Source organism: Bacillus rossius, chromosome 1, assembly GCF_032445375.1.
Source record: "Bacillus rossius redtenbacheri isolate Brsri chromosome 1, Brsri_v3, whole genome shotgun sequence".
Classification (NCBI taxonomy): Eukaryota; Metazoa; Arthropoda; class Insecta; order Phasmatodea; family Bacillidae; genus Bacillus; species Bacillus rossius.
In genome coordinates, this window is record NC_086330.1 from 55,758,417 (window position 1) to 55,824,316 (window position 65,900).

General features: G+C 38.9%; 1 protein-coding gene across 2 annotated transcripts; it reads left to right on the forward strand.

The window, feature by feature from the left end:
- The first annotated feature begins 16,579 nt into the window (after positions 1-16,579).
- Positions 16,580-55,189, forward strand: LOC134536316 (protein obstructor-E). 2 transcript variants are annotated; one of them, XM_063376069.1, is made up of 5 exons: positions 16,580-16,759; positions 45,993-46,202; positions 48,787-48,975; positions 51,258-51,471; positions 53,364-55,189. In XM_063376069.1, exons 1-5 carry the CDS (start codon positions 16,708-16,710, stop codon positions 53,533-53,535), a joined length of 837 nt encoding a protein of 278 aa, XP_063232139.1. In that variant the 5' UTR covers positions 16,580-16,707; the 3' UTR covers positions 53,536-55,189. The 2 variants fall into 2 exon arrangements, with proteins under 2 accessions (XP_063232139.1, XP_063232147.1); XM_063376077.1 differs by having other exon boundaries at positions 54,362-55,189.
- Positions 55,190-65,900: the final 10,711 nt, after the last annotated feature.

The following is a 65,900-nucleotide window of genomic DNA, read 5'->3' on the forward strand; positions in this document are numbered from 1 at the left end:
GTTACATGTCTCGATGGCCGTGTGGTCAAAGGCTTGTGATTTTCGTACCAGATATCCGAGAAACATAGCTTCCAATGAATTTGGTACAAAAAATTTAATTTGATGTGTTTATTATTAAAAATAACACTGGTAGGTAATGCAACATCGAACTAACGTGTATGACACAGAGCGATGCTGTGAAACCATGTCACACTCCAAACAAAATAACAATACAGTTACAGGAGTGGACGGATTCTATTTAGTTTCCAGTTTTTTATGATGCGTTAATTGTGTGGTGTTTCACATACGTTGCGTTAATTATGACCGTCTCAAACAACGACCAATATATCACATCAAACTTGAGGCAAACATGTCTTTATACCCGTTATAAACAAATTTACCCGTTAAGTTATTTAAATATATACAGAAACACAGGTGAAAAATCTTTCTGGTGGACTGACAACGATGTCCCTAATGTTGATATTTATTTCACAATAATACTTAGAATCACAGCAAATAATGTTATGAAAAAACATCACATCAGCTCTTCAACAGTTTCTTTCCTGGCAGAGAAGAAAGTATATCGTTTAAACATATAAAATCATATTTCTACGAAAATAACATTTCTTTTCTTTTTAACTGTAACCATTTCCAGCCACCATCAAAACAATACTGAACTATATTTCAGTATGTATAAGCGTTTTCTGTAAATAAACTGCAAAATTACACAGTACACATGCCTCAGAAATTATTACAACAAACCTCTCTCAGCTGCTCTATCTTGAGATCAAACTACAGTGTTTGCAGAATAGAGACAACTGTGTCTATATTATTTATTTATGGTTTTGGGCTGAAAGCGGATACACTCCGTGATTGTAAGCTGAGGAAATATTCATAGATAAACAGAAATCAAACTCGCTCTATAGCCTAACCTACCTCTCAGCCACAAGTATTCACCAGACCGACAGGCACTGGTTCGACAGGCCAAAAGTCAGTTTGCTGAAAAGTCATTCGACCAACAGGCACTAGACTAAAAGTCAATTTATTGAAAAGTACTTTGATCGACAGGTATTAGACTAAACGTCAGTTCCACAAAACGTCATTTGACCTACAGACACTAGACTAAAAGATAGTTTACCGAAAATTCATTTGACTGACAGGCACTAGAGTGAAAGGCAGTTTGCCGAAAATTCATTTGACAGACAGGCACTAGACTAAAAATCAGTTTGCTGAAAAGTCATTCGAACAAAACAGGCACTAGACTAAAAGTCAATTTATTGAAAAGTACTTTCATCGACAGGTATTAGACTAAACGTCAGTTCCACAAAACGTCATTTGACCTACAGACACTAGACTAAAATATAGTTTACCGAAAAGTCATTTGACCGACAGGCACTAGAGTGAAAGGCAGTTTGCCGAAAATTCATTTGACAGACAGGCACTAGACTAAAAATCAGTTTGCTGAAAAGTCATTCGACCAACAGGCACTAGACTAAAAGTCAATTTATTGAAAAGTACTTTGATCGACAGTTCCACAAAACGTCATTTGGATAGTTTACCGAAAAGTCATTTGACCGACATGCACTAGAGTGAAAGGCAGTTTGCCGAAAATTCATTTGACAGACAGGCACTGGACTAAAAGTCAGTTTACCGAAAATTCATTTGACCGACAGGCACTAGACCATAATTTCTGTGAAATGACTCGTTCTACTGACTGTTCCCCGTGGCGTCTTGACACCGGCGGCAGTTTCTGCTCGAAGCGTCGGCTTAGTTCTGAAGCGTCCCTAAAGAACGCCGCGCCGCGCTAACTTACAAACGAGCATCCGCCGACTGCCCCAAGGACGACTCGCCCTCGGCTGTCCCGTAACTTTTTTTCTTCCACTCCGCGGGCCGACTCATAAATTCGCAGAACCCCCGACCAGTCGATTTGAAACGAGCTCCGTGGGTCCGGTTCCCAGCGAGGACGAGAGGACGTTTCGCCCCGCCTTAACTGCCGCGACCTTAAGGGGCCCGCCTCGTCAGGGGTGTATGTGTGTTAGTGAGACGGGATGATAAGCGCGACGCTCGCTGGTATTTCCAGTGCGGTATAGCCTCTAAGCGCAAGTCTCTGAACTGGCGCGCATTCGTCTCGTCGTCACAGGATAACTGTGAAATTTGAGCGGTGACCATAACATTATATGGCGGAGAAATGAAGATAAATGTGTTATGCAAGTCCCTTAAGTGCTTTCAAGAATCTGTACTGATTGTTTTATGCCTAAAAATTACTCTGAAAACACGTGTTTTAGCCATTTTAACGCTTCTAAAAATACAGTTTAAAAACTTAATCCGAAAATTAAAAGTACTTTTCGGCCCTCAGCGAACTCTTAAATGCTCTTCGTAAATAGGCCCCACTCGGATATCTTGAGTAGTTTTGAAATCACGTTGTTTTTCCTGAAGCTCTGCACACCGTATGTGTGCCCAGGTAGGCGGGACCCTTAAGGTGCCCGCCTAGTCAGGGGTGTATTTGTATTAGTGAGGCGGGAAGATAAGTGCGACGCTCACTAGTATTTCTAGCGCTGTATCGCCTCTAAGTGCAAGGCTCTGAACTGGCGCGCAGTCTTCTCGTAGTGCATAGGACAACTCTATGAGATTCGAGCGGTAACCATTACATTAATTGGTGGAGAAATGAAGAAGAAAGTGTTCATACCAACTATAACGACACCATCTATCATATAAGTGTGTAAGTAAATAATTGTTATTTATTTTATTAATAAGTTAAACACGTAAAAAAAATATGTACTATCTCACTAAATATACAGCTATAGACCCCATGTGGGGGTTTGGGGGAGAAGCCCCCAACGAGCCAAAGCGAGTTTTATACTATATAATGAAACAGCCCCAATAAAAGCGGAAAATAAGTGGAAACAAATATTAAACCCCAGCTTTGGAACTGATTTCCAACAAATAATTTTGTTAAAACTGCCCATCTTGTTAAAATTCATCAAACAGTTAATACTATAAGTTTCACTTTGTATTTCTGAACTTTGGTTCGTGCAATCCGCCGTAGATGGCAGCACCGTGGTTTGTTACACATTTCTGTTACTTGACTTCCGTAGCATTCACGAAATTACTCCCACCAAATGCCGTACATAGAGCGCTAAGATGTTACACATCAAAAACATCAGACCGGGTTCCTAACAGAGCTATTCCAGAAGCTTAATAATGCGTCACTTCTTTCCGTGTTAATGCAAGGCATTAAATGTTTGATGTCAAAGGTTTCTGCAGGAAAATTAAATCACACCAGGAAAAAAAAAACTTGATTGGATGAAGCGTGTAATTCACACAAGGATGTTGAAATAAAATAAAAACTTTCAACGTTAAAGTCAACTTAAGTGAGCAACGATAGAGGCAGAAAAATTGTTGCGTAATGATTTATTAGGACAAAGTCGTGAACAAACGTAGAAAGTTGCACCGCGTAATAACAGGGAAGAAGAGATTCGCAGTACTCCCGATGGTTTTTCTTTACATAATTATTCCCTGATAGTGTTATTAAATAATTAATTTTTCAAAATCCAGGAAATTACATACACATCTACTACTAAATTTATTGATTGAACAAATAGACATATCTTCAATTAATATCTTATTGTAAACCAAAACTTTCTCTTTGATAAAACATTCTTCCTCATAAATTAAAACATAAATAAACAAGACAAATAATAGCCAGGATAACCCCCAGAGTTTTACATTATGTTCGTTTATTTATGTTTTCAAGCTGTTTTATATGAAATATCCATATTATTCGTTGCTTAAAATAAATAGATAAAACTAAGGTTAAAAGACAAATCGGCTGTAAGTTACTTGAAATAATAAATGGATAGTAGTTTGTGTAATGAAAACATTAAAGAAATATTGTATTTTTAATCATAAACTTTTAATTAAAAACGTAAATAAAATGTTATAAGATTTTTATTGTTACATTCATAATCAATTCTACTGCTAATAAATTTAAGAGGGTTTCACGTTTCATGTTTAAATTTAAAAAAAAAAATACTTTTTTCCAAAGTAATCAAGCTGGAATTTGAAAATGAATATTAAACGTTATAAACGTTTTTTTTTTTTTTCAATTATTCCGAGTTTATCATCTACAGTGTTGAAAAATATATTAAAATATTCTTAAATAAATAAAATTCTTTGAAACTAATCAAGTAAAAATAAAGCTATTGGTATGAATCATATACAACTTTTACTTTTTTCACAAATTTTACACATTTTGAGTGGGAGAATAAGGTTATGTAAAACAAATCATATTTTCAAGGCAAAGATTTGAAATTAGATAATTTAAATTTATATTGAAAATAATGAGATTGTTTCAATAGTTAGACAATTATATTTGGATATAACTGCAGTTAAAGCAAAATAATTTGACAGTGAATAAAATAAATAGTTAGATAGGGTGTCAAATGATTAGGGACGCCAATTAGGGCCTTGCTACGAGGCCTCTTTAGCAATGTAGTGTGGGACAAACGTTTACCGCGCTTGGTTCCATAGTTCGATGGGAACGCGTTACTCGGAACGCACCAGCAGATCCAAACATTGCCGAATCGGCACGGCTCGGTTACGCATAACTGTTCTAAAAACATCTATCATTGCAATGACTTTGGTGCGTGGATGTACGCATCGCTCTTAAAGCATTAGAATGGTCAACATATAACGTACGGGTATAGCTCTCAGAAAAATAATACCACCCCCAAGGAGATTTCTGCAACCTTTCTTGGCTGTGATCCACTGATACGTAGAGGCATGTATTTTTTTCGCGGAATGATCTGATCGCTCATCAGACTGCAATCAGGTATGCCCGCGCTAGCGATTGTTTTCTTGTAATTGGCGGCAGTCTGCAAAACAAGTCACTGCTCTATTTGGCCGGGCCATTCATGACACGTTTGCTTCTGTGCAGGTTGGTAATGATTAGTGTGCTGACGGTACACATTTGCTTGAAATAAACCCAACCAACCACGAAACCCAGACAATACCACAAAGTTTCAACACACAGCTGGTCCGAAAATCTTTTCGCGGAAAGTACACGGCCTTACTGATACATGTTTCCCTTCCCGACACTTCTCCTTCTGTCCCAGTAAATTCTTCCTCTCTACACCTCCCGCGCAAGACCTTTGGCCGGCACTGTACAGACAGCGCGGCACCACTTGTCTGAGCGTTGACCTCTTCTCTCGCTGAGGCAACGAAAACGAAAGCGAACGCCACGCTACTGCGGCGCCGGGCATGTTAACACGTCGCGCAGTGCCGCCATTATGACCGGTTATGTCACACTGGGCCCTTACCAACAGCGATGGCGCGAGTGGATGATGCAACGCGGCTCTGCGGCCACGCGCGCCGTGTGACCGCCATTTGCAATGAAGGCGATGGCCGGAATCGCAGACCCGGGAGATCGTCTGCCGCCAAGCAATAACAGTTTCACTTGAATGTATCAGTTCTGTGCGTGAAACCTATCATATTATGTACTGAACACTTGGGTTTTTATTTGAAGTGCTAGATGATCAATCGTAGCCATTCTGTTTGTCTACTCAATATCTACGGGAAAGAGGATTTTCAGAATATGAAATGCTGCGACGTAGTTGTAAGTAACTTTCTACCCCACCATCGCCACATTGAAACACCCAAAACTTTGCAGAAATTGTGCAAATTTTTTTCTTCTAACCTATGTAAATTAAAACTAAGTGTATCTGTAAGGGAAGACTAAAAGCGTCTTAGGCCCAAACGCCTAATCTGGCAAGGTTTTAGCCGTGCAGGAGAAGTAGCATGCCTCACGTGCTAGGAGGAGGATCAATTGATTCCTTGACGTACTCCCCTCACTCTTTACTCTAGATTAAAACTAGATAAGTTGGTACCACGTAAAACCTGCATGGACACGGGGATCTTTCCTGCGGGATGCAAAAAAATGCGTTATGCAAACAAGATGGTTACAAGAAACAGAAGGATGGTTCAGGAGGAAGAGTTTTTCCGGGTGGAAAAAAACTACTAAGTAAGGGGTGGGAACTTCAACTTTGCTGTCCAAATTGTTTTGGGCGATGCTGGTATTTTTCGGGGGTGGCGTTCTTTTCCCACCCGGCTGCCAGCCAGTCTAGTCTTAATCTAATAAATGGAAGAAATGTGGCAGTTTTTAAAAACTGATCAAGCCAGATGATGGGTAATAAGTAGAGACATGCAAAATTTGCGGATACATTTCGTGATAGGCTAGTATCAAAACAACTATACCTTCGTACCGCTTCTGCGATTGGCCCACATTTTATCCGGGGAACTGTGAGCCAATGGGAAACACTAAACCAAGAAAGTGCCGAATTACGGACAGCCTAGTTGAGACGTCTCACGCGTCAGTAGCCAATGAACAGGTGTCATTTCCGCGAATATTTAAAGGACTGTGGAGTCTATCCTAGAGGTCAATGAATCCGCGAATTTTGCAGGTCTCTAGTAATAAGTATGGATTAGAGTTTCCGTTGTTGAACGCACTTGCTGCCAAAAGATACAGTCTTTTTTTTTTTTTTCACAATGAAAACACTCCACACTTCAGCCGAGGTTGCGGGTGCCCCGCAGAAATTGCGCGAACCATCAGCTGGACAAAAAAAGGGGCTTCACGCTGTGCCGACACCTGACAATAACCCATAGATGAGACAATAGAACGCTTGAGGGACAACTGTTTGCTGTTTGGGACGAGACTCCTGAATGTCGGATGAAATGTCCCTGGTTCGACTGCCGGTCCAGTCGGAGATTTTCTTCTCCTAAAAAAAATTCCGTCGCGGATTCAGATCAGGACGTTACGTTTTTCCGTAACCTCCGTAGATAGCCTGCAGTTCACAGGAGCCACAACCACAACCCAAACAGTTCCGAAATTTACCGAAGTAAATGGTGTGGTTACTGTTTATAAATGAAATGTTGGGTCAGTGACATAAAATATTTTGATTATAAATTAGTATGGTTTTAAAAAAACTGCGTGTTTTAAAATACATAACTCGTCGGTGCCACAATAATGGATCTCTAACCAGATCCTGTAGTTTCCAGGACATCTATCAATCCAGATCAAAATCTGGAGTTGAACTGATCAGAGCAGGAACTCAATTTCAGTCCGTTGCTGTTTAGGCAATCACAAAGAGCTGTTCAAAGTCTTGTGAAAAGTATAGTTTACGCCAAAAGTAGGCATACGGTAAAATTAAAGCTAAACAATTATGTTTTGTGACACCACAAAAGTATTTTGTCAGAATAGACCCAAAAAAAACATTTTTGTGGTAACAAATGAATAATTTTTCAGTCTCAAAAACACCATTCAGGCTTCTTGTGAATACGAAACTTTGTTGTCACCAACAGCCACTTTGTGGACGCTACAAAATGATTTTCGCTGTCAACACAAATATATTTTGAAGTCTATTTAACAGAATATTTATTTGTAGTCCCAAACTCTTTTCAGTGTACAGTCCACCCAACTGGCTTTTTTTTTTTTTACCAAATCATCAGTCAAGGACGTGAAATTGAACTGTTTTTCAGCGAATGTTTTAGTAATTTTCATCTAAACAACACGTGTAATTAGTATTATTGAAAAAATAAATAATTCCAATGATAGTCAGCACTAATAATGTATAATTTACTGAAACGGGTCAACACATCGTGGAGGTCAAAAGTAAAGGTCGCACAGCAGGCGCCCTCGTCAAACGCGGAAACACACACGGCTATCCATGAATGGCAGCCACGAGGTCGCCGCAGCGCCCCGTCACCTTGGCACACAAGTTTTGCGGCCAGCTTGAAGGGCAGGGCTTCGGCATTTCGTCTGGTCGTTGATCTACGACTGGAGGCTGTCTCCTCCGCAGTCAGCACGCGCGCCGGATAAACTGCGCTGCACGCGCCGTTAAAGCATTGGCAGGAGCGTACGCAGAAATTTCATTCGGGGAGGGGTGCTGTTTGCTTTCAAATTATTTCCTTTCATTGGTGGGAATGATCGAGTTTTAGGATTTCTTATGATTCCCTCCCCCTTTCCCCCTCAAACGTACGCCCCGAGTAACAGGCGATTTGCCTAACGGCGGTTTGCCTAAACATGAATTAGTTACGGCGATTTGCCTAAAGTCATTTCGCCTAAAGGCGTTTTGCCTAACGGCGATTTGCCTAACAGCGTTTTGCCTAACGGCGATTTGCCTAACGGCGTTTTCCCTAACGGAGTTCTGCCTGACGGCGATTTGCCTAACTGCGTTATGCCTAACGGCGTTTTGCCTAACTCCGATTTGCCTAACCTAACCTAACCTAGCCTAACCTAACCTAAGCTAACCTAACCTAAGCTAAGCTAACCTAACCTAAGCTAACCTAACCTAAGCTAACCTAAGCTAACCTAACCTAACCTAACCTAAGCTAACCTAACCTAAGCTAACCTAAGCTAACCTAACCTAACCTAACGGCGATTTGCCTAATGGCGTTTTGCCTAACGGCGTTTTGCCTAACGGCGTTTTGCCTAAACGGCGTTTTGCCTAAAATTAGGCAAAACGCCTTTAGGCAAAATGACACATGCCCTACGCCCCGTCTCCGTAGCCAGGATTTGTGAAAGAGGGAGGCCGAAGGAATCTAAAAGAATACTTTTTTGATAGGCCTGTTTCTAAAAATTTATTTGGGGGGGGGGGGGAGATGTGTAGAAAACAACCCCCCTTCCATCAGACAAGCGGGTCCACCCCAGGTAATGTTTTTAAAATAGGGTGCTTTAAAACGCATTTTCAGGCTATATGAGGACCTTTTTTTTTTATTTTTTTAAATAATCTGAAATTTTTAAATTACAAGTGCCAATTTCGTAAATCCTTACACTCCCACTTCTTATGATTATGTTTTTTCATGATTAAAGAGAATGCTATTATCTAATTATGCATATTCAGTGGCCGTAAATAGAACCTTACATGAGTTATTTTAAGTTGGTTAATAAGTTTGTTTATAAGGGGGGGAGGGGCATGTCCCTTCCATTGAACCTCCACGAATTCTCCCTTGGCGTGAACTGAGAGCATGTATTCAAGATGCACACAGTTAAAAACCATCGTTTTTTCGTGATACTTTCTCGTCAAAATATTCACTGTTTTAAAAAAAAATCATTCATAAATCTTCACAGTCTAAGTTTTTGCAGTGTCTCTGAAAACTTTAGTTTTTCGCATTTCAGGAGAATCGAATTCATTGATATTTATTAAAGAATTTCTAAAATTTAACAGTTTTATGACAAATACCAGACAAACTGTTAATTCAAACTTGTTTATCACTGAATACATGTTCTCAGCTCACGCTGACGTTGAACAGAGTAGAATTCATCCATTAAAATTTTAACTTTAAATAAACACACATTGTTTTGAAAAAAAATTATATGTTTTTACTTAATGTTGTATAAAAACAATTTAAAAAGCATATGCAAGAACACAAAAATATACAAGCAAAATAATCTATTAATCTACCCCGTTAATAACGCTGTCCCTTGTCAAATCCGAGAATTGTGTTATCCAACTTCTAGGAAGCGAACATAGAAGCTAACTGCAAATTCAATTTGGACTTAAATTTTTTCCATGTGACTGTTAAAAGTATAACATATGCAATAAAAAAGTATTTAAGTATGAACCCCTACAAAGTTCCTGCAAACGAATTTTGCTTTGGGTTTTATATTAAATGTAAAATAAAGTTGCATTGCTATTTAAAAAGCACAACAGAGTGGCTTAGATTTTTTGCTATAAAGTAAAGTTTTTCTAAAAGACAAAGTATTGGAAGAAAATGGAAAAACTTTTAAATGTACCTACCAATTCATTTTATTTAAATAAACTATCCTGAAACATTTTTTTTATATAATGGAACCGTTTTTACAGTACAGAATATATAATAATAATATATACATTTTTTTATATTGCTCCGGTATGTTGAGTCAAGTCGTGCCTTACAACTACTTGTACGTATTATTCACGACATAGAATATACATTAGACTGTACTGTTTATTGAGGCGTGTCAACATTTTCTTCAAATGTCTTATTTATACTATGGTACACAGTTCTCGTGTCTACGTATCGAAATCATTAACTTCATTTTAAAAAAACAATTTGTAGGTTTTTGTTTTATTTTTACACCATAAGTTTAGTGTTTAAATTCATATTTTTTTGAAGAACTTTCTTGGACTACGAAAAATCATTCAAATCATCCATTGATCACAAATAATAAAGTATTTATGCCAGTAACAATTAAAATAATGTAAATTCATTGCTGTATAGTAAGAATTTGATATTATTAATCTTCAACTCTAGCATATTGTTTTAACTTTTATTTATTTATTTTTTATAACTTTAATACTTTCTTTAAACACTTGAATGGAATAACATAGGTAAAACATGAATGAACATTTAAATTGCCTAATATGATAAAAAAAAGTGTGAAAGAAAATCACAAATTAATTAAATAATATTGGCCAAAATTAAAATGGCACATGCAAATTAACTCAACATAAACTCTAGCAGTCAAATAACTATTTTACAAATCGATCAAGAGTACACACACGAACAAAAACCATAAACGATATGTCAATTTATATGTATTCAGTGCGTCAATACGCAGAATAAAACGATAAATTCTTGTAAATAAAATACCAACCAAAAAATACAAAACTTAAAAAATGGTGACAGTGGTAAAAAAAAATCATTTGACAAACTAAACAAAATAAAACAAAATATAAAAATAATACAAAGCGAACCCAAACCAAAAAAAAAATCGCAACACAAAATAAACAACTATATGTATGATGACAGAAAAGAAAATACCAAAAAGTGGTAATGTGCATTTCGTTGCCCATGTTGTCCTTACTGTAGAGTTTATTCCCTTAGCAAAGCCAAGAAGAAAAACCTAACGAGGTTTATAACTCCATTGAACCCCGAGATTGATATGGACCCTCAAAGTCTAAATTATGAGCATCGTACGGCAGACAGTGATGCCATTCTGGTTTTCAGACAGGAATTGTTCTGTTTGCGTTTTTAGTTCTTAAATGTTATTTTTAGAAAAGTGAAAATAGATACAATTTTTTTTTTCGGAATAATTTCTAGCCCCTTGAAACCCCTTGAAAACACTCAAGGGACTTGCATTGCACTTTTATCTTCATATCTCCGCAATAAAATGCTATGGTTACCTCTTAGATCTCACAGTTGCTCTGCGCACGACGAGAAGACTGCGCGCCAGTTCAGAGGCGACACCGCGCTAGAAGCACAAGCGAGCGTCGCCCTTATCATCCCGCCTCACCACTCACCAACACAAATACACACCTGAATAGGGGTGATTCGCAGCAAGATATCATTTGTCCCTATGGGCGGCCTATGGGTCTGCTTAGTTGCTGCAACAGCATTGGCTGGGATCATTGTTTTGAATGGTGGTCGTGGCTTCAGCCTAGAGACCTAGAAGGCAGTTGAAATGCTTTAGCCACAAATCCTACGACCTACATTTGCTTAGCACAATTTAAATTTCTCTGTTACAAACAATCTACGGCTGGCAACACTGGGTGCGCTTATCGGTAAATGGCGGAAAACTATACTTGCTGTTCTTGTCGAGTGATATTTAGGGAAGGTTGACTTTTTCACAATATACAGAGCGTTGATATTTTTTTTTTCCGCGAATAGTACATGTCCCTGCCTATCAGTTGTTTTCACGTGATGCTCAAACAAATAGACAAACTTGAAAAATATCTGTTTTCCTTGTTTTATATGTACATAATGTCCCATAAATCAACTTCAAACCGAAAACATTTGGAGGCTAGTTAATTGAGGTTCTGAATCAAAAAATCTTGATCCATAATGTGTCGTATTTTTCAAGTTATAGGCTCTTTTTTCAAACTTTTTAAGCCCATGCCTTGCACTTACTGCAACTGAAATTTTTTACTACGCAATCATAGTAATTCAAAATAAAATTAAACATGCTAAACATTTAGGGGAAAAAAATTATTTGGAAGATTTTTCAGGAAAAAACATTTTAACCGTCATAGTGTCAAAAATATTACTTTGCTAACAATTTAAGTTGGAAAGATAGTTTAGTTAAAGCAAATAACTTGCTCAGTTATCTAAGTAAAATTTTTACTGTGGGAATGGGTAAAGATACCCGATAAAAAAAATTTTGACGCCACACAAGTCGTGCAAAGACGTTTTTCCCCTTAAAAATAAAGTATTTTGGATTTTATTTTGAATTGTTATCAATAGTAGGAGTATTCCAGATTGCGTACCAAAATTTTAGCCACATTATCTAATAATTTGGTGTAGGGTGGGGATTCAAACACTTTTGAAAAAATTCATATAACTCGACAAATACTACAATTTTTTTATTAATTTTGGTGGTTTTTGATTCAGAACAATGATTAATTGGCCTATACATCCCAACTCAACCTCAAGCCGAGAACATTTGTAGGCATATATATAAGTATATACATTGTTCAGACTATTTCCCTAAATGATTTTATTATTAGTTTTAGTTCATGTATGTATATATAGATTTATTAATACTTTTTTTTAAAAAAACACGTTATTCCTCCGTACGAATCCTTTCAAAAGAAACATATTCTTAGACTATCAGTTTAGTATGTGGCAGGGAATGAAAAGAAACAAGCATTTGTTTTGCACACGAAACACCAATTGGTTGGTTGCCAGGTGCAAAGTCCTCGGATGATTAGTCGCCAGGTGCAAAGCCCTCCTATGTCAAGTCGCAATTTTAAAACAGAACACCTTTTTAAGTATTTGACGAATGGGATGCATAAGTGGCCACTAATCTGGTCGGGTGGGGGCGGGGGGGGGGGGGATGGTGATGTTATATCTCGGGATCAGTGGGAGCCTGAGGGTGTTGGGTGCGCCTGGTATGGAGTTGTTTTCAAGGTCACCGGACCGTGTCCTTCAACCCGGCGCAGCCACCCCGAGTCTTCGGCCAATCCGCGTCCACGTGATGCTCCGCCACACTCGTTACCAACCCACCAGAAAAAAAAGTCTTGATCTCCATCGATTTCGTACGGTAGGAATAGCATGTTTCCCAACTAAGTACCAAGGAATCTATTACTATCATCATAGTTAAAAATAAAGAAAAAAACTTGTCAATTGCAGGGATTTATTTAAAAATTCAAAGGGAAATGGATATTTACAATATTTCAAAATCAATAATGTAGCTTTTTTTATTCAAATGTTTTAGTATTTGTCTGTTCATGAGTATTTCCCATGCTTCATAATTTGAACTTTTCCATTCAGAATACAAATTTGCACAAACTCTTGCATCAGCATCTGCGATTAAACTGATAAACAAAAAAAAAATATAGGAGTGTATTGAATCCTCACGTAAAACGGCATATTTTTAAAGAGTTTCTTAAAAAAAATTATAAATATTTCCTGAAATTAAGCAAAATTTATTATCTGTTCTCAAATAACTATCGAAAAAACCCTAGATCTGGTGTCAAGAACAGTAGTTTGGCAACCCTGTGGAGGCAGGTGACCGTGAAACCTCCCCCCTTCCCCCTTAAAGGCTCCACCAATCTCGTTCATGGAAGTTTCCCGATGCCACCACGATACCTTCCCAGGGAGACGTTGAATAAATTACTGTCTTGACAAAATGTCCCGTGTTTTTCATCGTCTCCTCTGTGGCATGAAGTCCTCTCTCACGCCACTAGATGTATCGGGCCACTAATAGCTCGTGAGCGGGGGCGCATTGGCAGGATGTTTCATCAAAGTCCTCGCGTTAGCATCCACGTAGTTAATTTTTCTAAAGGACCTTTAACAGCATTAAAATCGTTCACGTGTTCAGCTGTAAATGATTGATGAAATAATGCGTGTAGTAAACCATACTTTGTAATATTTATTATTTTGTTCATCAGAAATTGTCAAAAATATATATAATTATCACTTAACTCTCTGCTTCTTAACACTATAGGGATACGTACATCATCACGCTGCAATCCAAAATTAACTCATTCAAAATGTTCAATTATATAATGTAATTGACTTCCTAGTCAAAATGAAAAAACTGCCTGTTAACGAGAAAATTTAGTTTTGATTTCTAAGGAATGAACTCTTAACAAAATATCCTTAACATTATCTAAATATGAAGGGTGATTTTTATTTTACTGTAGAGCCCAAGCAAATGAGTTTTTTTTTGTTTTTTTTTGTTAGTGTGTATTATCTGTCTATCATTCTAAGTATTTCTTCATGATAACTCTTTGGAATTGTTACGAGGCGGCCAGAGACACTGGAGTGGTGCTCTGGCTGCGCTTATATCTGGAAACCCCGCATCCTCTTAGAACGGGCGTGACATAGGAAACGCCCGTCCCTCTCCCTACCACTACATGGACATTCCATTAGCGGGCCTCTTTCTTTCCCGCGGAGTCCTGGGCACCTTACTGAAAATAAATATCGTTCTGCGTTTATGCTTTCCGGTGTCCCAGTAACTCCAATAGTTTAATATATTTGTAAACCATTCCCTTAATAACTTTACAGTATTGACTGCGCACATAAATAAGCATAATAAAACAAAATAAAGTCCATTGTTGACTATCGATTACCTCATCCATGGTTTACATTAAATTATGCTTGAATGAAACAGCAACTAAAATATAAAATTATGAGCTAATTTTCGTAAAAAAATGCTCACTGTTATCTTGGAAACGATATTTCATTAATGCAAAAATAACCATATCCATGTATTGTACAAAGTTACAATATATTTCCTTTAATGTTACAAATTATTTCTTGGCAACTGGTTTCCAAAGAAATCTTTTGTAGAAGTACAGAAATTTTTTCGTGTGTGTAACAATAGTTTTGCGGGTTCCCAGGTCATTTTCGTACAAAGTGGCGTAATTAGGACGCCAGTGTTCTCGTAGCTTCGAGTGTTAAGTCGGGGGTATTCGATGGTACGACACTTCGGGGGACTCTGTGTTCCAACCCTCCACCAGTCTTCCCAAATATGCGACCTTTAGGGTAGATGTGTTCTCAAAATAGATTTGCTGAAGATCATGTAATAGCGGTAAAGATTCATCCAAGTGTTCATGATTTTGAACAATTGTGTGCCTTTTTACAGCTGAAAAATAACATATCCACTGTTACAAATTACAGGAAATTTAGGGGGTTTTCTACGCAGAATGCAACCAAAACAAACGAAGAGTATACTTTATAATTTCGAATAACTGATTCTTCGTAGAAACCACGGTGAATTCTTACTTCCGAGTTTCGGGTTCAATTGTATTCAGGACGAACAGGCACATGGAAGAAGGAGTAGTATTTTTTGCTATACATTTAACAAGTTATTGAATGTTTAGTTAATTTAACAAAATAATTCTTGTGAATTCATATAAAAAAATAAGTAAACTAAGTACTCGTAAACTAACGAAGATACCAAAAAATTTATGAAAATCCCTGGATAAATTTGTAACCAGTATTCTTCGTAAATTTAAAATTTTTAACTTTATAGTACGTATCTGGTGAGAAGTGTTGTGACCCAGCAACAAATGTAAGAAGTCCGTCTGATGATTTTTCAGGATTTTTTTTTTAATTGGCTTGTCATTACTTTTATTGAGGCCTATTTCAGAAATTTTATTACGCTACCTCCGTTGCATAAGTTATTCTGTCACAAATATTTTCAACCGATGTTGACTAAGTGTTAGCTAACGGTTTTAAATATTCGCGCAAGTTGCAATAATTTCTCAAACTTGTGCGACTTTTGACGCCCACTACAATACACTTAGTGAATATCTGTTGAAAATGTTGGTGATATAACAACAAATGTAAGGGAGGTGTCTTGTTAGATTTTTCAGGAAAGTGCCCTTAACTAATAGCAATGACAAGAAAATGAAAAGGAAAAATATTGTTAGCGAGTCTTTCAATACTCGCCAGAGACGTGTAACATCTTGACCTCGGTAACGAGCAAATTCGTGTGTTCTCATCTAGCAAGTACAATTAATATACGAATCTCAGACACGAAATTTGAAATAATGCCGAGCGTGATAAACATACGAAAATTGTATTTTAGACTACATTTCTTGACGGAATTCACGCGTGGTTTCCGCAACCGCCTCTATAGAGTTCGCTGCCGGAGCAGCTCCGTCGACTGTAGAATCGTTTGATTAGCCGACTGAAATGTTAAACTACGTAATCAAACGTCTCCGATAAAAGCGAACACGACTTGGAAAAATAATAAAAAAAACCCGGCTTTGGAGCTAATTTTCGACAATGAATTGTATTAAAATACTGTCCATGTTGTTAAAAAATCATTAAGAAGTTTGATACTATAAAGTTTCCCTCTGGCTTTGTGAACTTCGGTACGCGGCCATCCGCCGCGGATGGCAGCACCGTGGTTGTTACACATTTCCGTCCCATTCACATACCGAATGCCGTGCACCGAGAGCTGAGGCCACGCATCAGTAAGCATGGCGCGTGACGGGCGCAACGGCCTCTGGGAGCGCGGGATCGCACGAGGCGGCCGGGTGAAGATGGGACTGGCTCTCGGAAGAAATGAAAGTCCTTCGCGAGCTTGCCGTGCGGGGATTGGGGAGGGAGTTTGAGGAAGGGGGTGGGAGAGGGGGTGACGAGGAGAAGAGAGTAGGTCAGAGGGGGAGGGGCAGCCTTCTCTGCCGGGACGCTATAAAGAGTTCAGCCTTGCGGCTCCAGCCTGCTAGTCGTGTGCGATCAGTGCAGCCGGTCAGGTCGTCGAACGTCAAAAGAAGGGGAAAAAAAAGAACAGCAATGCGGAGCTACTGCTTGTGTCTGGTGGTGGTGGCCGCAGCGGCGACTTTCGGTACGTAACCAAGCCTTGTCGCGCCAACCAAGGAGGTAGCATCCTCCTTGCGCGCACGTGCATGCTTGCATCCTCCTTGCGCGCGACGGCTTACCTGGGTTCGCGCCTCGCTGCGCCTCGAACACGTGTCGGAGACGATTTTCATTCCCACACAGACACTGGACTTGCATTCCAGAGGAAACGCGGACATCCCGTTTTCGTATTTTCACCGGATTTCCGTAGATCTCTCTACGCTGACGCCGGGATATAGTTCCTTTCTATAGGTCGTAGCCCAATATTCCTGGTGTGTACAGTTGTGTGTTAGCGTCTCTAAATTATCTCGGTGTTGACCAGAAGTAATTGAATTAGAATTTAAAAAATTAGCTCTCGAGTTTGAAATTACAGTAATTTATTTATAGACCTTAAGTGTTTTACAACAAAACAAAAATCGCGAAAACACAACACGGAAACCATTACAAAAAAAAAATGAAATAGGCAAATCAGCAGTCATTTGAAGACTGTCGAAGTTTTTTTCTTTGTATGGGGTAAAAATCTTTCCTCGAGAGTATTTTGCTTTAATTTATAAGACAATAATTTTTTTTCTCAGCCTACTGCCGAGTAAATGTATGCAATATGTATCCAGTACATTAGTTAAAGCAATACCACTTAGTGATAAATATTGTTATTTAATTAAAATTACTTTAAATTTTACCTGAAGTAAATATAAGTATTACAAATTTTACAATTTTATAATTAATTTACGATATTATAAGGTTTTTTAAAATGTTCTTTAGAATTTTACACGTGATATAAAATCGAACCCAGATCACTCGGTGTACCTTGTTATATTCTGTTTTAACATTTGCATCTATCTCAAAAGATAATGAGTATCATAGAGGATGTTTATAAATAAATCTACCAATAAACGTTACTTATACTAGGTCTTTTAAAGAAAATTGGTTTTATATATTTATTTTATTTTAACGTTTTAGATCATGTTAGTAAATTAATATCATGAGCCAGTGCAATTTATTTTCTAAGACAATGCAGTTGGAAAAAATCGAATGTTTTGAAATGTTACAGTGTTAGTTACATTAAATATGTTCTTTTCTTTGCGCTGGAATGTTATTCCCAAATGTGTAACACGATGTGATATTTTATGTGTCACTTTACCTACAAAAAAGTAAATTAAATACTAGTGCTTGAATTTCACGTAATTTTGAAATTTTGAATATATTTAAACATTATATATATTTCATCTGAATAACCCTGGCCTCTGTGCTCCGTCGAATAACACTGAGACCCAACCGCAGACATTCATCTAACTACATCAATTGTTACTTTGTTGCGTACGTCACCAACGCTATGTCTTGAAGTAGTATATGTGGCTGGATTGTGTTCTTCTTAGACTAGGCAGAACATTTTTTCGAAGCCGCCATGTTGGATTTTTACATTTTCATCACGTCATTTTTTTTTTGTTTAAAGCCAGTGTTTGCAGACAGTTCTAACATTATGTTTTGTGGTAAATTGTTTCCTTATCTGTTATAAGAATGTCGGGCAATCGTTCCTAATGAAAAGGTCTCTTCTTTTAGTTGATAGCGTAATGATCACCGACTGTAAGTTACTTTTTCGTGTTTCCCTAAGGTTGTTGAAGCGAACAATTTATACTTTTACTGGTGTGATTTTGGGGGGAGGGGGGGAATATTTCTTTATAAAATTCTGGAGCCAGAAAAATAAAAAGCAAATGGCTGCAAAGAAGGAGGAGGGGGGAGTTATAACCACCGTGTCAGTTAAGAGGGGGGCAGAGCTGCACAGCTTCCAGGCATGTCCTCGATACAGCAATGTCCCCCACCACCTTGCTCCTCCTCTCTCCCTTGTTGCACCACTGCCATCACCTCCTCCACCCAGCTCTCCCTCTTCCGCGGAGCCAAACCAGTTCCGCGCCGGTCAACCCGCCGCGCGCTGCCGCCTCTCTCGTCGGTCGACTGACCTTCGACACACTGACCGGCCACGGCGCACTCTCCAGGGCCCCCGCAGTAGCAGCCACTGCCCAATACACGCTGTCCGTTAAAGGAAGTCCCAGTTTCCATGGCGTATTTAGACTATTTACAACAATCACACATCAAATCTGAGGTAACCAAACCTATATTTCCTTACAAATGTTCAATACGTGCACCTTTAGTTACACGGCACACATCCAGCCTAAAGTCCAATACTTCCCACTCTTCGGTTAACACGTCCGGAGTAATGGAAGCTAAAGCCTATTCAGTTCTGTGTCTCAACTCTGGCAAATCATTAGGTAGCGGCGAAACGTAGACACGATCTTTTATAAATCCCCAAAAGAAAACATTGCATGGCGATGTCTCAGGTGGACGTGGAGGCCAGCGGAAAAAAAAAAAAAAACAGCTCTGTCGTCTCGACCATTACGACCAATACAACGGTCGGGGACTTCGACGTTCAGCCACTCTCGTACAAGGAGATTCCAATGGGAAGGGGGCTCCATCTTGTTACCAAATAAAGTTGACAGGTTCACTCTCTACTCGTCAACAAAGCAGTTTTCGCGTATGCGCTCATCTAAGACTGTTTTAGTTATTCTTTAATTGTGGCCTTGAACCAACTCTCCTTATCGCTTACAGTTGATACTATTAAATTTTATAACAGGGACATTATTTTATGGACGTACTGTATTTGTCTCCAACTGTGTTTGATAATAGAGTTGGAGGGGCTTCAAATTTTATCAATCATATAAATTTGAATAGATAACCTCAAATATGTTTTTAATCATGGCACACTAACAAAGTTTATTTTTGGTCTGAGCTATACCAAACTTTTCAATTTTAATCCCGTTTTTAAATTCAATAATGCATCACAGAGCTGGATGGAATAAATAAACTTGTTATGCCATTTGTGCATTTAAAAAAATTTAAGCGTGTATGAATTGAAGTCACAATAATACTCGTTATATAATAAAATAAATGTTCGGTCAAATTTTTAAAGTTCTAAAAATATAATTTCATTTTTAGTCAGAAAATTATTTTACATGTGACTTTCATAAAACATAACATTATTTTTGTTATTTCACTTTTAAAATCTCTTTAATAGCCATTTTGAAAGCGCCAGTAAAATCTCCATTCTCATCTCCAACATTCGAAAATAATGCTTTGTGAATATAAATTTTGCTAGAATTTACTTGCATGTTTTATTCAAATTGATTCAGCAGTTAAATAGTTTTCCTGACGGTGTGACAGTGACTGCCCCGAACCTTGTTGGGGCTGGAAAAGGTCCTCAGTCACTGCTCTCGGAGCTTAATTTCCACACATGTTTGCCCTTTGCTGGCGTTTCCACATTAACTGCCACATCTTACAATCTTCACAAACTCAAAAATAAATTCCTCAGGTAAACTAACCAACCTCGAGTGTCTTAAAAACATATGTATTTTCTAGTCCTTCTTTCCGTCTACATCGCCACAAAAGTATGCTCTCATAATTACGTAGTAATGCTACTAAGCCACCGAATATACAGATTTATTATTCAACACCACATCTTAAAAGCATGTCCTTCATATTTAGTAGTTCTAATCTTGGATCAGTGGGTTTATGTATGTAAGCAGAAGCTCACTAAAGTACCATAATACTTTTAAAGAAATATGTGAGGGGAAAAAAAATTTTCGCGTAGGGTTTACTGAAAGTTAAATCATCATATCAAATATTTCACTAGTTTTCTTATTGGTAGTCGGATATCGCCATATTTGTTTTTTATTGTATGAATATAACGTTGCATCCAACTGTATGGGAAATTGTATGTTTTCTCCGTATTTTCAAATCAGCTTTTCATATCTGAACGCAAGAAGTTGAGCTAGGCAGCATTTTTCTGAGGTTCAAAACGCAGCTATTGGCACTAAAAGCTAAACACAAAAAAAATGACATTCTTATCCTACTGGTCACTGAAAAAAAAAATGGACGACCAAAATGGCGCCTAGAAATTCTACACAATCTTTCCGTTTGCGGCTTTTGTTCTTGGCATGAAAGGACGTCGAAAAACCTGTAGCTCAGGCAGACTGGTTTCTAGCAACGTGCCGATGTTAACGTGATGTGACGCGGATCACGTTGCCGTCAGCAACTCGAGACCGACAGTCGGTGGAGCGCTGCCAAGTTGCCGGCATCCCAGGCATGCCGGCGGAACCGCTACTCGGTGTTTGTTATTCCCGCCTCCGCCCCACACTTGGCTGGGGGCCGGCCGCACGCAAGTGCGCGCGCGAAGCTTGCGGCGAAGTAACGTGCGCGTAAAACTCTTGACGTTAGTTCGTGAAATAACGGTGGTTTATGTATTAGCTGAGCATAAATATTTAATTTTTTTCATTATACCACGATTTTAAAACGGCCTAAATGTATTAAATAATTCCTCCTAGTAACCCCATTCATATTTGTAACCCTATTCATATTTATAACCCCATACCGATTTATAACCTCATACCGATTTATAACCCCATACAGATTTATAACCCCATACCGATTGTTCTGAAATTTTGTGATTGTGAATTTTTAATACCTATGAAAATATTTGTAAGATTTATAACTGAAAACATTGGACACATTGGAAGATAATAGTAAGGAGTGTGGAAATTAACTGTTTTGTGAAATATAATTTGCAATGCAATAAATTTTTTAGTGACTTAGGCGAACTATTCGTGCATCAATTATCTATTACATGTTCCCCACGTGTTTTTTTATTTATTTTATATCTTACAAGTTTTTCCATTGGTATTAAACATTCACAAATTTTCAGGACAATCTGTATGGGGTTATAAATCTGTTTAGGGCTAAGAGAAATTATTTTATAATTTTTAGTCCGGTTTAAAAACGTTAAGGTGTATTAAAAAATATTATTAATAAATTATTTTCTGATTATTAGTCTTTTGGGTGTGAAATTTTGCCAAATTAGTGCCGAACATACAAGAAAGCGAGTTAATAAAAACGTGGTAAAAAAAAAAAGAATGTTGCGATAACAGCTGGTTAACTTGGTACTCTTTAGGGAGGGGGAAAAATCAGTTTGGAATTGATGTTCGGATGACGAAACAAGCGTGTTCCTCCGGCGCGAAAGGTATATATATAAAAAAAAAAAAAAGCAGTCGTCGACTCAACGAGCGGTCTCTCAGCTCTTGCGCAAGCTTCGCCGCGGCCTCACGCCGCCGTCGAAAACATCAGCAGCAGCTCTGCTGCCCGTCGAAGGTCGCGCGCGACCGCAACCGCCTCCTCGCCGGCGCAGAAGACTCGCGAGGTCGAGCCGCTGGCTGCTCGTCGCCTCTGAACCCGGGGGGCGCCGCGCGGGGTCGCTTGCGTCACGCTTCCTGCTTCTATCTTCGTCCTCACGAGCTCGCGAGCGCCTTCTGTTCTCTCCTCCTTGTCGTTCCGGTCAGCCATCTTTCCTCGGACCTTGGTGTTTCGTGTTTTTTTACACAATATACTCGTAATATGACCACATTTATTTGTTTATAAAAATACGCTTTTATTTCTGCACAGTCAATGGAATTCGTTATACGTTGAATGAAGACCGTTTTCATACCGAATTAAAATATCTTAAGGGATTTTTTTTTGTTCAAATTTGATAAATTTAACTTCAAATCAAAGATAGTATTTAAAAATGGTGTTTGCAACAGCTTAAACATGCATTGATTAAGTTATTTATGTGTGAAAATTTAACTCTTTTTTTTTACAACAGAACATCGCTTGTGGAAAACGCGATAGTTTCATTAAGGTAAAAAAAAAGAGTCTGCCTTCTGGCCATTTCTCTTAAATCACCTACACAATGCAGCGATTAATTTAGCTACGGATACGTTTACTTGCGGTTATGTTTTATTCAGACCAAATTTGGTACAATCGCAGTTTTTTTTATGTTGACTTTCTTAAGTTACAAAGGCGAGAAGCGTGCCAATCTTTTACTTATAATAATATTATAAAGAAATGTTATGAGAATGTCTAGTTGCAGAAAGTAAACATGTAAATTACTACACCGAGTTAAAAAAAAATTATTTGGCTGTTATAAAGCTACATTATTCAAGATAGATCTAGGAAACGTTTTATTATTTTGTTAATTATTTCCGAAGGATATAACAATGATTGTTGCTAAAACCGGAAAAAAAACCACTCAATTGACTGTATCTATTGTATGTCAAAAGTTTTAAACGGTGTATTAATTACCGATCCGTCTACAAACGGTTCGGAGACAACAGGCTAAGGGGATGTTGTGTCTAACAAAGTGGGATGGTTATGACGTCACCGAAAACGTCACTAGCGCAGCCAAGTTTGTCTGACGAATTGGATTACTCTATTTTACATCAAATATTTTCACATAGGAAAGGTTCTAAAATATGTTAGATGCAATCGGCCAATCGAAAACGGAAATGACAACATACGTTTCCGTCACAACGAATCTTTAAAATGGCCAAGAGCACATGGGCGATTAAAGAGGTTGTAAAAGAGAAATAATTAAAACAATGGTAATGTGAATGTTCTATGCGAAATAAGTTTATATAAGTATTTAAAACATCGCTGAACATATATTTTACTATGACACTAATATTATCGTGAGTTAAATTCTTACACGTTTAAAATATTTTTTTAATGCACAAATAACATAACAAGTTCAATGATTCATACAGACCGTGATTAATTATTTAAATTCAAAACTAGCTTAAGATTGAAAATTTTGAGATAGCTCAGGCCAAAAATAAATTTGATTATCTGACGATTGAAAATATTTTTCATCCAATTTTATTTTACGAAGAAAATTTGAAACCATTTTCTGTTTAATACTACCCCTCAAACATTTTTTTGTCAAGTATATTTGGATAAAAATATTTGACAGTGTGATAGGGCCTTCAGCATTCTGAAAATGGTCCACTGTAGGGATTCCCCTTTAAAGTTTTTTTTGTCAGTTTTCTTTCAGCCCCTACCCCCTCCAACACCATCATACACACAGAGAGACACTCTAATTTATCGTTATTAATGTATTAATAGTTTTTATTTATTAGTTGATATTTACTTAAACAATAGCGATTTCTGTTAGCCAATTATAATCCCCAGCCTCACACGACGTGTTTATGATTTCAATTTGTATTACATCACTTTGTTGTCTAGGCCCTTTCTGCAAATTTACTAAAGCTTGCATATGTTGTTTGGATGCAAAGTTTGTCTCTTGATACATTCTGCATGTAATTCGTTAGCTTTGAAACGTCGCGCAAGCGAGAATAACTATCAACATTCGCGTGACGTTTTTTTACCGCTATTATATTACCCTTATGGAAAATACATGTTGATAAAATTGGTGAACAAGCCTTAATGACAGAAAATTAATTAACCAACTGAGCGTATGAGACAGAGCCTTAAACTTGCAATCGTTTGCGACAGTTAAGTTGCGTTCCAAATGGCGAAGAAAATAAGTATAAAGAAAATTAACCATCAGTTAATCACCAATTGGGGTTTACGATTCCGAGAAAAGAGATGCTAACTGACATAGCGCCAGTAAATCCTCCACTTGCCAGTTTGATTTTCTCCTGATATTTGCTTCGATCATCGGAGAAAGTTGTATTGTGTGTCGTGCCGGCTGCCGACTGCGCGGGCTGCCAACTGCTGGATATTTTACGGGCGAGCCCGAACTTTCCCTGCGCGCCTCCGCGCAGCGGGACGCCTGTGTCTCCCGAAGCGCGCCGCGGCGTCGGCGGGCGAAGAGAGGCGGGCGCAGTTCGGCCGGTCGCCACTTGGCACCTCTCTGACCCAGTGAAAGTCCCCACTGACTCGTCACTCCCGACACGCACTGGTTAGGGGGGAGGACAGCAGCCCCGGTTTTCTTCCGATGGTTCCAGATAAAAGCGGGTGAAAGTCCCGCGGGGGTTCACCCACGTCCTTGGCCGGTGTTTACGAACTCCGAGAGCAGCGATCCTTACGCGTTCTGGGCTGTTTTCATCCGGCCCGAAGTGAAACAAAACACCCCCCCCCCCTCACAGGACAAAAACCTGAAGAACGACAACACTCTCCCTCACCGCAAGGGCGGACCCTGGAAGAATTTTGGCCAGGAGTTATCGTACAAAAATAAATAAAAAAGATTCAGTTGCGAAATTTCGCCTTGAAACATTTACAAATTCGTGGTCCCAAATGCCGAACCTTGAATGTTTCGTACAACTTTTGGCGAAAGAAAATTTGAATTTCTGCTCTAGCATCATCGTCGTCCTCCCTTTGCCACCTGGAGCCACGCACGCACCCACAGTTTGGCCAGTCCATTCACTTTTCGCTCGACATGGAGAATCGCGTTATGGAGATTTGTAATCATGGTTCTTAGTGTCCGACGCCAGTCGTCAGCACGATCTTTGTATCCCATTTTTTTTAACCGAAGAGTTCAATGTTCCTCACGTTTACCCTAACAGCACTTGATTAAAACCACATCTTTGTGGTACACGTTAACTTTCAACGTAACTTCTGTTTGTTACGAGCACTTCAATGTGTGCATCGTGATTTGATTGTTTCTATATCATCCCAAATCCACAATCAGAAGCCACCGAAGTAACTTTGGAATGGACTATTTGCACGTTTTAGCCTAAAATAAAAAAAGTTATGGGATTAGTTTCTCATGAATTTGTTTGTGTTTCTTGCGAACCTGAAACTACAAAAAAGGTACAGGTGTTTATTATGTTGAAAGGATTCGGATTTAAGAATTCTCGCCAATCAAATAAGCACTGTGTGGAAGTTATATAACTAAAAATTCCCACTGTGGCTCACAGATAGATAGTTAACCGCTCTTTCTATGATAGAAATCATATTTTTAAACAATCGGTAATTTTTTCCACTAAGTTTGCCCTTTTGACTTGCCGCACAGATAAAGGTGTTAATTATATGAACATCATGTATAAGCCAGTTACGTTTTTTTATTAATTAAGTTTTAATTACTAAACGCTAATAAGGGAAATTTAACAATCGATGATAAAAATTTATTCAGATACTTGTTTTGCTTTTTAGGACACCACCGCTCGCCTATTAAGAGTCTGGTTTTTATCTGCAATGATTTCAGCGACCGTTGAAGCAGAAAAGAGAAGTAGCGCTGTTAGCGAAGGAAGTATAAAAATAATTCTTTTTTCCTTTTTTTTGTTAAAAAAATACGAGAAGTTTCATTAAAAAATGTGCGCGACCACGGACCCACTTCACGGCCGATCTCTCGAAGCTTTGCAGGGTAACTTTCCCGAGTTTAAGGCCGATAGAATGTCAAGTCTACGAAAGCGTCCGCGGCATGGTTTCAGGGTGATGAGGAGGGTTGGGGGAAAACCATTCCGGATGTAAAACCGGCCTGTTCGTCCGAGTTAAAAAAATCTTCGCTGCACTTTCCTTGCGTGTTGTAAACACGGGGGGTTAAACACTGGACCGGTCCCAGCAACACCGCGGAATCAGCCACTTTTTCTTTTCTTTCCGAAATGGCAAGTGTTAAATCGTGAATCCCGCACAGCCCTCTCTGAGACTCGGGACGGTTGGCACGATGGTTTCCTATTGTCGGTGTCAAGGTGGTAGCAGTGGTCGCCGACCCCCGTAGCGCTGTCGGTTGCACGCCGGCTTTTGGTGCGAGGGGTTCTGGGTTCAAGTCCTGGGAAAGGCGTGGGAGTAAATTCTTATAGTCTAAATAGGGCCAAAACATGTCACTAGTCAAAAATAAAATTTAATAACTAATTTAAATCGTCCAAGATAAGTTAATTATGTGGGATTATTAGCTCGTTAATATTGAAAATTACCAGCGAGACAATCGTTAAAAACAAAAACAAAACGTGGTAAAATCACACGAAAACCACCAAGACGATTTGGGTATGTTTCCCTAAAATGTTTAACCCGAATTCTCCTCAGGTGGGAAACGTGACGAACGTTGCCGTGAGTCAGAACGCTTTCCACGTATTACTCCCGTCCCGTCAATGCTACTATCTGATCCCATCACCTTTTCATAGTATCCAAACACCTGGATGTCGACGGGACTTTAACACAATTCACTAATTCCGTCATTCAAAATTATTTTAATTTGTAGGAACTTAAAATTAAAGTATATTACTTAAATGGCAAGTGCGAGAATTACAACCTCACAGCCCAAACCAATCCCGAACCACTCCCCTACCGAATCCCAACTTCTACTCTATCCCTTCTTTCCAGAGGAAACCCTGGTGGTGTCAGATAACTAAGAGTGGCCCCCTTACACTGGGTGGCATTACGGTATGTTATTTTGTCGTTTCTGGGTTTGCAAATTATTGTGGGTACGTTGAAATAAAAGATAAACACAAGAAATTGAAAACACTACTAAACACTTAACATCTCAAAACAAGTTACGAGCTCCGTACTTCTCCGACTTTCTCCGATGTTTCCCCACAAAAGCTCTCTCGCTGGAGTGAACAACAAGTTCGTTGCCAGTCATCGGAATTCGCCTGTACCGTGAAATATTGTAAGAATGATTCTGTGCCTTAGGGCCTAGCAAACCTTAGTTCAATTATATGCCTAAGGGCCTAGCAAGCTTGGCTAGATTTTGACGGACGGATGAATGGAATTTCTCGCACCATGTGATTGGCTGCAAGTCACGTGATTGATGGACCGATGGGATTGAATCATTGTGAGTCCTGCTTTAGTACAAATCTTCAGTCGAGCTCAGACAAACGCGAATTGAGTTACAATTTTACGTACCCGTGACTGTTGTAAAAAGTTCTCCATTTGTAATAAATTATTAATGAGATTCTTCTTTCTGGTCACTCGCGTGTGAAATGTTAAAAATTTTCTCCTTCAATTTACTAAAAAGGCCTGTTAAAAATTATCCAGAAATCTTTAAAAATTGTACGAACGTCTTCTTGAATTTATGGACAGTAATTTTACCTATTTATAACATGAATCCCAAATATTTTTTTTGATATGCTAACAAAAGATAAAAAGTTAATTCTACAGCAAGAACACTTTTCTTTAGCCTAGGTGTGTGTCTACGTTTGTTTAGGATGAAATATTTAACTCGGGAGTCGCAATACGGAGTATTTATCCGAAGATTCGGTTATTTGAAATTACGAAGAAATCTCTGTTGGTTTGAGGTGGCTTCTTCGTTAAAAAAATTCCGTGAATTTGCAGTACTTTATAACAGTGTGGAGGTTGATGGGTACACGTGGTATCATTGAAAGAGTGACTGTCTACTCCCCTGTAGATTTGCCCGATTGTTACTTACGCACGTTCGGTTGCGAGGCGCTGCATTACTTCCGGACTTTCATCTCACGGAGTGTCTCAGCTGCGTGCTTTGTTGACCACTTCCTCGTCTCAGCGTCGCGGCGGTCTGTTCTTCGTCGGAAGTGGCGTCGCTTCGGCGACTCCGGCCGTGATGAGCTAGCCTAACGAAACACTTTTTTTTTTTTTTTTTTGCTGCTGCCAACCCAGGAACTAATTTCTCTCAGATATTCCGGTTCCTCCCTCACTTAGCTAGGAAGGACGGGAGAGACACTTGTTTATCAGCGTGAAGTGTAAAGGAGGAGATTCGCTCCCATTCACTTCCTCCCTGTATTATTCTTAGATTTTCGCGAAAGAGCGAATTAAAAAAAAGAATAATTTCGTTTACTTTCCAAACAGGGCCATACTCAAATGAAGTTGCTAATCTTAATTATTAACTATTATACATTTGTGCCCGGTGGCAACAAATCTACTGCAACTAAACGACAACTATTTATCCAGGATTAGTAGCTATAAAAAAACTGTTTTGCGACCACCACAAATTTTTTTTAAATTTATTACCTTGCCAAATTTACTGTGCTGAAAACTTTGTATTTGTTTAGTATATACAATTGGCTATATAAAAAAAACAGCTTAATATTGTCACTGTTGAGTACGAAATATTGGGAAGAGTGTTTTCTGACAAGCTGTTTATTTTTGGCGGCGACAAAATTATTTCTTGGCAGTCTTAAATTAAATGTATTTCTGCGATGCTTGTATATATACTGGGAAGTTGTAGCGTTCTCAGAGTGAGAGTTGTTGCCATACACCTGTCCCTTTAGAGCTTTCTACGAGAAGAAATCACAGGGTGATGAATCTGGAGAACAAGGCGGCTGAGGTTAGTTAGAACCACGGCTGATAACGGAGCCTCTTTTAGAAGACTCGCTCTTTTTTTCTCTAGTCTTCTTATCAATGTTATTTTTTTTTTCCGTAATTTTCCCACACATTCGTCTTGCCTTCACTTTCGTTTGCTTCTTTCCAATGGAAACGTCTTTCATCTATGATTCAGTGCAAAATATATTATTTGCAGAATAAGACATGAGACTAATTTTTTGATAGGGTTGTACGTTATCGAATGCTATATTTTAGTAAAAAATAAAATATATAACATCTCCCAATTTTGAGTAGACCTACTACGTAGAAAGTATATACTTGATGTGTATGAATTCGACTGAAAAACTTTGGCTGCAGGTTGATCGTAAAAAAAAAATCTAAAATTGTATTTACGAATTATCGTATGAACTGCTTCCCGAGGCTGGTATAAAACCTCTGTAGCTGGAGATGAACGCTGGTTACCAAGGGCGGCTCCAGGATTTGTTTTGGGTAGGCTCGGACTGTACCGCAGGGGCGTATGCACAGTTTCGGGAGTCCGGGCTGTACCAGAGGTCTGGCCCCAACATCAGAGGGTGGTCCGGGAAATTTTTAAAATTCAGTTGCAAAATGGTAAGTTTTGTGGCTTTCTGTGAGTAACTTATTTCTCTCTGAAGTCCAATATTAATCATAACAGTTATTATAAACGTATAATTGTACGCCAACGAAATACACTTTAATATCTATAAAGGTCACAAAATTAATTGTTAAGATAAAAATTCTTTTAATATAAGATGAATATACAACTGGTGAATGTATAGTTTCATTTGATTGCAAACTTCCCTTTTTTGACAGCCAGACAAATACAATTTGCAATGAAAATAAGATTTACTTATATTATAGTTTTCAAAATAAACCTAACCATTAATATTTATTGTGTATTTTTATATAAAGTCTTATTTCCAATGTAGGGTAGACCCGGGCCCATACGGCCTACCCACTGGAGCCGCCACTGAAGGTTACTTGCAGACGAGTAGAATAATTGTATAACATGGAACACCAAGCGTCTGGGTAATATTTAATTTTAAAAAATTTCTACAACAACCTCAAACGTTTCGCTGTTGCTACTCCCGAGTGTTTCAATTAACTCCCTTTATGACAACAAGAGGTTTCGACGTGGTTGTTGAACATTGTTTAATAAATAATATCCTAGACGCTTGTTTCCGATTTTTTTTTTTATGAACCTTCAACCGATGTTTGTCGATTGAGTTCATACACAACTTGTATGTCTGCAAGTCTATGGCTCAGATGGGCAGTAAAGAAATTAACGATTCCTTGTTGAGTTGGGGGAAAAAATTCAGTGGCTCGCCAGTGCTTCGCGCTCGCACGTGAGAGCTGTGTCGAATTATTTAGTGATGATAAGTGCGACGCTCGCTGGTGCTTATAGCGTGGTGTCGCCTCTAAGCGCAAGGCTCTGGACTGGCGCTCAGTCTTCTCGTCGTGCATGGGATAACAATGAGGTTTGAGCGGTGACCGTAACATTATATGGCGGAGAAATTAAGATAAATGTGTAATCTAGTCATTTCGGTGCTTTGAAGAATCTGTATCGGGTGTTTTAATGCCTAAATATTATTCTGAAAACTCGCATTTTTAGTAATTTTCAGTTTAAAACGAAATACGTAAACAGAAATACACATCCACCCTCAGTTCATCCTTAAATGATTTGCCCGTGAACAGACACCACTCGGATATCCTGAGCATTTTTCAAACCACGCAGTTTCATCAGAAGCTCTGCACAGCGTGTGTATGCCCGGGTAGGCGAGGTTTTTTTTGTTTTGCCCGCGCTGACTAAACCACTGGCGGGAAATGTTTCTCGAACCAGGCGCCCACAGGCCACCGCCCAGGCGTCTCGCCTGCAAGGTCGCGTCGGGCGCTCGGGGCTGACGGTTTCTGCGGCTGGCCCGGCGGTTTCGCGCCGAGTCCCTACTTTTACATCTACCATTCACTTGCCCCGAGTCAGATGGCCGGTTAGTCTGTGTTCTTGCATTTTAGGAACAATTTTACATGTTAAAAATAAAAGAAAAGTTAGTTTAAGTGTATCACATATAATTACAAATCTCGCAAAAATTCGTCATTTACGTAAATGATACGTAAAACCTTTTATAAAAACCTTCAATATTCGTTGTTTACGACCCCTCCCGCTTTATTTCCTGTGAGAAATTTATGTTCGACGACTGATCGGGGGTTAGTGAAGCTTACACTCTGCTAAGGAACAGGCCGGAGGAGAATGTGAAAGGTGTGGCGGAGTTTAGAGAAATAAAAGTTAAAAATAAATAAATAAAAAAAAAGATCTGTCAGGGAATTCCTTGCACGCTCGTGAGCGAGGAAGAGAACAGGGGAGCGGCAGCTGGGGGGAAGGGGAGGAGGAAGTGGAATGGGCGGGACTTGTTGCGCCATCTTGGTTGCAGTCGAGACCCACGCCCGCGCCTGCAGCGTGGTCTCCGCGACCTCGGACCGCCCAGCCATGCCGGCGGAAGGCAGAGGCGCGCCCTTGCAGGCTCTTCCCAAGGCCTGGACTCTCGTTCGCGACAGAGCACGCGCGCAGAAGTCGCGATCACGCCTCTGCACGAGCACGTTGCAACACAAAGTTGTCGAGCTCGTAACTTTTCTCTGTGCTGTGCGTCCATTTTCTTTTCGCGGCCCATCAGCACGCACTACGTAGCTAAATTTTATTTTAAAATGTGCATTTAACTACTTATAAAAAATGAAACTACTGTAAATATGGTATTTATTTGCGAACAACTGCTTTGTAGTTAATAATACCTATTTGTTAAGAACGACACAACAAAAATAAATGTTTTGATTTTGTTACGGTGACAAAATCCAAACGTATTAAACGGAATGTTTGTACAGAAGTAAATGAGTGGGAAAAGAGGAGGATAAGTTTTAAGTTTTGAACCTCTGTGTTGTGTGCGAATGTAGCATGAACGTATATGCTATGCGGTTTGGATGCTATCGCAAATGTAGCCTAGGTTTACTGTAGTTGATGTTTGATTCTTTTGTCTCTTTTTAGATGTAAAATTGGGAAGAAAAAAACCTCCCCACGACTATTTATAAGCCTACTAAAACACTACTGCGGCCCACCCGCAGCTGCTTGTATACCACGATTCTCAGCCAAATATTGTTTACTTTTTCTTCGACATTGTTCACCACTAGCAACAAACGATCTGCAAATCCAAAATTACCACCTTCGTTTTCCTTTCACTCTCAGTTTGCATTCCCCGACCAGAATTCTACGCACCAGAGCACCTTTTCATCTGAATAACGTTTCCCAAATTCCGTTTTCTCTCCAGTCCGAAAATGTTTAGGACAAAGTTTCAGTCGGGACATCGTATTTTAGTCAGAGCTGAAAGTTTGCTTGTAACGCGGTTAATGGTGATCTGGGGCGAGGATAATAATAGGAAAATGTGAAGACGGTGCATTGGCCGTTTGTTCATCATGACGTCTGTTAAGTTCCCTCCAGCCAGCACCGAAGTACACAGACGTTTCTGCGTTTAACAGCTGATACGTGGCTCGTGAATTCCACAATTCCCACCTTACGTCTCTGGGATTCTCTCCCCTCTAAAGAGCACTAGCGGGCTTCCCTTTCGCAGCCATCGCCTGGGGTTGCTTGGCTCGAAGGTGAGGACGTTTCGGTCACGGTTGCAATCGCCATCTTCAGGGTGTTCAATATCCAGTGATGCCCACGTCTGTGAACCTATCGCCCTCGACGTAGTTGGAACCCGGGAACTTCATTTGCATGTTTAGGTTGGTGACACATTTAGCGTGTCAGCCAGCCCCTGTGGCCAAAACTTCCGCTGCGTTATTTGGCTAAATATTTTTTGTATCATCTTAGCTCTCAGTATATGCCATTTGGTAGGAGTAATTTAGGGAATGAAACAAAGTCACGTGGAACAGAAATGAGTAACCACAGTGCTGACATCTATGTACGGTGAATGGCGTAAACCAAAGTTCACAAAGCCAAAGGAAAACTTTATAGTATTAACCGTTTAGTGAAAATTTAACAAATTGGGCAGTATTTTAATAAAATTCCTTGTATGAAAGTTTAATCCAGAGCCGAGGTTTTGTATATTTTTAAAGCTTTTCTTTTTTCACTTTTATCGGAGACGTTTTAACAAATGTTAGCGGGGTGCGTACACGTGATTCACGTCAAGAAATTTAGTTGAAAGCACAATTTTCATATATATTTATCACACCCAGCATTATTTTTTTTAAGAATTCTAAGTTATATTTCGTGCCCAGTTTCGTATTACAGGTATATTTGCCGCATGAGAACACTTGAACTTACCCGTTACCCAGGTTAGTTGTTACACATTTTTGGCGAGTACCACAAATTTTTTAGTCTCTCATGAACTCTCTAAGTTAATTTATAAAAATGTTAGCAATTGATTTACATGAAAGTACCGAGTGTAAGCTGGCGACCGCTCCGGTTCAAACGCTTAGTGTGACACCGCGCCTTACCGCTGTGCGAAGTGTAGGCCTGTCAGGAGCAACTAGTCTGTGTGTGTGTGTGTGTGTGTGTGTGTGTGAGTGGTGGGGAACTGGGTGACCTCGGACCCGCTCTGTGGCTGGAATGTTCCGCGATGTTCTTCCACGAGAGTTCCGCCTCCTCCGCGGGGCAGCAGTCCTGCACGACTCTGCGGGGTCCTGTTCCGTTACTCGCACGAGCGCACGATCCTCGCGTCGCGTCAAGGACTGGCGACCGTCGCGTAGCACGATGTATCAACGCCGTGTTTCGTTACCCGCACGAATGCACGAGCATAGATTCAGCAACATTAATAAAGATCTCAGGCTTCCGCGGCCGTTGCCTGGAGTTGCTTGGCCTCTGGGTTGTAGCCGCGTTGAAGGCGAAGATATCACCGACGTTTCGGTAGACATTGCAGTCGCCATCATCAGGGACCAGTTACCTACTGATGTCATTGCAAGCTCTCCTGCTTTTTAACAGTCTCGCCTGAGAGGGAAGTAGGTAACTACTCCCTGATGATGGCGACTGCAACTTCCACCGAAACGTCGGTGATATCTTTGCCTTGGACGCGGCTACAACCCGGAAGCCAAGCAACTTTATCAACATTGCCTCTAGTGTAATAGTTTCGTGAAATTTCTGCGTCTCTAAACATAACTTCTCCTACAATTGAGTACTGACAGAATCACCATTGTCACCTTTTCATGCTGAAGCTAGGTTTACTGGTTAATGCAATATGTATATTACTGACTGGTAGTGTGAGCTACTGAGGAGGAAAGGAACTGGACCCATTACGCCATCGAACTCCGGGCTTGCTACGCCTTCTGGTTGCTGTGTAAGTTCCTAGTGTGTTTGAGCTGTTGGTTGGAATTGTCATGACGCGATGCTTGTGCTTGAATCAACGTAGACGAGTCCACCATTTTAGTAAAATGTACCAAAATTATGATTTAACTGCTGTGAAAGAGTACTACTAGGTGTAGTTTTATTTAAATCAGATGTAGGTAGTTAGTTGTGTATCTATTATTTTAACTGTCAATTGTGTAAATTTTATCATGCAATAGCAAAATTCTTCTTTATGAGGCATAAAACGGGGATAAGTGTTTTTTTTTTTTTTGAATGTCATGAAGATTGACAGATTTATTTAGATGGAGACAGTAATTTTCCTCCTATTTTGAATGTCAGTGTGCACATTTTCATCAAGAAGTACCAACATTCTACTTGAAGGGGTAGGAAAAGCAGTTTGGGGGGTAGTTAATTGAAATATTTTGTAGACAGTGGGTTGGGGGTAGGTTTTTAAATTAGATATATGCAATAATTTTCCTCTTATTCTGAACATCAAGTGTGCAAATTTTTATCATGACGTAATATAATTCTACTTTAAAAGGTAGGAAATGGTTTTGGAGGTTGTTTGGAAATATTTAAAGAGGAGGATGGGTGTGATTTTTTTCTGAAATCAGATTTTGACAGTATTTTTCCTCTTAATTTTAACTTAATTTAAAGTTGTCAGGTTAACAACCATACATACCTACACATGTACTTGTAAATGGAGTCTCGAAGCGAGCCACCATCGATCCCAATTCATTCCTGCATGAGCGTTTGAATAAGAGGACAGATCTAGTGTGAGGCCGATCGCTAGGGGCAGGCCGTTTTCGCGAAAAGATCTGAACACTTATTAGACTGCAACAAGGTATACCCGCACCTGTGGTTTCTTCCTTGTGATTGGCGGCCGTCTGCGAGAGGAGTCCGTTGCCTTATTTGACCGAGTCACCCAGGACGCGTTTGCTTCCGCACTGAATCACTGTGATTGGTGTTGTAACAAATCGATATGTAACTGGGAGAAACTCTCCCAATCACGAAACACAGAATATGCTACAGTGTTTTAACTTTCATCTAGTCCCGAAATATTTTCGCGAAATCTGCATGCCCCTACCGATGGCGTGTTTTTCTTTTACACGTGGAAATCGCAACCCGGGTTCACTAAGCCAATCAGCCTATCATTTCGTGGAGCGGTGCTCGGGTTTCTCTGGTGCGGTCGCGGAGTATTCCTGACGTCACGCGCGTCTCTGTGCCCTGGGTCGCGATTCCCGCGTGGAAAGGGCAACACATGCGGGGCCGGCGCCGGCATGTCGGGTAGCCTACAGCTGCCGGGCGCCTGCTCGTCTGATTGGCGCGCGGGCGTGCCGTAGCTCGGCTGGGAACACTCCTGAGGAGCGTGCGAGGTCAGTCCAGCGGTCGAGTGCTGTTACGTGGACCACCACCCTCCCCCCCCCCCCCCTCAAACGACCCGTTGCGCAACGAGACTCGCTTACCCCCCCCCCTTCCCCCGCACAATCCCACCAGGCAGTCTTGGAAAGTGAAACCACGCGCCTCCCCAAATATATATTCAACGACCGCTTCGAGTAGGCTCAGCACTCGCGCGTAATTCAATTACATAATTTCTTAAAAAAAAAATAAAAAAAATCATCGCTTTCTTGAACTACGGCATTGTGCAGTAAGGTTGCTGACCTCTGAATGTCTGTAAACCTATGTCTTGCTACTAGTTTCCAACCTTCCAGGCACATTTTAAAAATTCTACAACCTGACACAACCGAATGACCGATACTTTGTAAAATAGGGTTTTGTTCCACCTATGTGCTATACATTTGACGCCGTGCTGATTTATAAGTCAGTTTTCGAGCTTTGAAATTTTAAAGGAAAACTGTACCAAGTAAAATGTCTTTGCCTAAATTATCCGGCTAGAGTCTTACGAAGAGAAGGTGGAATTTTTCTCAATTATCCATTTTCGTAAAAACCTGTTACATATAATATTCAACATCACAAAAGTGATTAGTTTCAGATTTAAATTTTTACCTCATGTATAGACATGTATATAGTTTCTAAAAGTAATTAGTATTCTAAACTAACTCATATTTCTCTCCTTAAAGAAAATTAAACGTGCTTGAATAAGTGCTTGAATAAGTTATTCAATTGCTTATAATACACCATATTTCCAAGTTAAAATTAAAATCGAGTTTACTGAGCCTTGTATGAAGTATGTCACATATAAAATGAATTCCTTTGTAATTGCTTACATTGTTAAAAAAATCAGGGTTTTCAAGGTGATTCTATATAAGTCGTGTTGTCTATCCTTGCACCTGATATGGCTAGCGACCATGACCTATTGTGACATTACGGGCTCAAAAAACGTTTGGACGATAATTATAAATAATTAGACATTATAATTTTAAAAGTCTATTCCTAACAAGGAGACTGTTTTATTTATTTAACACTTTTTAATATGCAGCTATTTAATATAAAGTAATTTATCACCTCTTTTTCACAAAGATAGTTTCGCTAGCAGGAGAGCTTGGCTTTTGGAGAACCTTAAGATAAAATCCTGTGATATAAAGTGACTGCAAAGGAGCAAAGGTGGCACTTATGCCTTTGGCAGGACGCTGGCATTGGTTAAAGTTAAAACATTATTGATAAGTTTAAAGTCGTTCAGTTTTTTGCTTGAAAAGGCCGAAGATGACCGGTAGAATAGTCAATATTTCAGTTGGCTGGGGAAGCTAACGGACCATGCTGTGAACCACGCTGCGTTCCAAGAGCAGAGAGCCAACTCTCGCATCTTCAGCGACCCGTCACGATAATGGCCTCATGAATCGGGGAACCGACTTTCAGTTTTAACTGGTTTTCATTGGTCATCAGCGATGCATGCGAAATGCATCCGTTGGCACACATAAATGTAATAGGTGCGTTTCTCTGCATACCTGCCCCTTATTTAACTAACTTTAATTTTACTTGCGCAGTGTACTGTTCTCCTCTCCGCAAACTATTCAGCTCTGAACGTTTCCTAAATCTCAGTACTCATGCAACCAAACAAACACACACACAGAGAGAGAGAGAGAAAGGGCCAGATTATACTTCACAATTTCAGTATGTATTTAACACGTTCGGCATGATTTTGAATGATTCTAAAGGTGACGTAGCTGTTCGGCAACGAATTGCAGCGGCGGGTGCATATATATAGTTTCGCTCTCCAAATTAAATTTTGTTAATTTTTTTTTTCTTTTTTAATGATTACTTTTTCAAAATAAGTTTTCAAACACATTTTTTGACTACATTTCTTGACGCAAATCGCACGTATTTTACGCACTTTTTCAAAACATTTAAGTACCTCGATTCCTCCGTTGCAATTGTCACAAACATTTCCCCAACAGATAGATAGCCCTTAAAATAAAGAAATGACGAAAAAACGAAGTAAAAAAATCACATGGTGCGCAAGATTGGCCTTAACCGCAGTACGTAAGAACTGAACGAAGTCTGTGTAGATTGCGATACTGAAGACAGATACATAGGGACTGGAAGGCATTTTTTTTAGACTCATGTAATATCATTTTATTGGCGGCGGGGTGTTCTGAGATCTTATACTTGTTTGTTAATGGTTGTGTCTCCTCTGCAATTCTAAGCGAGTTCATATGTACCTTCTGTTTTCTCCGTCTTCCATTCTTCAACGCCAGTCTCCTCTTATTCATCATCTTCTTTGCTGTTGTGTCATTCTTCAGAGGCTGACACTGCATCTCCAGAAGAATTCCCTGCACAGCTAAAAAAAACTCACAGCTTACCGGCGAGTTGGCGGATTTCCGGTCATGTCAACTCCAAAATCGGAGGAATCCCGATGTTTGCATTCGGCGTTGCGTAACTCCCGGGAAGAGAAGTGAGCAGGAGGGTGGTGGGGGCTGTTGTTTGATGTCGTGCGCGGGGAGGGGGGGCTCTGCTCACGCGGCGTTACGAAACTGGCGGGAGAACCGGCTCGCCGCATTGGTTCGTCGGTGTTGGCGTGTTTATGGCGCGAAAGGTGGGGGGGAGAGGGAAGGTGGAATAAACGGCACCGCTTGTCGCCTGGAATGTCAGGGGGAAAGTGAAAGTGTATCGAGGGTGCGCGCGCGCGCCTGGTTCCAGGTTAGCGGCTTTCACCCTGAGGGTGGGGCAGCCCTCTCCCCCCTCTACCTTCCCATGATCACCCGCGGTCCCCGCTCTTCGCCGTCGTAGTCTGTGCTCTCGAGACGTCATCTGCCCTCTCAGCTCGCCACCGGCGCCCTTAACCCTTCCAATGGGCGTAGATACCGGGGAGGGGGGGATTTTACATCGACTAGGGGGCCATTGAATTTTAAAAAAAAAAAACCTCATTGTGGATGCAATCGTAACTGTGAAACGGAGATGAACACAATAATAACGCCGAAAATATGTTCGAAATAATACTTTTTTTTTTAATATTTTACATATTTACGCTTATTTCATGCATATAGGCCATGCCACCTAGGGAGTTAACGTTTGTCAGTTAGACCCACGCGCAAAACCCTTTGCCTGCCAATTCCTAGATTTTCGCTTTTCCACTTTCTCCCTTCTTTGCTTTCCGTCTCCGAACTGCTTTAATTGCGCTTATTTTTAAATGGAATGGCACCGTAGATTGCTCGAAGTACACCTATTTTAAAAAATTATAGTTTTTTTTTAAAACGAAGTTAAAACCTTAAGCTACATGTTAGCTGCCTGCTATCAAGAATTTCACATTCTGTCAAGCATTAACTTTGTAGCCTTTAGATGTTGCCAAAACTCTCATTTTCGACTTCAATGTTTCATGTCTTATATACTATCAAAAAGTGGCCCGTTGATACTGGTAGTAATTTAGTAGTTTTCCGTCATCGGCACACGAAAACAAAACAAAAAAATGATTATAACATTTACGCCATGAAGTGGGAGAATATAACACATTTTAATGTCAGAAACAAGGCATAACATTAAAAATATTTATTTAACATAAAAACAAAAGTTGAGTCTAGTGAAGTCAACTCATATACGATTCAGTACATGTATTCAAAATACATAATCTTTTCTAGGGTCATGTGAATCTAAACCAGTGAGTTTCAAAGTCCTGTAGACCAATATTTTGAAAGATTTAGCAAAAAGATTTTATGAGACAACCGTGAAGGTGTGAAGCTAGAAGAAGGTTGTGTGCCATATTTGCCATTTTAATTATTTAAGTAAAACTGAGAATGGTTCCCAGCCCCCTAACCCATCTGGATAGCAAAATTCTTTATACCATCACTACCGAGTTCCAAGTATGTAGGACATACACTTGAAAAAAGGGAAATTTTGATTTTAAAGTCCCATTGATTGCACAATCTCGGTGCAGCAAGTCTACGCATCAGTAAAAACGAAACGCCAATCTTCAGCTGGCCGCAACAAACTATAGCACGTTACAAATTCAAGGCAACGCCATATACGACGAAGTTCTAAACTAAACTGTGATTAGCGCCTTTAGTTCGTAAGCAGCCGTAAGCTTCACTAAGCGCATAGGAGGAGGATAGGAAGTTGCCAGACCTTACTGTATGACCGTGTGGCGGACATATATAAATGACACGAACTCGATGTTTGTGTGTCCATGACCTACCTCCTAAGATTTTCTATTATAAAACTTAATTGACCCCTTTTCACTCCCTTAGGGATTAAATTTCGTAATTATATCTAGTCTATGTCACTCTCCAGCCCATAAAATATTTATATGCAAAATATCATGTCGATCCGTTGCTCCGTTGCTGCGTGAAAGGACAAACAGACAAACACACTTTCGCACTTATAATATCAGTTGGGGTTGTTTTGTTATGCTAACCAACAGCTAAAAAGATTGGTTTCATATTTATAAAAGAGACTCCACAGACTCATACCTCTATGGTTATAACCAAATATTGATTTAAATATTCAAACCCATTTAAAAAGGGGGGGGGGGGGTCGCTTATAATTTCAACTTGAAAAAATTCTGCTCTGCAATTTTCCGATGAATGGCGTAAGTTTCAGCTCCGCTGTCGTCATTCGGCAGTAAACTCCCTGTAGTTCACCAACTTGACCGCAACGAGCGCTCTCTTCGCTACCGCCACGCGCTATCGCGGGCTGTAAAGGTCAGCAAGTCACCTTCTCGGCGGGACAACTTTCAAAAGAAATGGAGAGATTTTTTAATAAAGAATCAAGGCCACACTAGCCGCCATCAATAGCATCGATTTTCAACTTATCTTTCCCTCCAATTTTGTGTTATTGAAAATTCATCCAATTAATTAAAGTTTGTCGAGATTTAACGCAGACACTTTTGGCTCGATATTTTAATTCAAATAATGTGTTCTGGCACATCGTGTCATCACTGGAAAACTCGTCAAACTTGAATTTTGCCAAAACGCTAGGGAGCACATTAATGTCTGCGACATTTCACAATTATTATGGATACCTGAGTTTTTTTTTTTTTTTTTTTTAGGGATTTAGGAAACCCCAATTTTTAGATATTTATTAACGATGTCCTAAAACTAAAACGTTTTGCGACAAACTCTACACATGGTTTTTTTTTTAAGGTGGCAACATCATGATTAAGTGTTTTGGTGTATGCTATGATTGAAATATAAAATTACCTGTTACACTTTTAAAACTTAAAAATGAACGCTTACTGAATTACATATAAATGTAGTTACATTATTAATAAAATTTAAATTATGGGCTATTGTAGCTTAATAATTTAGGACACCCATTCGTATGGCACGTAATTTTAGGGGCCCACGTATTCAGGGGTGTATTTGTGTCAGTGAGGTGGGATGATAAGTGTGACGCTCGCTGGTGCTTCTAGCGCTGTATCGCCTCTAAACGCCATCTTCTCGTCGTGAATAGGAAAATGAAATATGTGAGAGGAGAAATGAATATATGGGTATAATACAAGTTCTTCGTGTGTTATCAAGATTCTGTACCGGGGATTTCATGTCCAAAAATTATACTGAAAACACGCGTTTTAGCCGTTTTCCCTCTTCTAAAAATACAGTTTCAAAACGAAATACGGAAACAGAACTACTCATGTGCCCTCGGCGTATTCTTACATGTTGTTCGTAAACAGACACGGTAAGCCACGTGGTTTGTCCAGAAGCTGTGTGCGCCAGCCCCTGGAGCGGCCGGAGGGTAGGCTTCACGCGTGACGCGCCCGCCGCGCGGGGTTGCGTCACGCGGTCGGGCGGGCGCCGGCTGCCAGCCGCGTGCCGGGGCGGGTCCACTTTCACCGGGTCGGTAACGGGACTTCCAGAGAGACGACAACCACGTAACCGCCGCCGTGGAGGGGGGCGCGGTGGCCGGTTCGCCGCGAACCACGCGGTCGAGGCTGGCTGTCGGGCGTTCCTCCACACTTCGCGACGTGCCTGCTCGCTGACATTTTACGTCGGCGCGATTACGTGGGAAAACGCCCTGTTTGAAATTCCACTCTCTACTACTCTCCCCCACCCCCTACTAAACCAAGTGAAGTTTATCCTCGCCCCGCCCCCACACAAATGTCGAGGGTGTGACCCAGAACCAAATGAGTGTTTAAAAAAACTGTCCGCTAAATATCTAGTGCGGCACTATCTTGCGGAATGCGTCACTATAGAATTTCAAAATAGTGTGACAACAATTTTCAGTTAAGACATTTGTTACATTTTTCAAGTAAGCTTATTTATTGATTTAAAATGTATCCGGCTTGTTGGTTTTAAGACACGACCAAATTTAAAAAAAAAAAAAAACACGTGTGCGAGTCATAGTACTCGCCCGTGATGTGTAACATCTAACCTTTGTTATGAACAAATTCATAATACGAAACTCGGACACAAGATTTAACGCAGAATTCTTAAAAATAATACCGAGCGTAATAAATAAGTACGAAACTTGTGGTTTTCAACTTCCTTTTTCTTGACGGAAATCACACGCATTTTACGCACCCGCCGCTAGAATTCGTTGCGAGAGCAGCTACGTCACCCATCAAATCATTCAATTTGCAGAGCGAAATTATTAAAATGCTGCATATCTTGAAAAAAAAAAAATTAATAAATAAAGTTTCCCTTTGGCTTTGCGAACTTTGGTTCGTGCCATTCGCCACAGGCGGCAGCTCCGTGGTTGCACATTTGCGTTCAGTTCACGAATGGACTCCGGCCGAGAGCTGAGATGTTAACGCGTCGAAAATTCCGTTTTTGAACACCGTTGTGCGGCCGACATGCATCATCTCCTGCGTCCGTAAAGCGTTGGAAATGCCCTCGAGGGTGTGTCGTTCTCGCAGACCAGCGCGCCGCGGTGCAGCTGCGGGCAGGAATGCGGTCACGTGTCTGCGGTAGCAGCCGTGCGGAACCGTGGGAGCAGCGAGCTTTTGTTATCTCGAGAGAGAGAGAGAGAGAGAGAGAGAGAGAGAGAGAGAGGGGTCACACCCGCAGCCGTGCCAAATGGTAAGCTCTGAGGTCCAGCGGGGCGCTGTCCGCTGACGGGCCGGTAAACAAGGCGTCACTCGCTCGTGGGTCTGAGGAGACGATTACACGTTCGCGACCAACCAGGTCACAATATTGTCCTTTTCTGTTACTTAAATGATAAATGTGGCTTTATTTTGTATATCATTTCGAAAGCATTGTTTTTTTTGGGGGGGAGGGGGGGATTAATTGAAAACAAATGCAAGGTATGGGCATTTACTGAACAAATATTAATTTTTGGATTAGTTTTAGGAGTTTCGTGTCTGTGAGTTAAAAGACACGAGTTTAACATAGTTGAGTCTGTGGGTAGAAAATATATTGAAAATAGTTGTAGTTTTGATGATGAAAAGTTATAGTCTCTTAAAAAAACTTTTATTTTATTTCTGTGTATTAATTTGTTAGAGTGTCATGCAAAAACTTTAAATATCTTATGAATTTGGAGAAACGTTTGCCCGATAAATTAATTGCATCGTTCGTATTCTACAGTACGCACTCCCATGTCTTCGCAAGAATCATTCTAAATATATTCTACGTGATTCATTGATCACACACTAACGAAGACGCAGGCACAGCTAGTTAAATAGTTAAATTTCGAAGGCCGACAAAGGATTACGGATATCCCGCGCATTGTGTTTGATTGTGTGCCGTATATCTTAGAGCCTGGGCGCTACCGCCGTCGTCAATATTTCGTGTTGTTCTTCACTTGGTTCGGCTTGGTAAACTCTCTCTCTTTCTCTCTCTCAGCCAACTCAGCACGTGTAGTCCAGGAATCGACTGCACCGCGCCAATTTCTTAGATAGCAGAGGCTCGCAAATATCCGATGCACAGTGTATTGAGTGTTTGGCCATTTTACTAACCTAATTACACTAAAGGTTTTTTTTGGGAGAGATCCGGATTAAGGAAGATTCTAAGGCCAGTATGCCAAGACGATGAAAATAAGGGTTCAGGTGTTGAATATGCTACACGTGTACTCTAACCGTATTCCTAATGCACAAAAAAGCTCCCAAACCCTAAGATAGTACTTAGATGGTACACGGCCAGTCTCTTAGTTTTAGGGAACGGATTTTAGCATCCCATCCGTGACTCATCTGTTGTCCAAACTTCTGCCCATGCGGAACTTGCCCAGATGGTGTACCCGCGTCTGGCGCCATTAAAACATATAGGTATAGTCACTTTCGTGAATATAGGAAGACGTACCAAGCGTGTTCGTGTGCCAAATGAAACTTTGCGATAGCGAAATTATCTTGGAATACATTTTATAACACTTTAATTTTCACGACAAGAAATAATCGCATCTTGAAAATTACTCGAGAAAATTAAAAAGGCAGTTACATATATGTTTGTGCGATGGTGCTGCTATCACTGTTATCTTGCCGTAACGATTGTATCGACGGTTGCGAAACGTCCACTAGAATCAGTTGAAAACAGTTTCTAGCCTCGCGCAGGGCACTGCTAATAAAACGGTTGCCGATCTGTTCCCATGCTGGGGTTCGGTTCTAGAAACGTTCCGGAACGCGGATCGCGGATTAGATTACTGTCGTATCCCAAGAAGTCTTTCCGTAACGTCTTGGAATACCGTATCTGACCTCATGCGGACTTTCAGCCGTGCAGGAAATTTATCACGCACCGTGTGTTTTAGTTGGATATTGGCCAGCCAATGACAGCGATTGGGGCCACCTCAACCCTAGAGCACATCTAGTTCAGTTGTTCCAAGTGAAGCCTGCGCACGGCAGTCGGGGTGGCGATCTGGCAACCTCGCGCCTGACTAGCCCGTCGGTAAAAGTGGTTTCAGCGGGGGGTTTGTGCGGCGGTAGGCGCGTCGCTTGGACTCCAGTCCGGAGAGAGGCGAGCAGGACACTGATACCATCGGCTGTTGCTGGGTCGAGAGCGCGCGTCAGCTACACGGTTGCCGGTTTATTTGTTTTTTAATCTTTAAGCCCGTTATGGAACAGCTTGTCAGCCGGCGGAACTGTCAGAATATCGTGGCATGAGGTAGATGGTTGGGAATTCGTTGCGTTATGAAATATTTAATGGGCCAAATCTGCATTCAAATGTTTGAAAATGAAAAACTTTAATAAAATTTACCTTGAAATTTATTGCGCTGAACTTTTTCTCCTTCATACGGCTACTTGATTGACGTCAAAGTTAAAGTTTCTAAACATTGGCTACGCTGTTCAAAATGAGAGAGGGCTACATGCATCATTGTACTACGAAGATTAGATCGTTACTTTTTAAATTTTAAATTTTACATTACTCTTATTTTTAATTTACATGAATGGTTATTGTTAAAGGAACTGGTTGCCTCATTTAGCTTTTCCTGTGAAGTCACTGGCTTTTGGTATTGAATTATTTTCTTTGAAAAGACTACAATTGATATGTTCTATACTATATTATGTTCTTTGAAATTATATTAATGTGTTATTTCTGCCTAAACAAAGGCTAATTTTCAATGTTAAACGTTAAAGAATTGCAATGGTTTGAAAACTGTTGAAACCAATATGATGCATTGCGTTTCCTGATGCTGTCTTTTAGTATCCTAAATTATTTTGCTTACATCATTTTGTATTTTTTCTCATTATTTTTAATAAATTCATATTATAATCTAAGCATCGTTAATTGTTCATAATATTTTTTATTAATTTAGTACGTAATTATTAAAAGTTTTGTGAAACCTAAAGGCCAACTTGAATGTTGGCCCTAGCATGTAATCGTGTTGTAGGCCTATACATTTTTAAATTAGTCGTTTGTATGTAACCTTTGACATATATTACTTGATTTTTATAGCATTCATAAGTCAATAAAAAATTGGTTTTCCACAATCCTACAAACCTGCAATATATGACAAAAGTTATACACAAACTATTTATTGAAAACTGTATGCGACACGATTGACATGCTCTTAGTTCATGATATGTTTGTCAAAAATTGGCGCTTAATTTCATGAAAGTTATTAAATAAATGCTTATTAAAATTATAAAACACTTTGTCAAATGAGCCATAGTTATATGAGTGAAAACCATGAAATAGTGGAAGCAGACAGGGGCGCAACAACAGGGGGGGGGGGCGGCAAGGGTATTTTGCCCCCCCCCCCTCCTCTGAAACCTTGAAGTGGGGGCAAACAGGGGCAAATAAAGTGCTGTGTAATCAATTTTTAGATATTAAAACAGCTTAAATAGCACCATTTTCCACCTTGAAATACAAATTTTCCCGGGGGAGGACCCCCGGGCCCCCCGCTTCAATAGGGGGGATCGATGATTCTTTATAAAAAGGTATATTGCCCCCCCTTTGGAAATTTAGTTGTTGCGCCCCTGGAAGCAGAATAGTTTAAAGAAGGCATGACCAGCCTCCGGGCGGCACAGTGTGTTTCACAACGCGCGCCTCTCTGTGTGTCCCTGCAGCGGCGGCGCAGGAAAACTTCAAGTGCCCCGACGACTACGGCTTCTACCCGCACACGTCCTCGTGCGACAAGTACTGGAAGTGCGACAACGGCGCAGCCGAGCTGAAGACGTGCGGCAACGGCCTCGCCTTCGACTCCTCCGACCCCAAGTACCTGACCGAGAACTGCGACTACCTGCACAACGTCGAGTGCGGCGACAGGACGCAGCTCGGTGAGTGCCGCGCCGCCATCTTGGATCCCGCCATCTTGTCATTTACCTTTTCTCTTAACCACGCTGCTTTTAACTCAAATAACCGAACATCTCTTCAAATTTTAAAACAACTGAATCTTTTATAAACTACGCCGTATTTCGACTTCTTAGTTGTATGTTTCGTTCCAAACAAAGATAATCACGCACTTGGACAAAATAGGAGTGACTTGACCAGTTTTTTTTTATGTTTTGTTAATATATTCTCTTGGATTCATGTAAAAAAAAGTACGTAAACACAGTGTCCGTAAATGCACGAAGAAAGCTGTGAATTTGCTACGATCCCTGGGTGATTTATAACCAGCGTTCTTCGTAGGTTAAAGAAGAAAAAAAAATTTAACAGAGTATTTATCCAAATTTTTGGCGTGTCAAGTCATAAATCATATCTTCCAGATCTTCTGTAGCTTGTTGCAACCACATATATTACCAACCGGCTCTAGCCTGTGAGCGCCGCGAGGAAATAACTTATTATTTCACGCGGGCGACTGCAACTATCAAGATAACCACACCATAAATTTGAAGCACTTGAGGTTTTTACTCGCAACAAATTTATAAAACCTAAAAAAAAGTTTTGTTAAGTGAATTGAAACTGTCATAATACTAGTATCGTTAATTTGGAACCAATACAACGTGATACTGCACATATATTCTGCCATCTGTTGGACTGGTGTGACGACAATGGCATATTTCTCTCACAAAATTCATGAAGCTGTCCTGTATTTGTTTCTAGTGGATTTGCCCTTAACGGCACTGCTTCTGGGTCCAAGGGCGAGTATCCAGTTCAAAACGAAAAAGAGAAGGGAGGGGGTGGAGAATTTTCGAATTTAACATCTTTCATGGAGGAGCGTCGCTGCTGCGATACAAAAATAACAAATAAACAAAGTAAATAATTTTTATTTAAAATAGTAATTGGACGATAGTTTGTGAGTTTTAGTTACAATTTTCTAGTTACAGCTCCTTGCTCCTTGTTTTTCCACTTCGAAAATTGGTGCAGCTGCCCCTCCCCCTCCCTTGCCACGCCCCTTGGACACGCTCATTTCCGGATCGGACCTCTTGCTTACACAAATCATTATTAGAATTTAATTCATGAGATAATATACAAAGATTATTTCTAAGTTATACTGTTAACTTTAAAAAGCGGCAATTTGACTCTTGTTGACATTCATGATTGTGTAGTAGGCATTCAGTACTATAGAATGCAGTACTAAACTGAAATTTCACGTAAGGATTAAAACAAAAATCAACATATTGTGTCACAAAAAAAAACATTTTGAACAAGCTTAAATGGAGCAGTCAAACGATAGGTGCGTCAAGCGATAGGCGCGTCTTTCGACAGAGACTGTGGAACGCGGAGACACCGTACAATCTCGAAAGTAGGGCAAGGCAATCAGTCGTCGAACTAGAGGTTTGTGACGCAATTTGTAGTCATACTTGTATCGTAGCGTGGGCCGTTTTAAAACCTAGTTCTGCCACAGTTGAAACTTAATTTAAAATATATATATATATATATATATATATCTTGTTAGAATAATCTTAATAGTCAACCTTAAGTTATTTTTATTATTTGCGAAAATACTTTTTTATTAAAATGTTTCTTTAATTGAAAAACACAGGCATGTTAATTTAACAAATGCGATGATATCAAAGTAACGTAGTCAGTTGTGTCAACAAGATTTTTGTTGGTTTTTGTCGGGCATACCATCAGTTCTATGAATGTGGGTTTATCTAGAAGTCAAGATTCAGCTAGTCAGTGACTTTGGCCACGAAAGCCACCTATTTATATTTAAGATCTAAGTTGCCACGTTTTGCATTATATGAAGAAAAAAATGGTAATAAACCACGTGGGTTCCCATCACGGAAAGCAAAGAAGTGGTGCGCCCACATCGTTCAACTCATATACCGTCGTTTGATTCGGTATTTTTGTCAGATGTTCAAAGTTTAAAACACAAAATATTAAAAAACTCCTCACTTAGTGTAAAATCATGGTTGTAGAAAAAAAAAGGCGCGCAAGTGTTCGTAATTATCATCACGTACGTGCCTTTTTTTTACAACTTCTAGGTCTATATTACACTTGAAGAATATCTGTTGGAAATAAATTGTGGCAGAATAAAAAAAAGTAAGGGAAATATAAAGTTAAAATTTTATGAATAGCCCATAAAAATATGACGAAAAAACTAAAAAAAAAAAATTAAAAAAATCAACATGGTGTGTGAGATCAAGCCTTAAGATTGTAAACAATACCATGGCTATAGCTGTATATAAAATATGCGCGTATCGCATAACTTTTAAGATTGTATTAGCAACAGGCTTGTATTTTCGTCGTACTATCAGCGAAAACTCAATCATGGGCGTAAATTCCTAAATATTTAAAAGGTTTTTTTTGCTTATTGCATGGTTATAGGCCAACATACAAGCACCCTGTTCAGATATGACGTGTGTCGGGTAAAACCCACGCGCCAAACTCTCGGCTGCGCTACTCTCTCCCTCCCCCTCCCCCCCCCCCCCCCCGGGCGGGGAGCAGGTCCTGACGTGAAACGCGCTGTTGCAGAGCCGCCAATCAGCGCGCCGCACTGCCCGCGCCTGTACGGAATCTTCTCCGACGAGGCCAAGTGCGACGTGTTCTGGAACTGCTGGAACGGCGAGGCCAGCCGCTACCAGTGCTCCCCCGGGCTGGCGTACGACCGCGAGGCGCGCGTCTGCATGTGGGCCGACCAAGTGCCGGAGTGCAAGAACGAAGGTGAGTCACGCCCCCCCCCCCCCCCTCCTCCCTCACCTGCGACGGAGGCGTGCGCGCCAGAGATTAGGATAGGACGCAGATTTAGAATTAGCCGTCAGACGTGAAGCCGTTTATCCCCCTATTTTTTTTAAAAATATGATTTTCACATACCAATATGTCTGATGTTTGTTTATATTTGTATCGGCTGTTCTACCCTGCTTTTACTAACGACTGTTAACTAAGCTGTTCGGAAGAAAATCAGATCAAAATATTACCGGTTATTATGTTAATTTATATTAAAATTCCGATAAGAATCTTCATAATACAAATGTAATGATATCAGTTGGCATTTTTTTTCCAATCTAACCTCCAATGCAGGTACAGCTGATACATTTTTGAACACACGCGGCCGCCATAATTGGTACGTGTAGTACACCGAAATCCCCCTCCCTTTTTGACTTCACCCCCCTCGCCAAGAATTGAACCTACTGCTCCATCTGTATATTTCCCTAACCTCTAGCGCGCACTTGAGGAACCTATGATTCGCTGTGATGGAGTCGGACGCCCGGAGAATCCGCGTTATGCCCGTTATACAATGGCACAGAAACGGAACACATAAACGGAGACGGATCTCCCGCAAGCCCGTAGCCAGGATTTTGTAAAGACGGTGGTCCTGTATAACCATTATTTAATTTTTTATGAGCAAGTTTTCTTCATAGTTGAATTTTGAAATAAATATTACAGTCACACTATAATATCAGAGACTAGTAGACTTTTATAACGCCAAAGTTCACGCATAAAAATTTAAGTAATGGTTTTGCTTGATAAAAGAAAACTGAATATTTATATATTATGGTTTTTATTTAATTGTCTTTCATACTTAGTTCTATTTCTATTATGTGATGGTTTCGTTAGAAACAAGTAAAAAAATATAGATAATTCGGAAACACAATTTATTCCTACCACTTCTGTGTATAAGGCGTGTGGGGCTATAGTTGGAAGGAAACACATTACTGCAGCCCACTAATGATTAAAATAATTCTTCTAAAATAATCTCTCTGTAAACTTATGTAGCTAAGTTTAATTTTCTCATTCTGACCTCTGAAGCGACTAAATACGCACTCAGAGCGTGGCTTCTCTATATTATCTATCACTACAGTAGCAGATGGATTAGTGTATATTAGTATCTAATCCCTAGTTACTAAGTAATAGCCTTAAGGGAAAAGTTATAAAATTATAAAAACCGAAAAAATACAAAAACCAAATATAAAAATAATAAATGTATTATTTTTTATATTATATTACGACTAATTTCAAGCAATGTGCGCCCACGCCTCAGCTGTGAGCTGTTCATATCATAGAAACTGGCCAATCAAGTGTCTAATATGTAAGTTTGCTTCTCTTTATTCTCTAGTTCTAGATGATGACTGGTAGCCGAGTGAGTGGCCAGTGTGGTCATAAATCCAGCAATGGATACAAAATATGAAAGCGGATTACCCGTCCAAGCTCCCAACCCCCGCATGGTAGATTCTCTCTACTCTGTCCAACTATTTATACATACCATCCTCTATACTGTATCAGTTGTACGTTGCGTGCACGAGTCGGGAAACCATCGGTGCTATTCATTTTCCCTCCGGTACATTATACAGCATTGTAATAAATTTTCACTGAATTTGTTTTTATTTACCATTACTGTAAATGGGAAATGTGGCTTAATTTTTTTCCATTAGTGTAGCCGTGCGAAGCCGGGTCGGGCAGCTAGTACTGTATACTCCGAAGCTATTAATGCATGCCCTTTCATCCCGCATGTCTGTGTCTATGCAGGTTTTACCTGGGCCAAACTCAGCATAGTTTTAAGCTAGTTCTAAGACAGGGGAGTTAGTCATGGCGCCAATCGCTGCCATAGCTGGCCAATTCCCGCACAAGGCACACGATGCAGGCGACCCTCTCTCTGCATTGCTGATCCCAGCACGGCTAGGCGTATAGGCTTCGGCCTGAGCCGCTCAAATTTCCTTGACTTCCTTCAGCAATAGCAGCTCCTACTCCTGTATCTTCATTGGTCCATTAATCAACTCTTGTTACTGCTTGTGTATATTTATTAATTCGTAATAATCCTATGTATATTGATAGATCATTATCATTAACATTGATATAGATAGGGCAAAGAAAATATGTTTGGACAGCAATAAAAATAAGCACGGACATATTCCTGCTTCAGTGCATGTGTTCCAATGGGAAATAGCACGCTGGATGGTACCAAACGAAGAAGGTACTCTACGACTGATGCTTCTGCGTGTCCGCAGAGGTCGCCAACGGCTTCGCGTGCCCGGCGGCCGGTGAGATCGCCTCGGCCGGCGGCTCCTTCTCGCGCCACGCGCACCCCGAGGACTGCCGCAAGTACTACATCTGCATGGAGGGCGTCGCGCGCGAGTACGGCTGCCCCATCGGCACCGTCTTCAAGATCGGCGATGGCGAGGGCACCGGCAACTGCGAGGACCCCGAGGACGTGCCCGGGTGGTACGTACACGGCCGACACGCCCGCGGACATGCTCCCGCGCGTCGCAGGGACGTTAGACGTTAGGACGCCACAGTAACCGCCATGCATGCTTCCGAACCTACTGATTCACGATAGCGCATACGACGCCGACGGTCGTGCACATAGAAGGGAGATGAATATATTTTATTTCTGTTGCGCGCGGACGCATGGCGCAACAGCCAATGAGAGTACAGTATGAAGCCATTTCAGCGGGACTAGAAAACTGTTTACATTATTATCAATCATACTGTGGCAAGAATTCGTAGAGATATTATTACAAATGCTCGGTGTAATTCCTGCTTTAAAAATTAATTATATTACACACAAGTCACTATCAAAAATTGTAAATTAAAAAAAAATGTCTGTCGAGGTTAGAATGGTTAACTCAGAAATTTATATAACCCTTATTTATTAATATATTTAAAAACTATGCTAAAAAATTGCTGGTCAGATGTCACGGGATTATCGTTTGGTAGTTAATATAGTTACTTACTGACACGGCCAACAGATGTCGGATGCATTCCGAAATTTCATTGGCCTAAATCAACAGTAAGATTTCAATTGTGAACGGACTTCGGACAGGTCGTGTGCACAGTCGTTAGTCTGGCCTGCTGTGCACTTGCCTTTTTTTTTTAATGTGAACCCAAGCCTAATACGGAAGCTTCACGCAAATTTATTTAATGTTGCAAAAAGTTACAAAATCAATTAATGTAAAATTTCTGTCCCATGCAAAAATGGAAGTTTCAAACATATATCCGCGATGTTTCAGAAACGTTACGATGTTTCATGAATTGTTAAAACATTCGTTGATCCAGGAATCTCGAAGTCAGGGCTTTTAATCCTCCTGCATAGGCGTACCCTGGAAAATTAACCGTTCTCGCTTGAGATATATCAACTGGATTGCCCACAATTCGATATCCGCTTCTGTTTTAGTGGGTTTCTCATTGTACAGTGTCAACTTAAACTGAGGGTCAATTGCCGGTTAAATATTCACAACTTTTACACCATCATGAAAGAAAAACACTTTTGTTTTTCTCGCTTGTGAACTTACATTTCTAAACCAACCAGCACGGAAACTCCATAAAAGTTTCGGTGACACTGTAGGAACGTTACCGTGTTTGACAAAGGCAATGTTGCGTTTCTGAAATGTTATATCTAAAACATTGTATACGACACGACTCATCTCTCAAACGTGAAGGAGACGGATGCCACATTGGCAAGACACAGGACTCACATTTCGCAGGTCTCGGGTTTTTAATTCCGATCAGATTGTCCTGTTTTACATCTTTTATGCGTCAGCTTCCCTACTATGGAGTCTACATTGTTGCTTATTTGTGTGTATATTCATGTAGATGTTTTCGAATAAATATTAAACAACTGGCAGCATGTAGCCCAAAAAAAACTTTAAACTTTCAAGATGCTAATATTGATAAATTTATATCATTTTCCAAATTTTACAGAACAATATAAAATTTAGAATAAAAGAAATTTTAATTACTATAAAAATGTTTATTAAACTTAAATACATATAGACCTAATATTATTTACCTAAATACATTTGGTTTGTTGAGAGCCAAATTATGGCCAATATAAAAGTTACCTTTGAAACAACAGATTTTCTATGAAAATTAATATTGAAGAAAAATATATGTTTGATTTTTGTGTGTAAAATTGTAAATACATTAATAAATATAACTACCACCTTTTCATTAATCTGTACAGTACAGTAAATTATTAACACTGATAACTAGTAACAGGTAACTTGATCAGGTCTTTTCTCTTATTGCATGGCTCTTGGTCGTGTTTCCTTCTTCTGTCTCTCTTCGCTCGCTGTCTCTGTGGCCTTGCCCCTAACGCCTCTGGCCATCCACAGCGAGGACTACTACGGCGACCTGGACCTGAAGACGATACGCAAGAGCGAGCTGCTCGCCGGCCTCAACACCAGCAGCGGGCAGTCCCGCGCCGGGCCCGCCGCCCCCAAGAGCGGCGGCAAGCCCCGCCCCCAGTCCCAGAACCCCCGCCCCACCCCGCAGGACGCGGCATAGGGCCGAGCCCCCCTCACCCCCACCCCCACCACCCCCTCCCGCGCTCACGGCGTCATGCGGTAAAGACTGCGGGCTCCTGGTCGCTCGCCGCGACTAACAAACACACTTGGTGCACACCGAAGAGAACAATCCCCCCCTTCACGTCTTCCGTACTTCCTTCTCTCGTTTCTCTCTCTCTCTGTCTCTCTCTCTCTGTCCAGTGCTTTGTACTTCTCACGACTGTCGTAGTGCACGCCACTCCCGAAGTCAGTCTCCAACCTCTGTGTTTAGAAATTCCAAACAAAGTAAGTACTTTTGCAAAAGTTTCAAACCACATGCATCAATCAGCTATCGGAATGATTTTTTGCAACACAACTTTTTAAAATTTTTTCCTATCAGCAAACCCGACTATCGTGAGCAAGCTAGAAAGTCTTGCAAGTGTTAAAATAGTCGTCACCACCACCACCACGACCACACAAACTCCTGTCAGTTCTGCATGCTTAAAGTACAATAAGTATGGAACCAAATACCAAATTCTGTAAACGCAAAAATTATATTTCTGAAGATGAACCTATTCTTATATTTTAACTGTTTATTCAGCACATTTAACTTTAAAAAAAATCATGAAACCTTTATCCAAACTACTCAAAAAGGTAACAGACAGTGTCTTAGAATTACCATAGACTTCCAACAACTAATATTCTACACACTTAATGGCATGATTTTAATCTATAATATTACACTGCTCCTTTTTCATTGAAAGTAACAGCCACAGTTGGTACACTAACCATGGATTGGCGAGTGCCTAACTTGAATTTTGTGTTTTTTTCCCTCTAAATTTCTGCAGCGAGGACTACTATGGTGAATTGGACTTGAAGACACTCAGGAATCTGGGCCTCAGGAAGTGAGGATCAGAAGACAGATGTAAATCAAAAATGGGCTTGTGCATTGGGCCTACTTGCAGTGTCTTTGTTGAGTTGAAGAACTCAAAAAAAGCAGACTTTTCCTGAAGAATATCACAGGAACACATTCCAAGAAAAAAAATTTTCCCTTATGGCTCTGTTCAGTAGTTCTATTAGGAGCTTATGTACATAAAATTATCATTGATTTGGCTGCTGGAAGCATTGTTGGTATTTATTTATCTATAATTTTGGTGTGTTGAAAAATGACCTGTCATTTATTTTAATTTTTAATACATTACAAGTCAATACATTGATACCACGACACTTTATTCCTGATAGATGACCTTTAGCATCGAGAACTTATAATCTTAGGCATATGCGTTTATTTTTGTTTCCTATTCTTTCACTTCAAATCTATTTGATCTTCATTTAAAAAAATGTATAATTCTGGACATTTTGAATTTTGTGATGAAGTACAAGTCAACGAAATAAGCTCAACAAACTTTGTGCTTTTGTGGTTACAAAATGAATGCCTGTTTCATGTAATATTTTAACTGAGCTGTATACTTAGATTTGCCCAGTCACATAAAAATATATGTGAATAAACATTTTCAACTTTAATATATAAAAAACTACACATTATAAGATCAGGTGACTGCATTGTGAGTAGCTACAGCGAAGTACTATAGCCACAGACTTTTATTATTTTCTGCCAAGTGTATGTATGAGATGTGTGTTTTTTTTGTAAATAAATGTTGTATTACGTACAAAAATTTGAAAAACTTTTATTAATTTATTTTTATTTTTTTGGTTCATCATGGTTGTTTTCAGGAAATCCTGAAATTATAGTATGGTACATAAATGCAAAAAAAAAAATCCTCAGTTCAAGCAAAATAATTAGGTACTGATTAAATGATAATTTTTGTCAGAAAAAAATTATTGTAACAAGGTATTAAAAAAGAACCATTTTGAATGGTTTCAGGTGCTCGATTTATTTCAGACACACACAGGCACACACATAGGAAGCATGACATAGCTGAGCATATTTTAGAACAATTCTCGCAAACCCTCGTGGTCTAATGCCACATAGTAACAGTTGATTTGTCACATGAATTATGTACAGTTTTTTTCATATATAATTTCTTCAATTGGAGGGGAAAAAAATAACTGAACAGTCAATAGTACACACCAATTACACTTCTTTTTAAATAAATGGAGTCCTTCCAATAATGTAAAAATGTCTATCCATCATTTTTATGTGCAAAACCAAATGAGGGTAGTGAAAAAACACACAAAAAGGCAACATACAAATCAAACTTATTTTTAAGTAAAAATACATAAGTACTTGTTCTATGCATGGATAACAGCTGAAATATGTTACATACTACTACATTTAAAAAAAATTAATTAATTAAAGCTGAATTTTCACAGCAATAATTTACCTGTTCGTTAAAAAATAATGTCTACTACTGACACCGTTCAATGAACACACGTTCACACACTTCATTAACAAAACCGCTACTCCACTCACAAAGTTGCCAGGTTACAAATACAAACTGAAAAATAAATTATTTCAATGAATATTTTACAAAATAGTTCATAATACTACCTAATGATGCAATAATACTATTACTTTAATTTTACTAACATAAAATTGGCACAGTCAATTTCTTAATACCTAATGTTGATGCTCAGATAACATAAACTGAGTTAAACTGGTGGTAGAGATTAAAATGAGCAACCAAAAGATTCAAAAAAGTACGCAGTTTCTTTAAATATGTTTTAAGTTCAAATAGCAGCTAAACTGAAACCACAGAGAGTCCCACTCATTACTTTACTCACAGCTTTAATTAGGCCCAAGTGGCAACAGAAGTTATGAAGCATACTTAACGTCGAGTTCAGTTTTTACTGTCCTCATTTCTATTTAATTTATTCACACCATCAACCTACTGCACAATTGTGTTTTCTTTATGTCTGCTTCATAATTATTGAGTCATTGTGGATCATGCGCTGAGAATATAAATAGCAAGCTAGGGTTGCTCAATCATTTCACCAGTGTTAGGAGAAGTGCACGTGGCTTGGGCACAACTTATTACTCATCATCACAGAGTTGCTTTCCAAGTAACACGTAAATAACACATTTTGTGACCTGTCAGGCGAGATTCCTAAAGTATGAGGAAGAATGGTCCGCCATAAGGAGCTGCACTTATGAATGCATGGCTTCAGGACTCTGCGTTCTCCTGAAAAGCAGCAGAGACAGGTGGCATCGGTAACAAATACTACAGCACGCTGAGAAAACCGACCCCATCATTGCTGACATTCCCCACATTTCCCACATGCAAAAATCTGAGTTCAGTCCCGAGAGTATTCAAAATGAGATCACTGCATTGGAATGTGAGCCCATTATTTAAAACAAAATTACTAAGTTAAGCATCAGAATAGATTTACAAAAAGAGAGGTGAAAAGGCAGTGAGTAAACTACCGCGTGAGAGACAAGAATAGAGACATAGCATTTTGCGTTGCTGCCTCACTATTACGACAATGTGGAATGCTGTGTAAAGCTGCAAGCCAATGTTTTCAAAAGAACTTGTACCAAAATATACTTTTCTTTCAAAATTCTTCTGAAATATTATTTTCTACTTCATTAACTTCCTGATGCGGTTGCAAATAAAATGACTATGAATCTGGGTGATTTAAATCTATAACCTAACGGTTTAACCTACAGTAAATGATACCCAAAGTCTTTGTTTAAAGAATACATACAAACTATAAAACACACCACCATTATTTGAATGTTTCCATTCTTCACTAGGGAAATGTAAACTCAGTAGTTGGATAAACATGGATCATTGGATAAACTGCAACCCTCTCCTCAAAGACTTTAATTACACCCTGTATTCTGTGCTGACGGAGAGAGAATTTTTTACTATTAACTTGACTTGGGTTCATTCATGTCCGAATAGAATGATGTCAGCGTGGAGTTGTCCAGCAACTAGCCTCCCTTAAAGTATTGACCATTGCTGCAAACACATTTGCAGAGAGATAGAGGACATAAGTAAAATCAATCATTCACTCAAAGGTAAGCACATTCCAACAAGATATCATAGGGGACACAAATTTTGTGTCAGGCTGAAATTCAAAGCTTCCTATTTATCGTGCCAACGTATCCATACACACTTATTTCGAACAGCAGTATGGAGAGAAGTGGCACAGTGGTAAGACACTGAACTCACAAACAGGGGACACGGGTTCGAATTCCAGTCTAGCAATGCAGATCTCGGTTCTCCATGGCTTACCGAAATACCACCAGGCAAATACTGGGATGATTTCTTGCAATAGGCCCTGGATGCTTCCTTTCCCTAAATTCCTGTTCTAAGCAACTATGTGTTATCATTACTTCAACCTCACTATTGACGAGAACTTAAACCCTACATTTAAAAAATTGCACTGTGGCCAACAAATAGCACTGTTAAAATTAGTGAGTCATTATGCTATAACAAATGATAACATATACTCTCCATAGTACTTAAAAGGTTGAATAATGATAATTTATAACTCTCTTTTCAAGATGACGATTAAGGGCCAAGTATACCTCAGTACACATACAGTGTGCAGAGCTTCAGAAAAGAAACCACACAATTTAAAAAGGCTCAAGATATCCAGGTGTCTGTTTACAAAAAGCATTTAAGAATATGCTGAGGGTGGATGAGTAGATATGTTTCTGTATTTAATTTTTAAGCTGTATTTTTAGGAGTGTGACAATGGCTAAAACGTGCATTTTTTATAATAATTTTTTAGCATAAAACATCCAATACAGATTCTTGAAAGCACTAAAGGGACTTGCAGCACATCTTTATCTTTGTTTCTCCGCCATATAATGTTATGGTTACCGCTAAGATACCACAGATGCCTATGCATGGTGAGAAGACTTTGCGCCAACCCAGTCTTGTGCTTAGAGACGATACCACACTAGAAGCACCAGCGAGCATCAACCTTATCCCGCCATACTTACACAAATACTCTTGACTAGACGGGTTCCTTAATACAAACAATTTAACACACAGATGCTCTCTGTGACTAGTTTTCAATAAATGGGCATTAATGTACTCAACTCGAAGTTTCTAAAGCAACCTGGCAACTCTGTTCATATGTGATGCAGCTTTTACAGATTTTGATTATTTTTTTAATAACAGTAGATTTAATAATTTGATTTGCCAAATTATTTATTACAGATAGTTATTGAATAACATGAGAATGCAGACACGCAAGACACACAAATTACCTTTAAAAGAATATTACATCACACAGTTACCTGCAAGAAATTTCATTTACACAAATACACACACAAAACACAAACAAACTCATCTATGAAAATATTATAACAAAATGACTAGAAAGGATCAGTAATACATACAATAAAAGTATACATACATTTAAAATTCCTGTATCAACATAGATTTTTTTAAACTCAACACCCTTCACTATGATATTTATTGAAATACTTAACTTAGTTGCAAAAATTGTGTAATATAATATGAATAAATAAATAAATTTAGAAAGTTTGTAATAAAAATTACTTAAAAAAAAGACATCATAGCAAGCTAGTGAAGCTCATGATTCCATACTTAATTCTGTAAACAAATAACATATGTATAGCAAATAAGTAAATATAATGCTTTATAAAGTACTTCATATAACTTACAATGATATCTTATAACAAATTGCATTACAACAGTACAAAGTTACATTAAAAATATGACTGTTATCTTATAATTTCATTATCTAGTGTACGTAGTCTGCATGAAATTATCTTTTAATAAATGTTTCAGTACAATGACACGAAAGGCATGAGGCTTAATACTTTCCCTAATAATCTAAAAACTTACAATGATTAATTTTTATCTATAAAAAAAGTGTGATAAAAGTTTCCAACCAACTTTTTGTATTTCAAATTTAAGGTATTAATCAGCAGTTACTTTTTTAACCAAGACTCAATGTGATTATGTATCATTTTTGTAAGTTCTATCTGTGACATTAATAAAAAGCTTAATGGCTTTAAAGCATTAGCACATAAAACAAGCCATTAAAACATAGTACAAAAAGTAAACATAACACAATAGTTGAGCAAGACACATCCAGATGGTTGTGTAGACATCATCTTTCAAGATACATTCACAATGGGGCAATAGTGAACAACAAATACTGCACTTTTACATTTGCATACAAAATACATTTGAGCAATTACTTATATAGAAGTGTACGTACTTACATTGAAAGACTACTCATGAACTATGAATGAAAAAATATTAAATTTAAACTCGGTACATGAACATTGTATAAAGAACAGTAAGTGTATTCTTTCTCTGCTATAATAAGCTTACAATAAACACAACTTATCAGTTAAAAATGTTTCTCTGTATGATGTACAGTTAAGTGAATATAAAAAAAATACTCAATGTCAAAAAAAATTATTTTTTTAAACAAAAATATTTAGTACCTAATAATCAATTTGATTTCTTGTCACAGGTATTGACATATTTTTGGTGCACAAATTTTACAGTAATGCAGAGGTTCCCAAAACATGCTTCCCGAAGCCTTTAAGGCAGCGCAAAGTATGGCAGAGGGCACCGCCAAAAAAGTTCAAATAAAACTTAACCACTTTTTCATAAGGACTGGAAAAATTCGTGAGTTCCACTTCCTCTAGGATGGACCCTGCAGTCTTGTGCATACTCAGGCAAATTTCACGTGTTTATTGGCTGCTGAACTGTGAGATTTAGTGGATACATTGTCTGTGATTCATTATTTTTTTGGTGAGGGTTTTTCATTGGCTCACAGTCCTCCAGATAAACTGTGACTCATTACTACAAGTAGCACAAGGATACAAGTGTTTAGCTCGCTGCGAAGTGAATCAGCAAGTATTTACGGTTTCTACTTGTTCAGTAATGAAAAATGCATTATTGCAAAGCGTACATAATTTTAAAATATCAAATTATTTGCAGATGCTTAGTGCAGTCAAGTAAACTGTTTTCCAAGGGTGCAACTATCACGTGAGTGCCAGACATCCCTGGATGAAACATGCGACGAGGCGCAAAGATCGAGTAGTGCGGAACCACACAAGGATGGGAGGGGAATGGGGAACAAGAGCTCTGAGCTCAAAATTCGTCAGTGAAATACAAGCTGCTAGGTTGCAGTTGTCAAGAGTCAACTGCAGCAATCATTACTTCTTTCACTGATGAGCCACCACTAAAAAATTAATTTTGATTTCTTAAAAAATGTTTCATGAAGTTATGCTAGTATTATAATATCACTAACCTACTGAAGTTCACAATGTTTTAAATTTTGCAACTACACATTATGAGGAATGGCTAACTCAAGGAAAAAAAAAATTCTTAAATAATGGTTTGAAGAGCAATCATTTAAATGACCCAAAGGATTCAAATGTAGTCAAATCTCATTTCAACGTACCTGAAAAAAAATTCAGTTTTAGTTCTTAACACTAAAGGTACTTTATACTGAAATGTTAAAAGATATAATATATTTCATGGGGATCTGAAAATATTAAGTTTAAGGAGAGAAATCCTTAGACTTTCTTCATTCAATATAAAACTACAGTTCAGGACTTAATGATTTTTCTGTTTACTAAGATGAAAATAAATTGTTGGATGATACATGATAGTATCTGAGTGTGCCCTTCAAGAAATATTTCACAACAGCATAGGAGAAAGTTATTGAAAGATCATTGCTGGGTGTTCTATACATTTGCTGTAACTGGAAGAAAAAAAAAGCCAAATGATATTAACTGGAATGAGCTCTTTATAAACATCAATTAATTACAGAAGTTAAAATAAGGCTTATCCCGGTTTGGAATGTGTTATATAAAAGATTACAAGTTTAAGTTCTGGCATTCATCAGCCAACATCCAAAACAAAACTGGTCAATCCCCAACTGTGACATTAAAGATCTAAATTTCTTTTATTGAGACCTATTAACCTTACAATTTGACTTTCTTTTACGGTATCATTAATGAAAAAAAAATGGATCTACAAGACAGAAGTTTGGGAGCCACTGCAGTAATGTATACATGCACACATACGGGATGAGACATGATACCACAGCACCAACATTCTTGATTAAGCCAGTTTTGACACGATACTTCTTGGTTAAGGAGGAAAAATAAATTGTAATAATGTACTCATTACACAACAGGATGCTAAATTAGCGATGGATTTTGGCTTCAAAGGTAACATATCATTGTATTAATTGAGACAATTTTAAACAATTATTTAATATTTACACTGCGAACAATGTTGGCAGTAAAGCTCAAGGAAAAAAAATATTAACTGAGCGAATTTTTCAGTACTCATCAGTGATGTGTAACATCAAACCTCAGTAACGAGTAAATTCCTTTCATGTGTGTTCTCATGTTGCAAATACACTTATAATACGAAACTTGGACACAAAATTAACGCATAATTCCTTAAAATAATGCCAGCATGATAAATATACGCAAGTTGTGTTTTCAACTACATTTTCTAGACGCGAATCATACAAAGTTTCCGCACCCACTGCTAGAATTCACTACCGGAGCAGCTACGTTGACTGCTGCATCTTTTGATTAGCAGGCCAAAATTTAAACTATATAATGAAACGGTTCTGATTAAAGTGAAAATACTCGAAAAATTACTAAACCACGGCTTTGAACCTAATTTTTGACAAAGGATTTTATCAAAATACTGTCCATTGTGTTAAAATTCATTAAACAGTTAATACTATAAAATTACCCTCTGTCCTCTGTCTCGCACCATTTGACAGATGGCAGCACCGTGGTATTAAAAATTTCTGTTCCTTGACTAACGTCATATTCACAAAAGTACTGGCAGCAAAACGCTAAATACCGAGAGCTAAGATGTTGCACACTAAAAATTCCGAATAATTTATGTTTAAAGACATGAATTTACCAAATTTGTTTTATACAATGACTTCTACAAATAGTTGTAATAATGCTATTACACACACAGTAATGTCAAAAAATAGCCTACAATCCACACAATTAAAAAAATACCTTAAAGACATAGAAGTAGGCAGAAAGTTCTCAAAACTTGAAACTAAATGAAAAATCTATACACATGTACCTCATGGGTGCGGCATGAGGAAATAAATAATTAAACATTTTGGTACTAATTATCGATCAACTACACAATGCTTATTGTTTGAGAAGGCACTGACTGGTTTTCCAGAGAAGCACAAAAATTCACAATACAATACACATCTATGCAATAATACACAAACCAATATTTATCTACAAAGCACTTGGGATTGCATTTTTTTTTAATTTCTTCTAGCAGAAAAGTGGAATAAGAGATTCCTTTTCATACAACTAAATAATTTTTTAGACAACATTTACATAGGAATAGTAAATTTTTTTGAGGTAGTGAAAGTAGGGTGAAGTGACATATTTTGAACTGGTAATCAACAAGAAAATTTTAACTGCACAGTATATAAACTTTAATTGAAAAAATCAGATTACTAAATTAGGCTTCATAATAACCATAGCAGTGGCTATTGATGCAAAAGCACGACAAAGTCTAGTTGGAACTAACGACACTATCTCAACTTATAAAGGCTTTAAAGTTTAGCTGAAACTGCAGTAAAATTTGTGATGGACAGATACATTTAGCTTAAACATAACTGGGAGAAGCAGTTACACTGTTATTGAGATTTAAGGGAATAAAGTGGAAGGGCTTTAAACCCAACACATTCAGGACAACGGCCATGCTGGATTAGCGATTTCGCTGGATTACTGAATAGTTTTGATAAGAATTCCAAAGAAAAATTAATATACACAATGGAATTCAAAACAAGCTGTAATAAGTGTACCCATGAAATGTGAAAGGTGAAACAGAAAAAAGTTTAGATAAATGAAACCTGCCAGCATAGATAAACTCAGAGTGAACTAAAAACCGTAGGCAGCGCAGTAATGCAACCTAGCAGAGCCAGAATACAATTGGAAAATTCTGAACACAAGCGGCTCCCCTGGTACCGGATAGCAGTGTGTGCAAACCACAGAATGCCACATTAGTCTAGGGACAAGATTATATGGTGAATTGTAATAAAACCGAAATACCACTGAAAAGCATTTCAAAACACCATATGACACCAAAATGCAAGTTAATACACCATAAAGCACCAAAATTCAACAAAACTAAAGAAATTAATTAGCCTATTTAATCAAAACTCAACTTAGATTACAAAAACCTAATCTTTTAATACATTAAATTCAATGAATGTAAATTATTAAGCATGGTGTTAGTACCCAAATGTATGTACTAAACAGGTTGGAAAAATTTGTGTTGTTTTTTTATACAGTAACTGTTATTATTAACTAATTTTTAAATAATGACATTGGTACATTTTTCAAACACACATATACTTGCTGAAATATTTTTATTGTTCCCAGTAGTTTGACATGCTTATTACAAATTATTATATTGTAAATGTTCGTCATGTATCAGTCAAAATGACACTGTGTAAGTATCACTGAACATGTATTTGTTGAAAATGGTGTCATCTTTATGAATAAACAGAGTTCATAAAAAAATAAAACCAATAACACCGAATTCTCTTGGTTTAAAAATGAAACTAGCCTGAAAATAAAACCATGTAATCTTGTCCCTAAACATTACAGACCTTTCACTGCATTCGAAATACATTTTGTCAGCGGGCCTCACACACAGAGTTTGGCCTTCCGATCTGCCTGGACAGGCCTGGGCTGAAGTGCACGGGGCGGCCGGACAGCAGATCACCGGGACTGTCGGAAAGTAAGAACTGACAAGTGCGGGGGATGGCCGATACTCTGGCCGAGTATTCATTCGGCTCACACACGTGCACCTCGCCGCAAAAGACTGACGATCGTGAACCGACAGTCCGAACTACATGCGTGTGGAAAGCTGGGACAGGCGAACTGAAGGCCGAACAGTGTGTGAATGGGGCCCCTTAGCAGGACATTCAGCGACTTTGGCACACAGTTGACGTATACTTTGTGCCAAAGACCCAAGACGAGGCATACTTGTGCCGCTTGTCTGTCCGGAAGACCAGAAGGCCAGCACTTGCCCTGAATGTTGCTTTTATGCATTTCCAGGTAATTATTTTATATTCACGGAATTTTGATGAATATTCCACTTTGCAAGCATTACACATTATGTTTTAATGTTAGATATTTTTTTTTACAAATTATATCCTATGCATGTATCTGCTCTTTGTAAAAAACATAAGAAAAAATCAGGCAAATTATTTATGATTGAAATTTTTAGGAATATAAAACTTACTCCAGGTTTGTATGTATTAGTGAAATTTTAGTAGTATTTAATTTTTTAGCTATACCAAACAGTGAACTAATCAAATTTTTTGAGATTAAGATCAAGACAAATACTTAAAATTTATTTTGAGTATGTACTTATGCATCCCTAGAAAATATATAGTCAACTACAATGGAATAGTTATATATTTTTGTATATATCTGATCTGCATTTTTTTTAAGTGCTATATGTGTAGTGTCTGGACTATAGACATGCATGCTAAAGAATTGTAAAACTATAGAGTAGAAGCCTATTAAAATGTTCCTGCTTATAATGTTTTCCTGCTTATAACCACATATTCTTAATTCCTGACATTTCACCCATTAGAACAATGCATTTATTTCCTGGATATAATGTTTCACAAAGGTTGCATTTTCTGATTAATATAACATTTGCTTCCTAAAATTCAATAACTGTAAAAAAAAGTTTAAATACCTAACTATTCCAACACTACCATAGATGTAGATTATTAAAATAGGATTGTATGCAAAAACAAATCTCCAGAACACCAGCTCTACATGTTAGTGCATTCGATATATTGAAGGTACATAATATTCGCAGTTATGTGTCTTTTTGCACCCTTTTCTTGAAAAATATAACAAATCCTTCCGTTCCTTGCCATTCTAGTATATTTTCAGATGTATGTAAGTAGTCCTACAATATATAAGTTTGCCAACTATTCCAAGATGGCAAAAAAAAAATTTTTACGTTGGTGATAAAGATTTATTTAATTCGTAGGTAGGAATCTCAAAATTACACCTTTTCAAGTGGAAAAGGAATTGGAAAAAAGACATTTTCACTATAAAAGTTAGTGTCACTAATCGTGAGACAATTTCACAAAAGTGTGGAAGTGTGTCTTTAGACAAATAAAATGGAAGCTATAAGCATTATGAATAGGAAAAATTGTTGCTTTGGTTAAGCAAATTAGAGCATCATGTGTACCCATCAGTAGTTTTAACATTAAATTTGTTTACGTAGCTTGATGAGTCAATTGGTAAAAGTTCAAACACTGACAAGTGCTAAATTGATATTTCCTGCTTATAATGTTTTTATTTCCCTTATGCCCCCTTGAATGATATAACAGGGTAGGCTAGCTATAGTTAAAGCATTCATATCATCTGAGTTCCAA

Coding starts and splice junctions, on each gene's coding strand:
- LOC134536316 (XM_063376069.1), top strand. CDS start 16,708: ATGCGGAGCTACTGCTTGTGTCTGGTGGTGGTGGCCGCAGCGGCGACT. Junction 48,976..51,257: donor GCCGGAGTGCAAGAACGAAG/GTGAGTCACGCC, acceptor GCGTGTCCGCAG/AGGTCGCCAACGGCTTCGCG. Junction 51,472..53,363: donor CCCGAGGACGTGCCCGGGTG/GTACGTACACGG, acceptor GGCCATCCACAG/CGAGGACTACTACGGCGACC.